The following is a 72,089-nucleotide window of genomic DNA, read 5'->3' as shown; positions in this document are numbered from 1 at the left end:
TATTTTTATGATTTGTAATCCAATTCTATACATTTGTCATGTAAAGATTAAGAGGAATTTTGAATTTGTCCCACCATTTTATTTGAATCTTCTTCTGAGCATGCAACTTTTTTGGTCTAAATATTCAACCGTCCATGTAAGAACCCACGGAAATGTATAATTTTGTACAGAAAAGAGGGGTTGAAATATTTTTTCTTCATCGAAAGATTTGTACTGGATTTTGAATAGATTGAAGGTTTTAGAATTTCATAGGTCGAACAAAGTGTTCGCACCATGGAAACCACCAATTTGGAAATTATCTGTGATCACAAACTTTGGTATAAAAAAAATAAAATAAAGGCCATGTATGCTTATGCTTTTGGTTTTGGATGAAAATGAATTGTATCAGGCTTGATGATTATTCCAGTAGTTAATGGGGTTTCGAAGAACAGTGTTTCTTTATGTTTTTCTTCAAGGAAGAAACTTTTAAAATTTGCATATTCTGTGATATCAAGAATGATTTGATGAAAGTAAGGGATTTTCTTTATATCCCATGGTTTATAGGATCGTTCTTTTCCGATGTAATTTTGAAGAGTTTCAAACGGGTCTTGATCATGGAATCTGTAACGTCCCGAAAATCTGAAGGTCCACGTGAACCACATGCATGCAAGTTATCAAATTTCTTATGATTTTTAATTAAATTGTTTTAATTGCATAAATTGATCATGGTAGACATGTTTACATGTTTAAAATGTAGTTTTATATTAGAATGTATAAAACCGTGTTTTTAAAAGTTAATCGACATGCGATCGAGGAACGGAGAGTGGGGACCACAGGAGAGAAAATATTTTTATTATATGGTATTTTTGAAAATTACAACTTTTGAAGTGTTTTTACAAGTCGAGTCGTATTTTAGACCGACAATCAAATTTCGATAAAAATAGGGATTTTTTGAGAACTCGGCTAATATTTTCACAAGCTTTCATAAGCAAAATATTTTAAATATTAACTAATGGGCTAAATGAGCCTATTATGTTAGGTTAATGGGCCTAAGCCTATACTATGAGTTTTAATTAAAATAAAAAGCACCAAACCCACCCCCATACCCTCACAACTCATGCACGCCACACACACAAGCACAAGGACTCTTCCTAGCAGCCAATACACACGCACACACGAGAAATATTGAAGGGGAAACACACGATTTTTGAAAGAAAAATTCGGCAAGGCCCTCTCCGTCGACGTCCCTCACATCGCCAAGCCGTTTTTTGTGCGTACTAAAAGAAAAGGCACGTCTTAATCTTCCTTCAAACATCTTTCACACCATAATATGTGTTTGATGCTTGCATGCAAAATATGATAAACATGATATATTTTCGTTTTTATGGCTATACATGCATAAAACTAGTGTTTTCATCTTGTAAAACTCTTGGGTATGATGTACAAAAGGATTTCCATCGTAAGGCTATGGGAAGTGACATTTTTCAACATGTTTAAGGGTTCATGGATGAAGGTTTAAGGGCTGGACAGCAGGGTGAAGCATGCTGAACGAAATTTGGGCTTTCATGTAACTAGGGTTTCGGTTTTGGGGTATAGGGAGGTTTAGGCCGCGTGAGGCTGTAGGGACGTGATCATGGGTCCTTAAAGGGTTGAGTCATGGCCCTAGATGGCTCAAGGAGAGGCTGGAGCGAAGCCTAGGGCGGAGACGAGAGGCTTGGATCACATAAGGCTTAAAGGTCACGGGTTGGTGGCTGTGGGTTCTAGGTCCTTTAAGATCGGTCCAGCAGGGTCTCTAGGGGTCAGTCATGGTCCTAAGAGGGTTGTTTACGGTATGGACATGATGGTTAGGGTCTAGGATCGAAGGACATGATGGCTGGTTAGGGCTAGGGTTTGATAAATTGGTGCAGAAAAATTCAGTAGGCTGTTAGGGTTGTTCAAGGGTTCTAAATGGCTTGAATTGGGTTGTATAAGATATGGTTAGGTTTTGTTAAGCTTTGGTTCAAGTTTGGTTAAGTTTCGAGTCAATACGAGTTAAAACCAGGGTATACGTCTAAGTTTTAAATACGAATAGGGAAATTTGTCAAGAAGCTTAAATTTACGCCTAAGAAATAATTATGGGTGTATTTTAAGGTGTTATGTTAAGTTTGGAATGAATTAGGTCGTCGTTTTAAGGTTTAAGGATAAATTTGGAAAGTTAAGGTTTCAAGGGCAAAACGGTATTTTTATGGTTGAAAAATGTTAGACGTCCTGGCAGTACCCTGAATGCTGTAATAAATGTTAAAATGTTTATTTCAAATGTTTATGGAATTTTATGATGAAACGTTAATACTAAAAGACATGTTGCATGTTTGGTTTAAAAGAAAAATGATTATTGTATGCATGGATTTTTATAAGTGATGGAAATATGAAAAGTTGAAGGAGATGAATTGATTGTGACTAATACGATGATACGATTGGGGATAACGTGAGGAAAAATGCCCACAGAGGGAGCCCAATGATAGGTATTTATAGATTTTGATCCAATGGTCTCCAACATTCTCTGATGTTTAAAATATTTTTTAGGATAGTACAATCATCATTTAATAAGCATGCATTCCTTGTACTATTTCTGTAATTATGGTCGTTTGGATCCATATGTCCTATTATCACTTGATAAGTGTACCAAATTTTGTCTCAAGTGATACATTGATTTTTTATCTGAAAGATGATGTACGTTTCAAACCTCAGTGTAGGCACGATCAGCTATCAGTTTGTTTTCTTAATCCGATCTAGGTTTCTCTTATTAAACATTCAAAACTTGACGAGACTTTGAGGTATTCGATATGATGATTTACCCAAATAGATCTCTTCAAATTTTTTTTTAAAAAAGATTTATATGATATGACCTTATCGAAGCTTCTCTTAATGAATTCTTTAACTGCTTTGATCTTGGTAGCTCTGATTTTCGATCTGGTGATTTCGTTTATACTCTTTCCCTGACTTTGTTCTCGGTACTCTTGCTTTGATTGATGATCTGCCGATAAAAAAAAAACAATTTGAATCAAAGATCTTATCTCGAGGTTCATGCTCTGATGTTGGTTCTACTGCACTGTAAAAGGTCATAAACAATAATGTGCTTTAAGTATTGTGAGTATCCAAAACTGATATTATATAGTATCCCTGAACCATTGAGGGTAACACAAGTAATGGTTTTCCTATTCCTGTTGAGACAGTCAAATTCAATGAGTTTAATTTGACGTAGAATTTTGATATGATCAAATATTTATCTTATAAAAGAGTTTATAATCATAGTACATTTTTGGAAGTTTTAGAGTGAGACTTCTAGAAACATTACAATTGCCAAAATTGTTAGGAATTATTCCAAAATTAACAGTCGTCACGAATGAGTTTAGTGGGTAAAAAATAAAACCACATATCATATTATTGAGCTATTTATAAATGTCGCATTGGTGATATTGAATCGTCGATCGAGATCATGAAATGAATCAAAAGTTGGCTATAAAACACGTGGAGTGTTTTGATGGAATTGAAGTGTACGAATCATAGTCCAATTTAATTAGTGGGACACCAACATGAGGTTGGTGATCATTTAAAAATAGCTATGAGTTTCTATTATTGGACAAGGGTTGGCCGGATTGTCTTCCTAAAATTTAGGGATTTGCGCAAGCTTTGTTATTCGTCTCAACCTATAATCTGACTTGATTTCTAGTGATCAAATGAGAAAGTTTGGATTCTAATGGTGGACCTTATTGAGGATTTCACAATGAGATCAAGAAGGGATATATGTTCATCGAGATTTATAAGAAGAACTATTTCCACTTAAAACCCGAAAGAATTGGAGCCAATTCCCATACATGAGTCATTTTGAGGTATGAATTCTTAAAAATCATATAGATGTTTATTTATATGCATTAGATGATCCATACAAGCATCCATGTTTTTTATGTGATAAAAATACAAAATTTGTAAATTTCTTTTACACTTTGGATACGAGAGACACAATCCCCAACATAAAGGTGGTGTAGAGGGGGTGAATAGAATCTTTTGCAAAAATATTACAACTTAAAAATTTATTAAGACAATTGATTATAGACTGTTAAGCTTCTAATTTATTTGATATAAAATATGTTGATAAGATTAAACACAGTTGTGGAAATGAAATGAGATAAAGTACTAAGAAAATCAGTATGCAATAAATAAGAATTCAAATAAATGGTTGAAATTAAAGATGCTGAAAATAAAATGCGTAAAGATAAGAACAAGATGGTTAGTTTATGGAAGTTCGAATCTAGAAAATTTCTACATCTATTCTTCTTCCTAAAATTAAGGAAGGTATAACAAGCACACGTCCAAATCACCTAGCAGGACGAATTACAGATTTTACACTTTTACTTCATGTCGAGATCAATTATAAGGATGAATTACAAGGATCACAATACAAGGCTAACGTCCAAAACACATAATAGGATGAACTACAACACACTCAAACTTTATGTCCAGATCACACATCTGGAAGGATTGCAAGTGAGTTAGGTTACAACACATGCAAATAAAATAAGTAAGTTTTGGCTTGCAACGAAGGAAACTACACAGAATAATTCTAAGCGTAGTGTTTCACAAATCAACTTGAGTGGACAAATATCAGTGAAGAAGTTGAAATCTCAATAAATTATCTTTGAATTCTTTGAATGCTCTCAAATTTTAAATTCATTTTGTAAAATTCGTCAATTAATAAATGAATCAATCCTTTAGTCCAACAGTCAGAGATATTCTATGATCTTCAAATTTTTATCAGGTCATAGATTTACTACTGAAATTTTATGTGCATTAATTCCTCGTACTATATTTTCAAAAGTAACCGTTGGGATCCACGTGTCTTATTATCACTTGATGATTCAAAATCTGCGTCTCCTAAGGATAAGTTGATCTCCTTCTTATAGCTAAGATATGAAACAATCCTCAATGTGAGCACGGTCAGTTATCAAGTCTTTTGTTTAATTTGGTTAAGAGATTAATCTGTTTTGTTCTTTGAACACTTTTAAAATTTTCTAAATGTTGAGTACATAATAAACTCATGTAGATCTCTTCTAAACTACCGATTCTTCTGAAAGACTTCACCGATCTTTTCTTATGATCTTGTCTTGATGTATCTCTTGCTTCTTACAACAAATATCTGATATTTCATTCCTTTTACTGAAAAATTTGAAATAGAGCTTTTGTCTTCTGAGCTTTTGATTGCTATAAAATTGGATCTTTGATCTGAATTAATCACATATCTGATTACTTTGCAGTCTTGACATAGAGTCTCTTGCTCTTATAAATCAACTGATTTTTTTATAAGAGGTTTGATTTGATGATTTGATGATTTATTTAATGATCATTCTTAAACACTGCTTTGGTGTTATACTAGGTATTTTGATCTGATAAGCTTAGAACATTCTTCTTTGATTTGTTGACTATTTGAAACTTGATCTTGTTATTTAATAATTGATGTGTTTGCTCTCATCCTGGTCTGGCTACAACAAAAAATTTTGGTCAACATCCAAACTAGAATAAGAATTCTATAGTAAACAAAATGGTTAATGATATTCGGCAAATAGAAACACCAACAAATCCTACACATGCTCAGGTTAAGTTTTAAAAGAGATAACTGATCGTGTGATGAAATGAATAAAAGAAATTAATGGATTGCAAGTCCCTTTTTTATGGCAGCATATGTTCGATACGCTGAGACAAACATATTGGAGTGGCTTGTTCTTGGTATTTAGTTATTTCTAGTCTTCCTCTGACTTCAAATGATGCAATAATTCTAGGAAATTTATTTTATCAATGGAAACATGAAATTATGCCCTTAACTCGAACTTCTTAGAAGTTGGAAATTTCCTATCTATGACAAATATACTATAAACAAATTGAAAAAAATAAAATAAAAATGAATAAGACAGGTGAAGAATCATGTCATCGAGATAGTTACATACACTTCCAATTTTATACATGGTACTGTCAAAATTTATGTGTCTCCTTTGTACGAAAAATGGCTCATATTAGAAAGAAGAATAAACGTGTAGGAAATAGTGACGGCCATTACCTACATACAACTTTTGTGAAAAAATAAAAATTTACGGTAAAAAGTAAAAATCTCAAACTCTCAAAATTATCACACTACACACTTTATAATATTTTTTCTCAACTCAATTGTGATTTTTTTCGCAAATGAGAGATCTATTTATAGAAAATTTTTACAAATAATCTAAAAATAAAATACATCATTACCTACATCATCACACACTAATTTTCAATATTCAACACCTAATTTTACCTAATTTTCAACATTCAACATTCACATTTTCAACACAAATATTTTTCACATTTTTAAATAATTTTTCAACATTTTGAAATTTTTTTTTTACGAGATGAGAAAAATTTTGAGAGAAAGTTTGGAACAAAATATTCAGAAAGCGTGAAGAAGATGAAGTAATACATTCATTCTGAATTGAATTCCTTCTGATAATAAGCATGGCCCGTGTGAAAAGTTGTCGTTGAAAGTTTTCAAATTTTAGACAATCACGTGAAAGTTGTATTAAATGGCCTGCAGTGCATTAATGAAAAGGAGAATGCATTATTTGTTTTTTAATATTATTTAAAATAAATATAATAATAATAAATAAATAAAATAATAATAATAATTAGTGCGGGACCCACACTAATTTTAAATTTGGTGTACATTGTCGGTTGTTTTTTATTATTATTTTTAAAATAAAAATAATAAATAAATAAATAATGATTAATGTGTTATTAAGTTATATGTATAATTCGATATACATATAACATTTGATTAAATAATTTGTACACATTAAAATAATTTCAAGTTCTACGTAATTTCTAATACTTGTTTATAAATTATTTTTGCATGTTAGATATAATGTTAAATATTATGGATAAGTGTTTGATGTATACATGCAAATTTAATATTATGTTTGCATTTATTCTTGAAATTTAAAATGCAAATAATATTAAAAAATAATTGGTACATCAATATTCACATTATGCTTATATTAAATTATATTAAGTTGTTTATAATTTGAAATGAGCATATCAAGTAAGATGTGAATATAGTTTTATAATATAAAATATTTCAGATGTTCACAAATGAACAAATAATCTTCACTCTATCACTACTCTGATAGAAGAGAAAAACTGATGAGGAGCCCACATTTTCACGTAAATGTGATCCTCACTATCACTACGCTGATTGAAGAGAAAACCTGATGGGGAACGTATTTGTTCATATTAAGTAAAAATGTGAATATAAATTTATTTAATAAAAAATTTTGGCTTATAAAGATTCACATGAATGTGGATAGTCAAGTTGAATAATAATTATAAGGTGACGTAAGAAAACATGATCTGAGGAAGTTCTTCATAGATCTGTTTAAACTGCCTTGATTTGCCACTGGTCTCCCTGAGGAATGTTGCTATGACTAGGAGTTATGTATTTAAAGGGCCTTAGCACTACCTATCTTTCTCGAGAGCACTCTTGGAAAATGTTGATTATGCTACTAAATAATTATTATATAAAATATTAAGGTAAAACCAAAATTTTGTCCCGTGAATCGTATAAATTTAAATAATTGAGGAATAGCCACATCATCCTTAATTACGAAAAATTATGCATTAAGTGGATTTGAATCACATAATGGACATCAATTGTAATTAATTATATAAACATAATAAATTTTTACCTCACATGGATTTTTATTATATTTATATAACTAATAAAGTTAAAATATCAAATTATATTTTTCTTAATTTAACCACATGAGTTAAGGAAAATACATTTTGAAAATTTTATCATAAAGTTATAGAAAAATCTTATTGAATTAAAATTTTAGCTCACAGACAAATTTTATGTCACTATATTTTTAAAACATGAATTACATTGGTAAAACATGATATTGTCTCAAAATTTTAAGCATATGATATTTTGTGCAGTTATGCAACCTGCGAGTTTTTCTGATATGAAATGTGACATTCTCGAAATGAAGGGCGATAATTATAAAATATGGAAAGAAAGAATTTTTCTTTAATTGGGGTGGATGGATATTAATTATGCTATACGGAAAGATGAACCATATGCTATTACTGAAAACAGCATTTCAGATGATGTTGATCTTTATGAAAAATGGGAGCGATCTAATCGACTCTGTATAATGTTCATAAAGACCAAAATCTCTGCTGGTATGCATGGTTCTGTCGATCAGCATAATAATATCGAAGAATTACTGAAGGTTATTGATGAACAATTTCAGTCTTCAGATAAAGGACTTGCCAGCACCCTAATTATGGAATTTTCTTCATTAAGGCTCACCAGTGTGAGAGGTGTGCGAGAGCACATAATGAAAGTGCGGGACATAGCGGCTCGACTAAAGACACTTGAAGTGGAAATGTCTGAAACTTTTCTTGTACACTACATTTTATACACTCTTCCACAACAATATGGACCCTTCAAAATTTCCTACAACACACATAAGGATAAATGGTCAATCAATGAATTAATGACCACGTGTGTTCAAGAGGAAGGAAGGTTGTTAATGAAAACGAGTGATAATGTTTTTATAACTACACAAGGAAAGTATAAGAAGAAAGCCAAAGTCAACAGAAAAGGGAAAGGAATAATTCCACCCCAACATGACATCAAGAAAGAATCCAAGTGTTTCTTCATTTGTCTGTTATGATTCTAATATGGTTGATATGGTTTATAACACATGGTGGATTGATTCTGGTTCTACAATCCATGTTGCAAATACCTTGCAAGGTATGCAAAACCTAAGAAAGCCAATAGAAAATGAACGGAGGCATCTATTCAGGAAACAAGATGTCTTCGCATGTGGATGCTATTGGGACTTGTTGCCTGGTGTTGAATAGCGGTTATATTTTAAAATTGAAAGTAAGACTCATTAGGCAACATTGAAAGGTATAAAGCAAGACTCGTTGCTAAAGGATTCACTCAGCATGAAGGAATTGATTATAAGGAGACTTTTTCTCCTGTATCTAAAAAAGATTCTCTTCGTATCATTCTAGCATTGGTTGCACATTTTGACTTAGATTTGCAACAAATGGATGTGGAAACAACTTTTCTCAACGTAGAATTAGAGGAAGAGGTTTATATGAAACAACCTGAAGGATTCTTCTCTAGTAACGGTGAGCAATTGGTTTGTAAGCTTAAGAAATCTATATATGAATTGAAACAAGCTTCCCGTCAATGATATTTAAAATTTCATGATGTTATATCTTCATTCGGATTTGTTGAGAACCCCATGAATCAATGTATATACCAGAAGGTCAGTGGGAGTAAGATTTGTTTCCTTATTATATATGTGGATGATATATTACTTGCAACCAATGATAAGGGTTTGTTATATGAGGTGAAACAATTCATCTCTAAACACTTTGATATGAAGGATATAGGTGATGCATTTTATGTCATTGCCATTAAGATACATAGAGACAGAATTTGAGTTATTCTAGGTCTGTCTCAAGAAACCTATATCAACAAAGTTTTAGAGAGATATCGGATGAAAATTGTGCACCAAGTATAGCTCCCATTGTGAAAAGTGATAAATTCAATTTGAGCCAATGCCCAAAGAATGATCTAGAGCGGGAACAAATGAAAAACATTCCTTGTGCTTCTGCTGTCGGAAGCTTAATGTATGCTCAGGTTTGCACTAGACCTGACATTGCATTTATTGTTAGGATGTTGGGAAGATATCAGAGTAATCCAGGTTTAGATCATCGGAAAGCTGCAAAGAAAGTAATGAGGTACCTAAAAGGGACCAAAGATTATGTGCTTATGTTCAGACGAACTGAGAATTTGGAAATAATTGACTACTCTGATTCAGACTACGTTGGCTGCATTGATTCACGAAAATCCACTTCAGGATATATTTTCATGCTAGCTGGTGGAGCTGTATCTTGGAGAAGTGCGAAGCAGACATTGACTGCTACTTCCACTATGGAAGCTGAGTTCGTAACCTGTTTTGAGGCAACCTCACATGGTGTATGCTTGAAGAGTTTCATTTCGAGGCTTAGAATCATGGATTCTATATCTAGGCCATTAAGAATATATTGTGATAATTCAGATGCTGTTTTTATGGCTAAAAATAACAAAAGTGGTAGTCGAAGCAAACATATCGACATAAAGTATTTATCCATACGAGAACGTGTTAAAGATAAGAAGTTACTTATCGATCACATTAGCACTGAATTGATGATTGCAGATCATTTGACTAAAGACATGCCACCATTGAAATTTAAGGATCATACAGAAAGAATGAGACTTGGTTTCTTTATGTAATTTTGTTGTAAGAACAAAGTTAATGAAACTATGATATGATATTTTCTCATATTTATTGTGCACACATTCATTGATTTGAGATATATCAATAAAGTTGGACCTCGAATAAACATAAAGTTTATTCATTAAGTTATACAGTTTTCAGATACATAATGCATTGTAATACATGGAAGATAATACTCGCTTTTAGAGGACATATCGCCATGATTCATGTGTTTTGTTTTCTCCTAAGGTAAATGAGATATATGAGCCAAGTGGGAGAATGTAAGAAAAATGGCTTATACTAGAAATAAGAATAAACGTGTAGAAAATGGCAACGGCTATTGCCTACAACTTTTGACAAAATGTGTGTACGCAGCCTCAACTTTAGAAAATTGAGATGCGTACACGCTTTTTCTTTTGACTCTCGGCTCTCGATACACTCATCGATGGTATGAGAAACGCCTATAAATAGCGGTGATTGATGTCCCTAAGCACACACCTCATAAGAAAAATATAAACCATCTACAGAGTGTGTTGAGTGCTTAGAAGGCATCAATCGGAGGAAAATCAGATAAATTAAAAATTTTCAATGGCCGTAGGTAACACTCGATTTATTTCCGCATATTGTTTATCATGTTCATATATACGTAGAAACATGATTTTGAGAAAAATCTCTAACATTCTTTTCTCTCTCGAAGCAACCAAACAAAAATGACGACATGCAACAAAGAAATCCAAATTCTTTCTTCGCTTTTTTTTTTAAAAAAAAAAGAATTTTATTTGACGATTAAATTTCTTAATTTCCTCATGCAATACCCCATTTCAACCATCCCCAGTGTCCCCCTATCTCCAAGCGTTTGGAATACAATATAAATCTTTCAACATTAAATTAACTTAAATGCTAATTGTCGGAAAAATCCACAACCAGATAACAAAAAAACTTAACTTCAATAACACATCATTACACATTAGCACAAGTTCAAAACAACGCAATTGGAGACCATAAACATTTAAAACTATAGTTACTCAAAACGAGATTATTATTTGCATAAATTCAACATAACCCAATACACCTCTCTTAGCTCTTGATTTAGTTTTTTTTTTTTTTTGTTCAGTAAACAAGCAAGGGTGAGGCTTAACCCAGCTTATTGGTATTTTTTATTTATCCAATTCAAGAATAGAAACTCTGATTAAAAACGGGGAAAGAAAACGAAGAAACAAGAAATGCAACACAAGAGCAACAGTGCAGGCAGATTACACTCAAAATCAAGAAACTCGCAAACCCAACAAAAAACAAATCTTCAATGAATCAAGAAACTAGTAATTCCCGGATTTCTTGGTCATAGAAAGATGATAATTGGAGTACTTGGAAGAAGAATATGACGCTCATAACGCCCCTTCAAAGGAGATTCAACTGAAGTTTCAGGTAAAACATGGGATTTTGCGAATTGGTGGGGAAATTGGGACGAGATCTAGTGGAGGAATGGGAATTGGAGAAGAAGGTTTTGTTAAAATTTAAAAAATATGCTAAGATGGCCACCACGTCAACGATACCTACATTAGTTGCTTATAAGAGGAAGTTATCGGTTGAGAGAGTTGACTCTGCAGACAATGTTGTTGATCCGCTTTCAAAGCCTACATCATGAAGCAATGAATTAGAGATCTACAGGTAGTTGACTGTATGACAAGTGAGATATTGTTAGAGTGGATGTCCAGCAAACCAACTAGTTACAACTACCTAAATTAATGATAAAGGTTGCTCAAGCTCAAGATTAACATCTGTGATGTTAATGCCACGTTTCAATAGTACGAAAATGAAGATGCCCAAACATATAGATGGATGATCATATGATAAATTAATGAACAACCCTCCATTGTACTTTTCAAGTGGTTATCATCTATCGAGTAAATAAGTATGCAGTTATGATTATGCACTATTAGTCCTTTGACTCGGGACAACATAGAGGCTCTACATACTAGCGCTACACATTGACTCGTTTACCGACTCTACGACGATCATTAGGTGGTGACGTTGAGTGTAGTTCCGACATACATGGAAGTCGATGCTTTGTAGTCGGGGATTCACCGCTCACTTAAAGGTGTAAATATAATGTATGATTTGATGAGTTAATAGTACAAAAAATCTGATCAAAGTAAGAAATGTTTTAGGGAAAGAGATTCCCTAATTGCACATACGATGTCACTACGATTACTCAATGATGCATCACATTGTTATCAAATTCATATACAACTCTCTATGTGCCAATTGTAGCATATTCGACGGGATATATAAGTTGAAGGGACCGTAATATACTATAACTATAACCTACTGGCACTTGCATACACTATGAGTGATATTTAGGGAATCATGAGGTGATTCTACTAGACGCTCTTACCATGATTCGATGGGTGCAATCAAAATTGGGTTCTGAAGTCCTTGTGATCAAGAAGTTGATGCGGAGAATGAGGCAAATAAGGGTAAGCTCATATAAAAAATAAATATTGTCTCGAGTCACATGAGTTGAGAATCCACGGCTAATTGTATCTATGAACTATTGAGGGTCACACAAGTATTGGATTATATGTTCCCATTGAGATTGTCAAATTCAAAGAGTTGAATTTGATTATTAAGTTTGATGAAGGTCAAACATATAGATTATAAAGGACTTTATAAGTGGATTCCATATTTCAAAGTTGTGGAAGTTATCTTGATTGCTGATTTTTTGAGAAGAGTGCAACTGCCCAATTTAGTGAAAGAGTTCCAAAATATGCAACCACAAAAAATGAATTAGCGAAAAATTTTTGGTCTTCGAAATATTCAATTTACATCATAATAATGAGTTTTGTACCATCGTCACATTGGGGTTGTTTGATAGTCAATCAGGATTATGATGCAATCAGAATCACGGATTGTTTGATTAATTAAACTTAATTAAACAGTGATTAGTAGAATTCTAATTAAACAAATCACCTAAGGAAAATTTTAAAAGGTTGTAGAATCTCATGGATAGATAAGAGCTTATCTAAGCCTACCAAATCGTGTCAAAAGTTGATAAGATAAAAATGATAGATTTGACAAAGGAGAAACTCTTAGTTCTATAAAGATTCATGTACAACTGAGAGATTAAATAAATGCTATCAAAAGTTGAGTAAACACAACACAACACAACACAAGAAAATCTATACCTAGATTCTATACTCTCTCTCCCTCACACAAGTTACAACAAAACCTCGACCACCTTGTTGGACAAGAAGCCATGGCCAAGACCTCCCTGTTTCTTTGTCTTCCGGTGATTGATCTCAACGAAAAATCTTCCTTAGATTAATATAGTGAAATCTAAACAAGAAACACAATATTCGACCGTGAACTTAATAAAGCGATTGAAAACGATGTACGATCCAGTTGATTTTCCATAAAGAGATACAATAAGAGCTATTACCGCTTAAACATTAGCAAAGTTGGAGCCAAACATTAATCGCCAAAAGTAGATTTTTAATAAATACCATATGAATGGATTTAGAATCATACGATACGCAAATTAAGTTTCGAACGACAAAACCAAAATTATAAACTTCCACTGCATCTTGAATGCGAGAAATCTGTACTCCAACAAGAGTCGCTTTATCATCGAGCCATTATAATTATTTAAAGGTAATAATTTTTCTATTAACGGATTTCTGTTTTATGATAAAAAATCATTGATCCTCATGTGCCTTCCCAACCATGGGATCAACTCAATTTGATTCCAGATCGATTTCTATCTAAGATGATATTACTACAAGTAGATCTAGAAATAAAAATGTGCATAATACAACATATATATTTAAACCAAGGCACATTAATGAATTAAATCGCGTTCATCATTGATCTTTTTATAATTTTTATTAGGCTTGGGTCAAGTTTCGAATCTGAGCTTGATTTGTTTTCTTCGTCCTAATTATATAACTCTATAAAACAAATGTTCGGATTCTAAATCGAACCAATACAATTTTTAATATACTTAAATTGATAATATAATTTTTAAAATTAATGCTAAAAAAGTATCAAAAGTTGTAGACGACTTGCTAGATATCAAAGAAAATGATTAGGCTCAAATTCAGCTTGAAATAATCTTGAAAATCGAAAATTCCATATATAAATCGAAAAATTGAGTTACGATTGATCGGACGTGAATTCCAAGCCCAGCCCAAATATTAAAATTGAAATTCCCCTAAGGGCAATTATTACATGAACACATGTTGCCAGTATACCTCAGCTGTCAGTGTCACACTGGAGGGTAGTTCGTAATTGGAGTTCAATCTCGGGATTCCGGTGAAATGGATGCCGGAAATTCTTCGGAGTGGCTTCCTCCGGGATTTGCTGAGAAAACTGAGGTGAAAAACGGGAGGATTGTCAAGGTAATTTGTTTTTTTTTTTTACTTCATTTTTGTACAACTTTCGGACGAATCCGTTCTGTGGAGTGTTTTGCTCTTTTATTACATCAATTGTTTCTCGGTAAGCTTGGTTTTTTGTATCGGGTATGATAGTTCATTTGATAGATCAAACTGGTGGTGTAACGGGTGTGATTACGATTTGCGGCATATATAATCTAAAAATGGTCAATTGGCACCTTTTTTCTCTTTAAGATTTAAGATGACACGAAGATCCCCTGGTGTGAAATGACCAGATTGGAGATGGGTGTTGGTTGTTTGGAATTGAGCGTAATTAATTGTTTCTTATCTATTCTGCTGCTAGGTGTGAAATAACACTGCATAGTGTTGTTTTCTAGTTGTTGGGCATCAGGTATATGATTTCTTGTGTTGGAATTTGGGTCAAGAACGTTACATAATAAAAACTGATTTTCTATAATTCAAATATCTCATTAAACAAGAGCATGATATTTTTTGTGTTTAACACGAATCGATTAATTTACAAAACACAAGAATGAAGCCTATCCCATTACATCATTGTGCTTTATTCCAGGCTAAATCCTCATCTATATTAAATGGATTTTATCTTGTCTTATCTTTGCTAACCTAACATTCTTTTTTCTTTCACTTCCTTGGTTAATGTGCGTAATTGTCGTGGTCTCTCATTGCATAACTGCATAGCTGGGACATTTATTGGTCGCCTAAGTACATGTCCACACCATCTTAATTGCGTATCTTTAAGTTTCTCCTCAATAGGTGCAAACCCAACTTTCTCTCCAATGTTCTTATTTCTTATCTTGTTTATCCTCGTACGTCTGAATATCCACCTTAACATCCTCATCTCAGCCACTCTCATCTCTAGCTCTGTTCGAAGCCCAACATTCAGCTTCATATAACAATCAGGTCTAGTTGTCATTTTTTAAAACTTCTTTTTAAGCCTTAGAGGTACCTTCGATCACAAAGAGCACCTAATGCACACCTCCATTTCAACTATACTGCTTGTATTTTATTTAATACATTTCTATCCATGCCTCCATCCTCTGCAAAAAAAACAATTCTAGTTCTAAATACTCATAACTAGTGTTCTAAAAAGCGCGACTAACATGAAGAGAAAGCTTTAATTTAGGTAAAAAGTGAAGAAAACGTTCAACCTAAGGTTGAGCCCATGAAATGCGATTAAACATGAGTTTTTTAGATAAAATTTAAAGTTAACTTTTAATATTGAATTTTAAGTTAAGTTTTTTTTTTCAATTTTATATTTTTGATAAAAACTGTTAAAATATAATTATAAATATTAAATATTTGATAATAATAAAACTTTAAACAAAAGAATTTTAAAGGCACCAAAATATTGTATAATTTTAGTGTTTATAGAAAAATATTCTTAAATTTATACATTTATTCTTAAATTTTGTATGTTTATGTGTTATTGAATCAATTGATGGACTTAATATAATAAAAATTATGATAAAAACTAAGAACATTTTTCACGCATACTCTCCTACTAAACCCGCTTGAGCTTGTAAAGCTTGAACCTTGACTGTGACACTTCGTCAAGGCTTGCGCTTTTTAGAGTCTTGCTTAAAACTCACTTATATGTAACTTTTCATCTCCTATCTTAACCATTGCCTAACTACGTCTGCTACTGCCAAACTTAAATTCCATATATTCTGTTTTTACCATACTAAGCTCAAAACCTTTCACTTCCAATGTTACTTTCCAAGATTCATGTTTAGTATTTACTTATTCACGTGTCTCATCTTTTAAGACAGTGTCACCTACAATCAACATGCACCATGGTATTGTTTCTAGGACGTGTTCAGTGAATTCTTCCATGACTAGTTTAAAGAGATAAGGTCTTACGTTTGATCTTTGATGTAATCCTATCTTTATATGAAATTCTTTTTTTGGTCTTCTGAAGTCTTCACTCTTGTCATTGCATCCATATCTTTATTTGCTTCAATAAATGCTACTTCAACACCTTTCTTTTCCGCAATTCTCATCATAATTCCATCGGGACTTTGTCATAAGCTTTGTCCAGATCAATGAATACCACGTGTAAGTCTTTTTTCCAAGTACTTTTCAATTAGTTGTCCAAGAAGTTTTAAAGCTTCTTTTTTCTACCTTCTAGTTTTACATGCTTTATAAATTATTCAATGTTGAATCTCTACTAGTTTTATACTTCAAACCTCCAAGCCTTCTTGGTGTCACTTACAATTCATTGTAGTATTGACCACGAGGGCATTCATAAAAAAAATAATATTGTGGACGTTGATGAATAAACTTGTGAATATCACAACATATTCGCAAATAATTCTAGTGTTGAAATTTAATTGGAATTCGTCTTTTGAGTTTCATCAAAATTGTTCTTTTGAAGAGTTTTGCCTCAATAGAGACTAGTTCCTAATGCCTATCTCCAATGCCTATCTAGCACAAGTCAACAAATGCCATTTGTACGTGCGTTGCCACGTGTTTTTGACAATACAAATCTAATTAATTTTCTTTTCCACTATAGTCCTGATAAATTGTAACTCTTTATCCTTGATGCGAGTTCTTATTCGAACCACCAAAGAAATCTGATTGGACTTAATTTGATTAAATTCCAATAATCAACCTTGACCAATCAAATAATTTATTAATCTCATTCTATTATACTAGAATGTCATTGCACTCTCTATTTAATTAGAACTACTGAAGCCAGTAATCAATAATATTGTCCTATGATTGATCGATCCAATATCTTGAATGTAATCATGCGACATATCTCGAAGAGAATGCTAATAGAAGGAAGTTTTAAGATTTCTGTTAGAATTACTATTAATTTTTCCTAGTCAGATTTGTATTTAGGATTTTATTTTTTTTATTCTATAATAAGCTAATGAGAGATTTGGTAAGATTAGTAGAATATTTTATTTTAATGAGAGATTTGATAGGATTGGTAGAATATTTTATTTTTACGTAGGATTAGTAGAATATTTTATTTTAATGAGAGATTTGGTAGGATTAGTAGAATATTTTATTTTTATGAGAGATTTGGTAATTATCTCTACGCATCTTGTATAAATACCAAGTTTAAGGAATAAAATCATTAATTCAGCCAAATTCACAAAATTCACATGGTATCAGAGCGATAATCGATCCGATACTTTAATCTTACGATCTACATTACCTCTTTTCCGATTGCTCTTCTATTATGAGCAACCCGGAATTCTTTTTTGGAAGCTTTATGGCTGATTCATCTTCCCCGAGCACTCCAATTGATGGCGAATCTACCACAAAACCCACTGGTGGAGGCCACTCTTCCACCAATCTTAACCAGAATGAAATTTCCACCAATTTTTTGATCACTACTCATAAGCTTAATGGTACCAACTTCCTGCAGTGGTCCCAATCGGTCACCTTGTTCATCAAAGGACGAGGAAAAATTGGCCACCTCAATGGTACCACGATTGAACCTGCCAAAACCGACCCGTCCTACAATGCCTGGGAAAGTGAGAATTCCATGGTTATGTCGTGGTTGATCAATTCCATGGAGCCCTCTATTGGTCGCTCCTATTTGTTTCTACCTTCAGCACGAGCTTTGTGGGACGCTGTCAAGGATACGTATTCAGATGTTGGGAACTCGGCTCAACTCTATGAGGTGACTACTAAGATGAGGGATGCTAAGCAAGGATCCAAATCTGTCACCCAATATTTCAACGATCTCATGGCCTTGTGGATGGAATGCGATCTGTACTATGACTTTGAATGGAAGTGCTCTGCGGATCATGCTCGGTTCCTCAAATTGATCGAGAAAGACCGTGTCTTCCAATTCCTTGCTGGCCTTAATAAGGATCTCGATGAGGTTCGTGGTCGGATACTTGGTCGGGATCCTATCCCGACTCCGCGGGAGGTCTTCTCCGAGATTCGTCGTGAAGAAAGCCGCTGTACGGTCATGCTCGGCCCCGACGTCGCTTCTTTCGAGCCTTCTGCCATGGCTACCCAGGCCCCAGCCCCAGCCAAAGTTCGAACCTATGACTTCCGGAAATCGGGCAAATCTGACTATTTTGAGTGTGATTACTGTCATAAGCCGTGGCACACTCCGATTAGGTCATCCGAGTTTTCATTATTTAAAACATTTGTACCCTTCTTTGTTTACAAATAAAAATCCGTCTTCTCTTCAATGTGATATCTGTCAATTAGCAAAGCACAATCGTGTTCACTATCCACCCCATTCATATACACCTTCTGCTCCATTTTCCCGTATACACAGTGATTTATGGGGTCCATCTCGGGTCCCGAGTTATACCAATAGAAGATGGTTTTTAACATTAATTGATGATCATACTCGATTTTGCTGGGTATTTATTCTTAAAGATAAATCTGAGGCAGCCCTCACTTTTAAAAATTTTCACTCCTTTGTCAAAACTCAATTTCATACCAATATTCAAGTCCTGCGAACTGATAACGGTCGTGAATACTTTAATTCCATCCTGGGGGAATACCTTATCTCTCACGGGATTCTTCATCACAGCTCTTGTACCGACACCCCCAACAAAATGGTGTCGTAGAGAGGAAAAATCGCCATTTACTTGAGATTGCCCGCTTCCTCATGTTCCAATCTAAAATTCCTACTTGCTTTTGGAACGATGCCGTGTTAACCGCTGCCTATTTGATTAATCGGCTACCATCCAAAGTCCTTCGCTTTAAAACTCCTTTTACATTGTTTCACTCCTACTTCCCGCAGAACCGCTCTTTTACCTCCGTCGACCCTAAAGATTTCGGTTGTACTGCCTTTGTCCATAATACATCCCCCACTCGCTCCAAGTTCGATCCAAGAGCAATAAAATGCATTTTTTTTGGTTATGCTCCTACGCCAAAGGGCTATCGATGTTATAATTCCATCACTAACAAATCTTTTGTTAGCATGGATGGTTCGTTCTTTGAAAACATTCCTTACTACGACTCGGTTACATCTCAGGGGGAGTGTCACCTTCCCGACCCTATTCCCATACCATTACCCACTCTCTTAGTAACTCAACCTTCTTCCGTGTCGACCCTGCCCTGGATTCGGCCTCTCCCCCTACTTCGGACCCTATTATTCTTCCTAACTCACCGGCTCTGCCTCCGGTTCTTCAGGTCTATTCCCGGCGCCGCCCTCCTGCCGTTACTTCAGGTCATGCCACTCCTCTACCACTGCCTGATTCCACTTCGACCGACGATCCAGGTAATACATCTTTTCCCTTACCTACCCCGGTCTTTACTGATTTGGATGTTCCGATTGCTCTGCGAAAACCGACACGGGCTTGTACCAGGACACCTTTATATCCCATGAATAATTTTATTTCTTTTGCTAACCTTTCCACTTCGTATCGAGTCTTTGCCTCTGCTATACAGACTATCCGTGTCCCTACCTCTATCGATGAGGCCATGGAGGATCCGAAATGGAAGGAGGCTGTTATGTCGGAGATGGATGCCTTGACTACTAATAATACATGGGAGGTGGGCCTGTTACCCGCGGGGAAGCGTGCGGTTGGCTGCCGTTGGATATTTACAATCAAGTATAAGTCCGACGGTTCAATAGAGCGCTTCAAGGCTCGGTTAGTTGCCAAAGGTTATACCCAAACTTATGGGGTGGATTACGAGGAGACCTTTGCCCCGGTGGCTAATCTTAATACTGTCCGTGTTCTACTCTCACTTGCAGTTAACCTTGATTGGCCTATTTATCAGCTTGATGTCAAGAATGCTTTCATAAATGATGAGCTTGAAGAAGAAGTTTACATGAAGCTCCCTCCGGGCTTCCTTGCAGACTCTCCTCCGGGTCATGTTTGTCGCCTTCGTAAGGCTATTTATGGCCTTAAGCAGTCTCCCCGGGCTTGGTTCGGCAAGTTTACATCAGTCATCACTACCCACGGTTATTCTCAGGCTCAATCGGACAACACCCTGTTTTTTAAGCACTCTTCTCAGGGTCTTGTTTCGATTTTGATTGTGTATGTCGATGATATTGTTGTTACCGGCAGTGATCTTCCGGAGTTAGCAAGGCTTAAAGGAATTCTCAGTTCTACCTTTGTTATGAAGGACTTGGGACCGCTACGTTATTTTTTGGGGATGGAGGTTGCACGCTCATCTGAAGGGATTGCTCTGTCCCAAACCAAGTATGTTCTCGACTTACTTCGCGACACAGGTCTTCGACATTGCAAACCTGTTACTGTTCCAATGGATCCTAATGAGAAACTGTGCGACGTTCCTAACGGTGTTCCCGTTGACAAGTCTCGGTACCAACATTTGGTAGGCCGTCTTATTTACCTTGCACATACTCGCCCAGATATTGCTCACGCCGTGAATGTAGTCAGTCAATTCATGCATGACCCTTATGAACACCATCTTCAGGCTGTTTTTCGCATTCTCCATTACCTCAAGGGTACTCCGGGTTCGGGCCTTCTTTTTCGCAAGAATTCCTCTCGGAATGTGTCGGCCTATACTGATGCGGACTGGGCAGGTTCGGTTCATGATCGTCGCTCCACGTCGGGTTACTGCACTTTTGTTTGGGGAAATTTGGTCACATGGAAGAGCAAGGAACAATCTGTTGTTGCCCGAAGTAGCGCGGAGGCAGAATATCGAGCTATGGCTAACGGTGTGTGTGAACTATTGTGGCTACAGATTCTACTTCAGGAGCTGCATATGTCCTTAACTACTCCTCTCCGGTTATTCTGTGATAATAAGGCTGCTATCAGCATTGCTCATACTCCAGTTCAACATGACCGGACTAAACATATCGAGATTGACCGTCATTTTATCAAAGAAAAGATTGACACCGGGGAAATTTGCATTCCGTACGTCCCGTCCGATGGTCAACTTGCTGACATTTTTACGAAGAATCTTCATCGACCTCAGTTTGACTCTTTTAAATCCAAGTTGCGCATGATCGACATCTATGCATCAACTTGAGGGGGAGTGTTAGAATTACTATTAATTTTTCCTAGTCAGATTTGTATTTAGGATTTTATTTTTTTTATTCTATAATAAGCTAATGAGAGATTTGGTAAGATTAGTAGAATATTTTATTTTAATGAGAGATTTGATAGGATTGGTAGAATATTTTATTTTTACGTAGGATTAGTAGAATATTTTATTTTAATTAGAGATTTGGTAGGATTAGTAGAATATTTTATTTTTATGAGAGATTTGGTAATTATCTCTACGCATCTTGTATAAATACCAAGTTTAAGGAATAAAATCATTAATTCAGCCAAATTCACAAAATTCACAATTTCAATGTGCATTGAATTTGGAATTCCAAATATCATGCTTATAGCATACATTTTCCCAAGGGGATCGCATTATACATTCAGGTCAGGTGTCTACAAATGATCGCCATTTGGTTTTATCTTTGTTGTGTGGGGTCAGGGGTGCAATTGCTTACTAATCTATATGGAATGAGATGCATGATGCCTAATTTATTTCTCGCCTTCACTTTGTGCATAACGAGCCATAATTATGGAAAATATTAAAATAATAGTTGAAGCAAAAAAATCCGAAATACGTAACATCATTGGTACATTGGACACATATTTGATCAAATTGCTTTTGGAACTGTATTCGGTGGTCATGCTGCAATCATTTATCATCTCCGGAACTTAAGCATTTCTTGTTTGTTTCTGGGTAATTAATAACTATTGAGTAAAAGATAGGAAAAGAAAAATACGATTTTATAGCATTATAAAGTTTTTTTTCAAATTATTTTATGTTCTTTAGTTTTTTCTCTTCCATTTTCATATTTCGTTGTAAATTTTCATCCGCAACCCGTCCCGCCATAACCCACAACCTGCGCGGACTCAACCCGTTTTGCGCGCCTCCAAATGGGGTGAGATTTCCCCAACTCAGCCCGCTCCATTTCTATTGTGGGGCGGGTAGACTTGGCGGGCCCAGCCCAACTTGATAACTCTAGTTGTTCATTTGATTTGTTTCCTTCCTCCCATTTTTAACGTGGTATAACGTCAAAGGAAACATTTAATTGCTCGTGGAAAAATGATAGAATCTCGACAAACCTACAAGAACTCATATTTTTTGTGTCTGACTGATGTAGTACTACTACAATGTCACAACTGGTGTAAAGTATCATTCCAAGAAGGATGTCATACATTGTGCTACTGAAGATTTTTTCCGTGATGCTCCTCAAAAGACAAACTTTGATGATAATGGGGAATCCTCTGACACTAAATTTGATGCTGTGAGTCTGCTGGATAATTATCATATTAATATTTTTCTGTATGTTGCCCATTAACATAGCTTGATTCTCCTGTTCACAGATATCTCCTAAATGGTTACCCGATGGATGGAGAACGGAGGAAAAAATACGAAAGAATGGTTCAAGTGCTGGATCAACTTACAAGGTATGTAACTGTGTAAAAGGAGTAATGTCAATGCTTTATGGCAAAGTTTCAAGCTGGTGAATCTTTTATTGCATCTTTTTGTATGTTGTGAATTGATTAGTAAGCTACGACACCACGAACAGAGCACACTTTCTCAAAATTTGGCAGATAATTAAAAGGAAAACTCCGAGAAGCTGAGTGAATGCCTAATATGTGCAACTATCATTCTTTTTTAAAATATCTTTTTTTTTTATAAGAAACGATATTATATTTGATTAATAAAAATAATAAAAAAAATAAAACCAGAGGTCCATATAAAACGAAGCGAGATCCATAATCAAAATAGATTAACATAATACCAGACCCCAATTTTTATACAAATCTGAGACCGAAAACGATTTGAACTCTACAATCCTCGAACTTCAGCCTGAAACCTTGAATTTTGTCTTGTCCCAACTCTCCTGAATCGAGTCTTTTCGATCTTGAAAGATTCTTCTATTCCTCTCAATCCACACGGACCGGCTCAAACATTGAACCACCATATTCCAAAAAATTCTTCCTATCCTCCCCAAATCCCATCCGAGATATGTTTCGAATAAATCCCAAGTTGATCTCGGAGATAACCCAAATCAAGCCGAACTCTGCCAAAGCTTTAAGCCAATGACAAAGTGAAAAAGGACAATGGATGATCAAATGGTCCCGAGTCTCCTCCTCTCGCCGACATAATACACCAATTTGGACAAAGAGAACAAGAAGAAAACTTTTTTTGCAACATCTCAAACCAATGTAATTTCCTAGGTACTCCAATCCACGAGAATTCTTGCACCTCGGATGGAATGGGACCTTTGTAAATTGCTTGATAAAGAGAAAAAAAGGATAACTAGAATCTGAAAAGAAAGACTTGAAGAAAGATTTTACTGAAAATTGCCCTGAAGAATCCCAAACCCACTCCTTCTTGTCTTCTGCAGTCTGTACCTTCGATCAATCTGACCCTAACTAACTACTCGATCAAAAAACCTAACTCAATTGCTTTCTCATTCTTGAGTTCCCGCTGAAAAAAAATTCTAAGAAAGAGCAGAAGGGTTGGATGAAGAATTTAATTATGCAAAGTAAGAAATATGATGATTATGGACCTTGAAATCTGGAATAATGATGGGTAAAGATCCTGAAAAAATGAATTCTCCCATCTTCTATCTTCCCAAAACCTTATCTTTATCTCTCCCCTTGACCACCGATCTCACTGATTGAAGAAAAGCCGGATAGATAACGGAGATAAATTTCCAAGGACTTTTCAGGATAACACTTCTTGGAATACCCACGTCCCACCCATTGTTTTGTGTCCTGTATTTGCTGAACACAATCTTTTTCCATTACTACTCCCCTTCACTAGAAAATCCCCACCACTATTTCTCTGGTAAAGCCTTGTTCCTCAAACAAATATTGCCAATACGAAAACCCCTTCGCTTCTTTGGTCTACAAACTTGATCTCAAGCCACCATGTGACCATGGTGATCCCCATCCACTCCGTCCCACAAAAAATCTCTCTTTATCTTATCCATGGCTTCTGCTACACCTCGGGGTACCCTAAAAACGGACATGAAATACATTGGCAACGCCTTCAACACTGCTGAAATCAAAGTCATTCTTCCACCTCTGGATAAGAAAGCAAGAAAACATTCTTCCAACTTGCCAACTTATTAACCATCTTAAAAAGGATTTGCTCCCAAAAAGAAACCTTCAAAGGATTCCCGCCCAAAGGAACCCCCAAGTATCTTATGGGTCACGACTCCTTCCCACAACCAATTTCACATGCTTAACATGTTCACATCTTCTGCTTCATAGTTGATCTCCAATAAAACACCTTTTTTCAAATTGGTCTTTAAACCCGACATCACACAGAAAGAGTGTAAAATCTCAGTCAGAAATCTCATATGACTCTCGTTCTTCACAAAAATAGTGCATCATCCGCCAACTAAATATGGGAAATATCCACCCTCTCTGCTTGCTTCCCAACCCTACAAAGGTCCATCTCCTTTGCATTATCTCCCTCAGTCCACTTCTCAAAATTCAGCGCGACTCTCATTTCGGAAAACCATCTCTTTAGTTTCAGATAAAATTCAGTGTCTTCATCTTTGTTCGGCCACCACATAACTTTGTTGGCTTGAAAAGGAAAGATTTCAATTTGTCGCTTAATAGTTTTTGCCCAAGACGAAGCGAACCGTTTCCATGATATAGTAATACTCTCCTTGTTAATGATTAGAGATGCGTTCCAATCCTTGTTTACTGATCTGTAAAGATTGCCCCTACTTCTGAATGTTGTCTAACATACTTCTTCTTCAAATCCTTGTTTACTGATCTGTAAAGATTGCCCCTACTTCTGAATGTTGTCTAACATACTTATCCTTCATCGAAGCATTAGGTCGGAGAGATCGAGACTTGTGATCATGTTCCTTGTGAAACGGTTCCAAAGCTTCCTTGTTCCCTCTCAATAATTTAGTCAAACGAGAAGCTAGCCGTTTCCAACCCCACAGAGCTTTGCCACTAGGTATGATAATGCGCTGCCTAATGCCATGATGTTGCTATTTCTCAACCTTTGAAAAGTGAGCACAAAGTTACTGCCCCTATAACGACCAAAAACGAGCCTGAATTATAATCATTGATGCATTCCCAGAGCTTCGAGCAAACCCAAAGCACACCCTTGAGGTCAATTTCCAAAAAGTAACTTGCTTTCCTAGTTCTTTCATTGAACCGAATTGAAGCCCCCCTATAGCTCACTTTAATACGAAATACTGTGTTCTATCTTAAATTCATCTTCCAACGGAATGTATAAAGGATCTCTGAAGTCTATCCAAGGTTGATTAGTCACTCTACGCATCTACCTCATGAGTAAGAATCTCGACAACCACAAACTCAACGTTGAAACCTCCAGAACAAAGCCACCGCCTGAAATAGAACTTGTTGAGACTAAGGCTACTGAGGCAAGGAAAAAGGGACGGTTCTGGGAGGCTGATTTCAGTTAGGGTAGGCGCTGAACAATGACTGGACAAAGACCCGAACAGAGGTGGCTAGGGTTCGCGCATGGACTGAATCACGCAGAAGATAGGGTTTTCCTGAACAGAGTTTTGCGCGGAAGCTACGGCTGTGCCTGGACAGAGATGCGCGTGGAAGGTGGGTTTTTTCCTGGACAGAGATGCGTGCGAAAGCTAGGGTGCTCCTGCACGAAAAATAAGAGGCGGCGGCTAGGATTGCGCAAAGGAGAGGCGCGCGACCTGCAGGAAGTTAAGGTGCGCGCAGGATCAAAGTGAAAAAATTGCCGGCGGTGGCTAAGGTTCTGCTTGGGAGCAGCCTGGGAAAAAAATTGGACAGACGCGGCAGGTGGGCAGCGTAGCAAGAGACCATAGTTCTATTCCAAACGATTAGAATGAAGATACTCGAATCACTTGGAACTGAATTATGGTCTCTCGCTACATTAGTTTGTGATTATTTGTTGGTTAACTATTTGGAAGCAATAAGGTTTGCTAGATTAAATGGAGTCAATTTTATTTCTTAAGCCCACTTGGAGCTCACAACTACACAACTACATTTAAGCTTAGAGAATTTTTTTCCGAAAGCTTAGAGATTTTTAAACATAGATGATCAAATATCAAATAACCTCACTTGGGTTTCCCCAAGTTCAAATGAGATTTATTCGCCACAGATCTTGTTCGTGCTCTAGGGAGGAGGGATAGAGTTTTCTGGGTTGTGGTGGTTCATTGATTATGTTGGTCAGTTTGGTTGGAAATGAACCGGAGGATTTTTGAAGATTTATAAGACTCTTTGGAAGAATGTTGGGACGATTAAGTTTAGGGTTTCAAGTTGGAGCTCTAATAATATGGAGTTTAAGTCGTTTTCAATCTCAGACTTGTATGTGAATTGTAGTCTAGTATTATTTTTTTCGACTCCGTGTCTTACCTTACTATGCGTGGACCTCTGGTCTGCTTTTTGTAATTAATATCATTTGATAATATAACATTGTTCCTTATAAAAAATATTATATCAAATAACCTCAATATTAACCAGTATTCTTGAGTTTTGGAAGCTGCAGATTGACTTCTTTTTGCAGTTTCAATGCATGAAAAGACCTCACAATGTAAGGTCCCATGGTTTGATTTATTATTACTAATGTTGAGGGGTTAAATTTTTTATTTTCTGTTTCGGCAATTCTTCAATTATACTAAATCTCTCTGTAAATGACTAGGAGTGAAAGGAAATCTCCTATAAAAACTTATGCGCCTCTTATTTTTGTTTATTCCATTTTTTTATTTTGTTCTCGGTCATCCCTATCCTGAGGTCATAGAAAACCATCTTATGTAATCTGTAGATATTGCTATATTGTATTTTGATATTCTTGTTCAGAGTAGGGACTCTAATATTTGTTTCATTACAAAGCTATTCTGTTGTATAAAATTTTGAAGTTATTACGATGGCATTCTTTCAGCTGAGTAGGAGGGCATTTATGACTTTGGATTTCTCATGAATTTCTTCTCATTCTTGCAGATTTATATTGATTCGTCAACTGGGCATAAATTTTATTCCAAGCTTGCTGTGGCTCGGTATCTCAAAACTATTAATCAGAAAAATGCCACAACTGAACAGCCCAAAGTACGCATTGGCCCTTCGTGATTTTGTGGCACAAGTTGTTTTTATCCTTGTTCCTTTTTCCTGCTCAAACAAACTTGTGTTTCATTCTTCATTGAGAACGCAAATGCGTGGACTTGTCTGCACCATGTGCTCATCATTGAATATTATACGATGTCTAATCTTATTTTTGAGTAGTGGATACTAGGTGATACTTTGAGGTGAACTAAGGAAACAATGTAGGGCTAATTTTTGTGTTTGACTGTTGAGAGAATAAAGTAATTCCAGTGCTTCCTATATTTCGGTTAACATGTAGGTTGTCACACGCGACGACCGGAAACATGGTATTGGAATGCTCCCATAAGGTTGAAATTAAATATTTAGAGAGCATTAAGCCTCGGAAGTACGGGAACAAATCGACACTAGTCTTTATTCTATGATCGGAAATCAATAGTCTTTACAACCAGAAAGCAAAACAATGGAATGGAACTAACAATTATCAGTACAAAACTAAATTAGTCAGCAAAGGCAAATTTTAAAGAAACGACTGTAACAGCAACTCAAACGCTTTAACTAAAATTTTACCATCCGCAAAACTGAGTTTTTCCTTCTTATTTAACTTCATTCTCATTTTTATCTCTGGAGACCAGGAGAGGGGTAGTGTCACGGGAAACACTTGGCAAATTGGGATCGGACGAGCAATAAACAACACACACACACACACACATAACTGTAATTGTAATTTCTTATAAACAGAAGCAGCAGAAGAAAGGGTGGGTGCTTAAAGTCGATTTGGAAAAAGCGTACGATAACGTGGACTGGAGATTTCTAGATTTTGTGTTACAAAAGAAAGGATTCGGTGTGAGATGGAGGAAGTGGATGAAGAGGCGTGTATCCAATGTCTCTTTTTCGATTTTTATCAATGGACGGCCACGGGGGAAATTTAAAGGTGAGAGAGGTCTAAGGCAAGAGGACCCATTGTCCCCTTAACTTTTTAACCTAGTAATCGATGGACTGGGGCGTTTGGTAGACAGGGCTAAAGTAGCGAATGATGTAAGATGGCTGGAAGTAGTGAGAGACAAAATAGAAATTTCTGACATCCAATTCGCGGATGATACTTTGTTCTTTGTCTTATTTGAGAGGCATATGCTGGCTTTGGTGGAAATTCTCAATTTTTTCAGCCTCAAATCGGGTCTGAAAATTAATTTGGAAAAAAGATTTTGTTGGAAATTAATTTTACGGAAGAGGAGGTCGAAGGTTTGACGTTAGCGATTGGGTGTAAAAAAGAGAAATGGCCGATTAAGTATCTCGGGGCACCGTTGGGTGGCAATCCAAGGAAAGTTGATTTTTGGGAACCCGTGGTATCCAAAATGTCCAAGAAACTGTCAAGTTGGAAAAAGGTGTTTCTCTCAAGGGGGTCGACTTACACTGATAAAGTCGGTGTTAAGTGCGATGCCAACATATTTTATGTGTCTATTTAAAGTGCCAATTCGTGTGGCAAAAAGGATGGAAAAATTAATGAGGGACTTTCTGTGGGACGGAGCCGATGGGGACAAGCACTGTAATGTAGTAGCCTAGGATCAAGTTTGTAAACCAATAGACAGGTAGGCTGGGCTTGGGGAATATTTGTTTGAGGAATAAGGTATTTCTAGGGAAATTGTGGTGGAGATGTTCAGGGAAAAAACACTCCTTGTGGAAAAAAATAATCAAGAGCATTTATGGTCTACAAGATAATGGGTAGGACGTGGGGTTGGCTAGGAACTCGACTTTTAAAAGCCCTCGGAAATTATCTCTCGTTCATACCCGGCTTTTCATTGGTTAATTAGGGTAGTGCTCAAAGGGGGGAATCTCATTCGGTTTTGGGAGGATGTTTGTTGGGGGAGGAAGCTTTGCCGTTCAAAGAGCGTTTTCTATCTTTGTTTCAGATTTCTACATCGTTTAACAAACCAGTTAGTAACTTAATCAATGTCGTCAATCTCCCGGTTAACTCAAACTTTGACTGGGATGTGCGTTTTAGAAGAGATTTAAATGGGGTCGAATTGGGTGAGTTTAGCACGTTACGAGTGGTCTTAGATACAGTTAATCTGGAGTTGGGCACGGAGGATTTTCGGGTTTGGCAGGGGATCCTTCCGGTTCTTTTTCTCTTAGGTTTTTCTACGACTTTTTTCCCCGATTAGCAATTTTCCTTACCTATCCCGCATAAAGTTCAAGTTTTCTGATGGATCGTGGCTTTGGGAAAACTGCCGACTTGCGATTTGATGCAAAAAAGTGGCTTGTTTGTGCTTTATGCCCGCAGTGGTGTAGTTCATGCCGGAAACAAAAGGAGGACCAAGGCCACTTACTGTTGCATTGTTCCTTCATGAGGGAAGTATGGATAAAAACATTGCGAGGGCTGGGTGTCGAGTGGACAATTTCAAGAAAGGCGCAAAACTTGTATATTTTGGACTCAGGCTTACTTATCGGGTGAAGAACTAGGAGCTTTTGGTATTTAGCAGTTCATTGCATCTTTTGGTCAATTTGGTTGGAACGGAACAAAAGAATTTTCACAGACACATCAGAGTCTACGGACGAGGTCTTGGAGAAGATCAAATTCAGAGTTGCCATTGGGACGACAAAGTTGTCAGAGTTTAATCACCTTTTTATACTAGATCTAGTTAGGGATTGAAAATTATTTACAGTTGACGATAGTGTAGTAGTCATTGTGGGGTGTTTTGCGGATTTTTCATCCACTTTTTTGTAAATTTTTCTACTATTCTAATAAAATTATCGTTTCAAATCAAAAAAAAAAAGAAAGAAAGAAAAGAAATTGATGAGTTGAGTACTTTGTTAGGTGTTTTAGAATTAGGGTTTGGTTGGGGACTCTTCCGGGTCTTTTTCTGTTAGATCTTTTTATGAGTCTTTTTTTTGGTCACTAATTTTCCTTATCTCCCTTATTTTTATAATAATATATTTGGAGAGAACTTGTCCCATATAAGGTTCAAGTTTTCTCGTGGACCGTGACTTTGGGAAAATTGACGACTTGCGAGTCTTTGCAAAAAAGATGGCCTAATTGTGCATTAAGTTCGAACTGGTGTACACTTTGCTGAGAATCAAGATCACCTACTTTTGCATTGTTCGTTCACGAGTGGAATTTGGAACAGAGTATTGCAGGAATTGGATATGAAGTGGATATTTTCAAGAATGACTCATGATATGTTTCTTTTGGATCCGAGATTACCTAACGGATGGAAATGTCGGACCTTTTGGAATGTGGTTGTTCATTGCTTATTTTGGTCAATTTGGTCGGAGCGGAAAAGAAGAATTTTCAATGATATTGCAAAGTTTATAGACGAGGCTTGGGAAAAAAATCAGATTTAGGGTTGCTAGTTGGACGAGAAAGCTTGCAGAGTTTAATCATTCTTAGCCATAATCTTTTCAGTTACCCCCCACCCCTTCACCTCATCTCTACATTTAGTGAATCTTTTTTGTTATTTTATGTCAACAATTTATAGTTATTTATGGAAAAAGTGGGCGGACTTCTGTCGTACTAGTCGTAATGTTTAGATTCAAGATTTAGCTTTGTGCTTAGGATAATTATATTTTTGCTGATTTTTACATGGTAGAGGGAGATGTCACATGAAGTTTCAATTTACCAGTCTGCTGACTATTTTGCTTTGAAGACTTCGATATTCATGTTGTGTTTCTAATTCTTTTATGCCTTTCTTATCAACTCAGCTTGACAATGTGGGTGAACCTTCTTTGAAACCTGACATGTATCTACAATGCAAATCCTTGTCAGAAGTAGATTGCTTGCCTGCAAAAAATTTAAGGAGAAAGAAATCCTCCACTGTAGTTTGTGCTGCAATTAGCTCGATACTATTTCTATATCTGTTCAATTTATCGTACAAAATTTAGCTTCTAACTTCAAGAATATATAGGTTGCCTCTGATAGCACATCAGCAGATGGCCTGCCTCCATCTGAAGCAGGTAGCATTCCTGGAAACAAATCAAAGAGGAAGACATCCTTCACTAAGGTTTGTGCTGCTATGAGCGACTTATGTTTGATCCATGCAAACTATGTTGTTATATTTAGCTCTTGACTTTTGAATTTTATCTAGGTTGACTCTGAGACCACATCCCCTGATGCCATACCTCCTTCAGTATCTGGTTCCACTCCTGGAAAAAATTCGAAGAGGAAGAAATCCTTCAATGTGGTTTGTGCTGCTATGAGCGACTTATTCTAGATCCATGCAAACCATCTTGTGATATTTAGCTCTTGACTTTTGAATTTTACTAGGTTGACTCCGAGATCACATCAGCTGATGCGGTACCTCCTTTAGTAGCTGGTTCCATTCCTGGAAAAAATTCGAAGAGGAAGAAATCGTTCTCTGTGGTTTGTGCTGCTATGAGCGATTTATTCTAGATACATGGGAACCATCTTGCAATATTTAGCTCTTGACTTCTGAATTTTATCTAGGTTGACTCTGAGATCACATCAGCTGATGCGGTACCTCCTTTAGTAGCTGGTTCCATTCCTGGAAAAAATTCGAAGAGGAAGAAATCGTTCTCTGTGGTTTGTGCTGCTATGAGCGATTTATTTTAGATACATGGGAACCATCTTGCAAAATTTAGCTCTTGACTTCTGAATTTTATCTAGGTTGAGACTGAGACAACATCGATTGATGTCATACCTCCTTCGGTAGTTGGTTCCACCCCTGGAAAAAATTCGAAGAGAAAGAAATCCTTCGCTATGGTTTGTGCCGAGATGAGCTCAATCGGATCAATCTACCTTGTATAATCTGACTTTTAACTTTTCACAATATCTAGGTTGCCGTTGAGAGAACACCAGCTGATGGGCTGCCTTCTGGCTGGGTAAAAGAAATCAAGACCAGTAAATCGGGGAATAAGATTAGAAAGGATCCGGTGATTAGCCTGTTTATCTTAAATTTATAATTTTCTGAGTGAAAACTGATGTGGTTTACGTGAAGCTTCGTATTTTGATGTGGCTGTGCTTTAGTGCACTTTCTTACATGTGTTTTTTTTATCATGTCTTGTTTATCACTCTGTAAATATTTTAACATCTAAATTTATTTTTTTAGTCTTATATTGTGAAATATGTCTCATTGTTTATGTCGTTTTAAATTTCTGCAGTATTACATTGAACCTGTCAATGGTTACATGTTTCTCTCAAAAAAAGATGCTTTGCGGTATTTAGAAACGAATGATATTGGTAGTTGTGCCTGCATGCCAAAGAGGAAGGAATTTGACAATCTCAGGTTGAATAAAAATGAAGTCACTGTGAGTGAGCAAATTGTTTAGCTACTCTTATCTGTAATAATTTTTTTCTAGCCTTTAGTTCATTTTTTTTTTCAGATTCATCAGTTGCTACCTTTTGTTTGTATTTATTTCCACCTTTATGTATGAGTGTCTTTGGTTCAATTATCCAGTGTTATAAATGTTTCCAGGGTAGATTGCTCGTGCACCACTGAATCTGCTGAACTTGTGAAGTAGAATTTGGAAGCATCAATTAGCCATGATTAATTTATTTAACTATAAAAATAGAATGAAACCCATTGAAGATCTTTATGCTTTAGTTGCCTGGTTTCACTGATGATTTTAGTGTGTGTTGATTGGAGAACCAAAGGTGATTTGGGGTACGATGATGCAAATTTGACATTACTTTTTGGATAGATTTTTCCCTTGGGGACCTTAAATGTGTGGTTTTTTATGAGGGAGAAATTGGCTGCTTTATTCACGTTAATCTGAAAATGGGAAAATACAATGAAATTTATAGAACTCTATGCTTAACTAGAAATCTAAAACTAAGGAATAAAATCTGATACTAATTATCCTAGTCCTAAGATTTAAAATACAAATGCTTAAGATAAAATCATATCTAATCTTAATTAGTTGATAATGATACGATATTTAATAGTCAACACTTCCCCTCAAGTTTGAGTCATATAGGTTCAACATGCCCAACTTGGAGCACAATTCTTCAACATAGGCCTATGAAGGGCTTTTGTCAAAATGTCTGCAACTTGTAACTAAGTAGAAGTGTAACTCAGCTCAACAGTCCCCTTCTCAACCTTCTCACTTATAAAGTGTCGATCCAGTTCAACATGTTTAATCCGGTCACGATGAACTGGATTCTTGTATGTGTTGATGGCTGCTTGATTATCACGTAAGTTCCATTGGGTGATTTCCTTCTACCTTCAACTCATTAAATAGTCTCTTCATCCACATCCCTTCACAAATTCCATGAGCTAACGATCGAAATTCAGCTTCTGCACTACTACGAGCTACCACTGGTTGTTTCTTGCTTCCCCATGTCACCAAATTTCCCATACAAATAGACAATATCCAGAAGTAGAACATCTATCTGTGGGGGACCCAACCCTATCAACATCACTGTAAACTTTAATTGTTCTGATTGACGTTTTTCAAAAGAGTACTTTTCCAGGAGTACCTTTTAGATACATTGACACTTGATATGCATCTTCCATGTGTTCTCCAGTAGGGTTGTTCATGAATTGACTCATAACGCTCTCAACAAATCTGATATCCGGCCGTGTATGCGACAAGTATATAAGTTTGCCTACTAACCTTTGATATCTCCCCTCGTCAACTTGAGGACTATCCCGGTTTGTTCCCACCTTGATGTTCGGATCCATGGGTTTGTCAACTGGTTTGCATCCGAAGTTCCGAACATACCAGTTTCCTTCAGAAGGTCTAGAACATATTTTCGTTGTAAGATCGAGATTTCCACTGATGATCTTGCTACTTTTATTCCCAGAAAATATCTAAGGTGTCCGAGGTCTTTCATTTCGAATTCCTTCGAGAGTAGAGCTTTTACATGTGACATTTCTTCCTCGTGATTGTCTCTAAGAACAATGACCTCTACATAGACAATGAGTACTGTAGTCTTTCCTTCCCCTATATGCTTTACAAATAACGTGTGATCAGCTTGACATTGGGTGTATCCATCTCCTTCAAGACAATGGCAAATCGGAAAAACTTCGACCTAGGTGATTGTTTGAGACCATAAAGTGATTTTTGTAACGTTGTGAGAAGTTTGTTATGATGACGTAGAGTTGCACTTTACTTTTCTTGTTTGTAACGTTGCTGCGGATTACTCATCCGCGGAAATGGTGTAACCTCTCTAAATATTATAATAAAGTTAATTTTCTATAAAAAAAAAAGTGATTTTTGTAATCTCCACACTTTATTTTTTGCAGTGTTCTAAATGGCGGTCGAGGCGGTAGGCAGCCCTCGACCGCACCGCCTACGCATGATGCAGGTGTTTTAGGCGGCCCAAGCTATAAGGCGTTGGGCAGGCGATGGAGGCGGTGAGGAGGTGGGCGAGGTAGCAGGCGGTCACCGACCGCCCCGCCACCGCCTCCCGCCATTTACAACCTTGATTTTTTGTGACTGCTGATGCAAAACCAGAAGGAAAGTCCTCGTATACCTCTTCTTCAAGATCTCCATTAAAATGCAATTTTCACATCAAGTTGATGCAATGACGAGTCTTGCTACATGAGCGAATGTTTCTTGGTAGTCAATACCATATGATTGTGTGCACCATTTGGCTACAAGTCGTGCTTTGAACTTTTCTATACTTCTATACACCTGTGTTTGACCGTGAAGATCCATTTGCAATCAACTGTTTTCTTTCCCGGTGGGAGATTAGAAATTTTCAATGTTTTGTTGTTTTCGAGAGCCCTTTTATCTCATCAAACGCAGCAGCTTTCCATTTTGGGTCATTAAGAGCTTCATCAATAGTGGATGAAATCTGCACCTGGTCTAAATTTGAAAGGAATGCACAATATGTTGGAGAAAAGCATTCAATTGAGACAAAATTCCCAATGGGGTGTTGTGTGCAACTTCTAACCCCTTTTCTTAGAGCAAGGGGTCTATCATCCAAATAATTTTCCAACACAGGAGTATTTTTTCAAGGTCTTGGACAATGTGGGTTAGCGTTGGACCTTGGAGACTTCGTTGTGATGTTTCCGTTGAGAGTACGCTTGAATTGGTTGAGTGGGATGTGGACCACTAGAGGTTGGGAGCTCACTAGTTGCTGGAGAAGAAGACGGCTCGGGTTCAATATGGATTATGGCAGGTGGCTCGAGTGAAGAGATGGATGGTGTGATGGGATCTCAAGTGTTCGGTTCTACATTGGATTTTCTAGAGGTTGGGAGCTCACTAGTTACTGGAGAAGAAGACGGCTCGGGTTCATATGAAATATGGCAGTTGGCTCGAGTGAAGAGATGGATGGTGTGATGGGATCCCAAGTTTTTGGTTGTACATTGGATTTCTCTCCCTGAAGCGAAAAGTGGGGATAAAAGGGATCATTCTCGAAGAAACGGACATCCATAGAGGTATAGTACCTTTTTTGTGTAGGAGAGTAGCACTTGTAACCCTTCTAATTTAGAGAATATTCAAGGAAGATACATTTGACGGCCCGAGGTTCGAGTTTATTGCTGCGGTTATGGGAATGGACATGGACAAATGATGTGCAACCAAAGACTTTGAGTGGGATATCATGAAGTAGGTGGGAGTTGGGAAAAGATTTAAGAAAAGTTTGGACGGGGGTTTGGAATTTAAGGACCCTAGAAGTGATTCTATCGATGAGATAACTGGCTGTTAGAATGGCATTCCCCCGATAGCATTTAGGAACATTGTTTGTAAACAATAAGGACATGACAACTTCTAGGAGATGACAGTTTTTCCTCTCAGAAACACAATTCTGTTGAGGTGTGTCAATGCGTGAGCTTTGATGAATGATGTCCCGGGATTGTATGTACCCCCTCAAAACTGAATTGAAATAATCACGGGCTCTATCTGTTCGCAAAATATGAATTTGGTATAGAATTGGGTTTGAATCATGGTGTGGAACTGTTTGAAAATATGAGAAGTTTCAGATTTGTCTTTCATTAAGAAAACCCAAGATTGACGTGTGTGATCATCGACAAATAACAGGAACCAACGAGTACCACTAATATTTGTCACATTCGAGGGGCCCCAAATATCACTGTATATAAAGGAGAATGATTTAGATGGTTTGTAATGTTGTGACATGAAAGTGGGACATGTATGCGTGGACAATTGAAAATAGCACACAAGGATTTAGAATACATATTTTTGTTAAACAAAGATGGAAACAATTTCTCAAGGTTCAGAAAATTAGGATGTCCTAAGCGATAGTGCCAAATCAAATCTCACTATCCTTATTTGAATTTGACATCAAAACAGAATAAGACAATGAAGGTTTGTAGGAATTGGTGGTCAGGATTCTCTTGGAGGTGTTCATCTTCTGAAGATACAGTCCGGCACAGAGGTTAGCACTGCCAATCGTCCTCCCCGATGCCAAATCCTGGAAAACACAAGAATCAACAAAGAATTTAGACGTACATTTGATATCGCTGTTGAGTAGTAGATTGCAATTAAGATCTAGCACAAATAAATAAGACTGTAGGAAAATATCCTGAGTTAATTGAACCGAACCATAACCAGCCACCCGTGAGCAAGCACCATTTGCAATGCATACTGTTTGGGAATTTTTACAAGGAATGAAAGAAGAAAATTTTCCAAATTTCCAGCTATGTGATGTGAGGCACCAGAGTTAACTATCCAATTGTTTGATAATTCAAGCCACATAATCAAAGCAAAAGAGGAATTACCTCTACGTGCAACATGACCGGTGCTAACCATTGAAGAAGATGGTGCTGAATTATTCTGGCAGAACAATTTTTGTAGTACATCGAGTTCTTTTGTGAAAGGTTGGGAATCATGGGATTGATCTTCCGTTACTGCAGCATTTGCTTTCCTTTCTCGAGCCGGTTTCCAATCAGTGGGCTTTCCATGAATTCTCCAACAAGTCCCGTATTACTATAATATATGGAAGATACCGGTCCCGCACAAGGTTCAAGTCTTTTCGTGGATAGTGGCTTTGGGGAAACTGCCGACTTGTGATTCGTTGCAAAAACGGTGGACTACCTGTGCTTTATGCCGGCAATGGTGTAGTTTATACCGAAAACAAGAGGAGAATCAGGACCATCTTTTGTTGCATTGTTAGCGTGGTCTTTTTTTGGGATTGATCTTTTTTTGTTGCATGGTCTCCAAGATAATGGATGGGATGTGGGATTGGCAAGGAAAGTTAAATCTTAGGAAAAAAAGAATTTTCTATTTTTAAAAAAATAGAATAAATGGCCCAGATTTTAGATAGAATAAACGTCCCAAATTTTAGTCAGTGGGAGAGAGATCTTTGTAACAACTCAGTATGATTCAAGAAATCGTTCAGATTTTTTCGTGGACTGTTGCGCTGTGTAAACTTCCTACTTTAGACTCGGTGCAAAGAAGATGGCCAACTTGCTCATTAAGCCCTCAATGGTGCACGCTATGCCAAAACAACGAAGAGACTCAGGATCACCTGTTGATGCACTGTTCCTACTCACGATGTTTATGGAATAGGGTTATGCAAGAGCTCAGATGTCAGTGGGTGTTTCCACAGCGAGCAAGAGACATGTTCATTATCGATCCGGGTTTTTCTACATGGAGCAGAGCTAGCACTTTATGGTATGTAATAGTCCACATCACATTTTGGACCATCTGGCTAGAGAGGAATAACAGAATTTTCAACGACACACACGCCAGCGCAAGCGAATTATGGGAGGTCATTAAGTTCAGAGTTGCGAATACAACGAGAACAATCAAAGGGCTTGATCATTTAGCGATTTCAGATGTTGTTAGGGATCGGAAGTTTGTAATGGTTTGACGAAAATGCTTAGTTCTTATATTTTGCGGATCACTCATCCGCTATTATTGTACTAAAAACTTTCATTAAATAAAATATTATGTTTCCTATCAAAAAAAAAAGTATGATTCAAGAAATCTCATTATACAGGACAGAGTGATCATTTTACCATTATGGTGTAATAAGACTCTTCTTTGTAATCGAATGTCACCAGGCTATAGTTCCACAACCCACATCCAGTCTGCTCCAGGAATTACTCAAAGCTCAGCCTCAAATTTATAACCATTCATTTTCTAGGAAGATGACTATCACTTCGCCATACTTATAGTCTTGCTTCTGTCAGCTACGGTAACCACCGAAAGTGTAGTCTCCACCAATGAACAATCCAAATGTCTTTCTGTATTATTGTTGGGGAGCTATGCTTCCAATGTCTATCAAATCTGTAAGAGCCCTTTTCCTCAAGAAACTACATACCTTGATGGTGGTTTACTCCTATTTCCTATCAATGATATCTCTCCTTCAATCTCTACTTCTCTTTCACCTGTTTCTTCTCTTTCCTTTCCCATTGCAGTAAGGTCTTTCTCTACTATGCTGAGATTAAATTGCTTGGTTTTACCTTTATGATTCATTGTATACTTATCATCACAGTAGTAGCAAAGCCCATTTTGTTGTCTTGCCTGATATTCAGTGGAGTTGATCTTTTCAATGGAAGATTTGGATCACCTTTAGACTTCTCCATCCCTGTGTGGTCACTGGCTGGGGCTGTGGTAATTGAGTAGTTTTTTTTATCAGTTTCGGGAGTCGGAAGTGAATGCCAACCATGTGATATGAATATTTCGAAGCTCTGCCATGACTTACTATGCTCACCATTTTTGTTGAACATTTGGTACTTTATGGTGACTTCAAATGTTATGGTCACTGAGTCTTGAAGTTTTGCTCATGAAGTTGCAGTCTAATGATTGATATGGCCAACCTTCCCTTCTTATTTTGATGGGAAACTGATAACTGGTGTAGATTTGAATAGTTGACATGAATTCAGATTCATTTTGAATAAATGTTGAATTAGTATGCCTTCTAAATTTGTTCTTTTATTGCTACATGCTAATTTAGATATCTCGCAAGTTCTTGCATATTCATATTTTTTTGTTCCTCTCTTTTAACTGGTTATCTTTCAGGTTGATAATGTTGGTTTTACCAATTTGAAGCCAGACGTGCCTTCACAATGCAAATTCACAAGAGACGAAGATTGCATTTCTGAAAAGAAGAATAAGCACACTTCTGCTATGGTTACTGTGATAAGATCAATAATAATTCTATATTTATGTCAAGCTTGGTTTTTTAATTTAGCTTCTGACGTTGGAATGTTGTCTAGGTTCCCACTGAAAGCACATCAGCAGATGGGCTACCTCCAGGCTGGATAAAAGAAGTGAAGACCAGTAAATCTGGGAATAAGATTAGAAAGGATTCGGTAATCCGTAATTAGTTCTTTTACCTTTCTAATATACTCTCATGACCAATAATTTGACCATTTATAACGTGTAGGAGTATGCACCATGATTTTGCACATGTATTCAATATCTATGTATAGTTTACCAAGTAGTTCTATTTGTAGTTGTTGGACCAGTTCCTGATGTACCATATCTCATCCTTAATTTTATTCTCAATTCTGCAGTACTACATAGATCCGGTTAATGGCTACGTATTTCTTTCTAAAAAAGATGTTCTGCGATATCTGGAGACAAATGATATTGGTAGCTGTGCCATCACCCCAAAGAGGCGGAAAATGGATAATTTCAACTTGATTAAGAGTGGAATCCCTGTAAGAAAGCTGTTTAATTTTTATCTTCATCTGTTAGTAATCTTTTGTACTCGTAAGATGATAAACTGTTTCCAAAAGCATTATAGATCAATAGTCCCTTTATTTCTGTAGGGCCAATTAAGATGTTAGCAAATTTCTGTGTCTAACTCATGTTTTCTTTTTATGCTTTTTCCTGTTGAACATTCATCTTTTCAGGTTGACAATGCGGGTGAAACTTTTTCAAAACCAGAAGCACCTCTGCAAGTAAAATCTATAACTGATGAAGGTTGCTGTGCTGAACAAAACAAGGGCAAGCCATCTCTCGCTGCGGTTTGTGCAATATTCAATTCTATATCTGTTCTAGCAGTCTTGTAAAGTTAAGATTCCCAGTTTTCAAACATAATTAGGTTGCTGCCGAGAGCTCATCTGTGGAAGGTCTACCTCCAGGCTGGATAAAAGAAATCCGGGCAAGTAAATCTGGGAACAAGATTAGAAAGGATCCGGTAATTTTATTTTCAACTCCTTTTTACCCTTAGGTGAAAAACATTGAATTTTATTTAATAAAAGATGCACGTTCCTGCAGCCTATTCGGCATGTCCTTTTTTGTATTTATTATAGCGATTTACTCCACAGTATATTTATTTTTTGGACTACTTTCATTGTGAGCCATGCCTCATACTTCATGATATGCTTAATTGTGCAGTATTACACAGATCCAATAAGTGGCTATGTATTTCGTTCCAAGAAAGATGTCATGCGATATTTGGAAACAAATGATATTGGTAGTTGTGCTGTCACACCAAAAAGGAGGGAGCCGGACGATTTGAAGTTGATTGAGAATAAAATTAGCGTGAGTCAACAACTTCGTTAACCATTCTCATCTGTAAATAATTTTTGTTTGTTTATTGTTGCTTTATTATACTTTCTCTGTTTCACAATGTTTAATTTGCAAAACGAGCAATATGTTGATCTTTTGGTAATTAAGGCACTCGCTAGTTGACAGATTGTTAAGTTTCATCTCCATGGTCATCAGTGTTGTGGCCTTGAGCATGGAGTATTAGATGTTTTCTGTGTAGTTTTAATTTGGGATAGGACTGTAAGGCATTGTTTGGTGTGCATGAGAAGAGAGGATTGATTTTTAATCCTTCACTTATCATATGTTTGGTACGCATGATTAAGATTATGATAGGTCCGGTCCGTTCAGACCGCACTGTAGGCATTATTATCCTCTCTTGTTTGTGGTTATTTATCCTTACCTTTCATTTTATAATCACTCTTATTATATATCATTTACTTATCCTATCATATGAACCAAACAATGCTTAAGAAGATTGATCACAATGATAAATATAAATTCTGGAAAGAGAAAGTTCCTCTCAACAGAACTAATCAACAGAACTTGATTATAGGATGTGATGTCATTTTATTATGTGGAGTGCATATTGATTTGAGAGACTAAGAGTGAGTTTACTGATTTCGCAAAGTTGGAAGTAGCGTTTAATTGACATTCTTTGCTGAGGAATCTTAAATGTCAATTAGTAGGGTGGGTTTTTGTAGGGATGGGATGGGATGGAATGGAATTGTGTTACCTTTTTTTATTTTATCTTCCCATGTACAGCTCTTTAAATGATGAGAAAAATTTTTGAGTTGGGTACATTTGGAGATGGGTTTGACATTCATGTTGGACTACAATGTAAAGGGTGTACATACAAGCTGCACGATCAATCTGCCTGAGCTCATAAATTAAGGAGATCTGTTTTTGCTGGATATTTGGCCCCGTAAGATATTCGCTGTGTTTGTTTTTATATGTAAAAAGTAGAAATGCCGACACAATCAAAGTCAACGAGCCCAATCATTTCTCCTTGCATCATGATAAAATATTACGCAGTGTAAATTTCTGGTGTTAGCCATTAAATTCAAATTTTCGATGGTTTGGTTTTATGTGCAGCATATGACACTACATTTATTGGCTCAAAAGCTTTACAGATCCATAGTCACTTTGTTGCAGATGTTTTGAATGTACTTGAAAACTCATTGTTTTTTCTTTGGTGAATTTGCAACTTTTTTCTCAGCTCAACAGTGCTGATGGACACCAAATGAAGCTAGAGGGATCGGTGCAGAGAAAACCCAATATAGATGCCTCTCGCATTACCGAACCAAAAAAGGAAATCCTGCACTCTTCCTCTGTGGTTTGTGCTGTTACAAGCTCAACTCTAATTCAGTATGTCGTCAAACCATCGTATTCCATTTATCTTCTGACACTTGAAAGATGTCTAGGTTGTCATTGACACCGCATCAGCGAATGGGCTACCTTCAGGCTGGATAAAGGAGATCAAAACTATTCAATCTGGGGATAAGATTAGAAAAGATCCGGTGATTAAAATTCTCTTACCTTTTCTTTGTTAAAAGAAAAACCTCGCTGTTTTATGCCAAGTAGGTGTATGTTGTCATGCATCTGATTTCAGCCCTTGTTTCCCTTCATTCTATGCATGATTATCTATAGTCTTTGGACTAGTTTCCTATTGAGAGATCTCCCATCCTTGATATTGTACTTAATTTCTGCAGTATTACACAGATCCAGTCAGTGGCTACCTATTTCGTTCTAAAAAAGATGTTTTTTGTTTTCTGAAGACAAACGACATCCGTAGCTGTGCCATCATACCAAAGAAAAGGGGAAAAGAGGACCTCAAAATGATAAAAAATATAAAGCCTGTGAGCGATGAACTTTGTTTACTGTGCTCACTAGTTTTATCTTTTGTTGCTTCATAGTGTTCTGATATGTTTTCCATTTTTGTTATTTTATATCAAGCTGTGTTGAGTGAGAAAAGTTTTGCTCGTTGGGTAATTTAGGCATCTCGAGTGACAAAATTTTAATGATACACACGTTATCAAATGTCAATATGTCCCACAATTTCTTCTCATGTAGATGGTAAAACAGTGTCCAATGCAAAATTTTAAATGTTTCAGAAAATTAATCCAAATTTTTTAACGGATTTTAATTCATTCTTATTAACACAAAAACCTTTTCCTCCAAGGGTGGAGGGTATGAGTGCCTTACATTAAATAGAGTCAAATTATCGTAGATCTACTGTCACTTAGTTACTTATGTTCTCAATTGTTTTATAAATCCTCTCTCTCATTTGGTGAATTTAACTTTTCAGGTTAAAAATGTGGCTCGACCCCATTTAATGCCAGATGTATCTGTACCAAGCAAATCCACGATAGACACATCTTGTACCACTGAAACAGAGAAGAAAAGCCAGCACTCTACCACTACGGTTTGTGCTTTGATATGCTTAATACTAACTCAGGGTCTTATTTTTAACCGTCTTATACTATTTAGCTTTTGACATTTGAGAAATGTCCAGGTTGCCAACGAGTTCACAACAGATGATGATCTACCTCCAGGGTGGATAAAAGAAATCAAAACAAGTGAATCTGGGGATAAGATTAGAAAGGATCTGGTGATTAAAATTCCCTTTCCTTTTGTTGTGACAAAACCTCAAATATTTTATCTTTTTTGACATGAAAGATCATATCATTAAGGTAAAAAACCATGGAGGTACAAACACACTGGGCATGCTCAGAAAATCTATCAAAGAAAAACATCAACTCCTTCAACCAATAACAAACCACCAGACTTCTTACAAAGGTTACTTAAAACATTATAAAGCGTGAACAAATATCTTTATTTTCCGAAAGATGTCATCATCCCTCTGTTTTTCATTCTCAAATAACCAACAACTTCTTGCACTCCAAGTATGAAAATGACAGCTTCCATAACCGTGTACTGCATCTTTGCCAGGGAAGAAATACCTCGATAGACCCTTCTGAATGCCTTTAAAAGAGCTTGTTGTGAGCCCATGAGTTTGTTATTTCTAAGCCATTCTCGAATTTTCGTCGAAAGAGAATTCGAGTAGTACACAAAGAAACAAATTATCAAAACATTCATTAGAATCGCCACAAAGAATACATTTCTTCTCCACCCCATAAGGCTGTCTATCCCTAGTCTGAAAGTTCCGATGGGCAAACAACCATGTATAGAATTGATGTTTAGGAATGAGGAAACTCTTCCATGCTAGGGGTTTCCAAGGTCAGTTTCAATAATTTGAAGCAAAAAAACTATAGAATTATGCTATCAAACCAACCACCCAATAATGCTATAGAATTATCCATTGAACCATAAACCAGAATCTCATCACGAATCGAAATGATTTTCCTAGCAAAACAAGAATCATTCTTATGTACCTTTTGTCTCATATGCTTCTCCTTCGAAGACAAACTTTTTTTTTTCATTTGATCCACAAGGTATCTTTTTTTGTTTGTGAATATTCCACAATGTCTTGGCAAGTAGACCATTATTCCATGCCCTCAAGTCCCGTAATCCCATACCATCATTTTCTTTCGATACACAAAAGGCGGATATGCAATCAGCGGATGATTACTTGTCCGCATAAATTTCCCACACGAGTAAATTGTGTCTATGATACCAAAAGAATTAGGTAGAATTGTAACCAGAAGCAATCAATCCCTTGAATGACAGCCCTTATAAGCTCAAGTTTGTCTGAATAAGACAAAGTGTTTCTTGGCCATGCTTCAATACGCGCTGATATACTATCTACCAGAACATCTTAATTGGCAGCACAAAGTTTTTCCGTGGCTAAGGAAATTCCCAGATAATGAAAGGGAAGACCCCTACCTGAAAGTCCGTAATCTGCAATATTTCTTCTCTAACCAAAGCATCCACGCCTGCTAAATGAATGTTTGATTTGAGCAAGTTGGTTCTCAACCCAGCTTTACGCCCAAACTCATCCAGACATGTCACTAGTTGGATCTCAAGTATATATCATCATGCTAGTGTTTTCTGTATTTATTGCCTGTTTATATTTTACAATGTAGTATTTAGACCAGCTTATCAGTGAGAAATGTCTCTGTTTTGATGTTATTTCTACAGTATTACACAGATCCAGTTAGTGGCTACATATTTCGTTCCAAAAAAGATGTGTTGCGTTTTCTGGATACCAATGATATTCGTAGTTGTGCAATCAGACCAAAGAGAAGGGAAACAAATGATTTTCAATCAATCAAGGAAATCCCTGTGAGTGAAAAACTTGTCATTGTTTCCTTTTGTTACTTCATATTCTTTTGCTTTATTTTGCCATGTTATTACTTTATTCTCAACAGAAATGGTTGAATAAGCGAATTGTTGCTCTCTGGGTAGCTTGTGTACTCTCTAATGGAAACTGTTGAATAATGAAATGTCAAAATGTCCTATAATTTCTATTTGTGTCCAGTTATAGTCCATAAATATGAAATATTTTGTGAATAAGATCAGGTTTTTAAATTCAGTAAACGTTCTACTTCACCACAAAAATGCTAGCCTCAAGCACCTAGTGTTAGCCGTTATTTATCATTTATTAGATTCAAAATATCTCAGATCTGCAGTCCTTTTATTCCTTAATTTTTTTGATTTCTTTCAAACTCACTGTTTTTTTTTAAAAAAAATTTGTTATACTTTATCTTCTCAGCTTGACAATTCTGGTGAATCCTCTTTGAAGCCAGAAGCATCTATAAAATACGAATCTATGATAAATGCAGCTTACATTACTGAAATTAAAAAGAACAGCCAGCAACCTTCGCCTGCGGTTCGTGCTATGATGAACTCTACAATATGTTTGAGCCATCTTATACAATTTTTCTTCTGACTTTTCAAAGATATCCAGGTTGCTATAGAGATTGCATCCACTGATGGGCTACCTCCAGGTTGGATCAAAGAAATCAGAACTAGTCAATCTGGAGACAAGATTAGAAAGGATCCGGTGATTAATGATTTTACACTTAGATTTTTAAGAGCAGAACCTGAAATATATATGGCAAGGAAGCATATGCCATTACACGTCTTGTCAGCATTTTTTGTCTCTCATTCTAAAGATATTGCTATGTATCGTTTGGACTGGGTTCTAGTGATCGATGCTCATCACTGATGTTATACTTAATTTCCACAGTTTTACACAGATCCAGTAAGTGGTTACATATTTCGTTCTAAAAAGGATGTTTTGCGGTATCTGGAAACTAACGATATCAGTAGCTGTGCCATCAGACCAAAGAGGAGGGAGATAGATAGTCCCAGTTTGATTAAGAAGAAAACCTCTGTGAGTTAAAAACTTGGAATCATTTATGCATATTTTTTTCCTTTAATATTTTAATATTCGTCTCATAATTCTCAATTTTATGATTTGATTTCTGATCGAGTTTTTCTAACACAATAATTTAGAACAATTAATTATCTCCAAACTGCTCGATTTATCGCATGTGTACGTGTCAAGTTTTAATATAGCGTAACAAGTATGAAGTATCGTCCCACAGAGATTGATGTATGACAAATTTACCTCAAACATAATTATTTAGTTAACTTGGACAAAAAGGTGAAATTTATTAAACTAAATTAAAAGTTAAATAAAATAATTCAACAAACACAATATAAATAACTTAAATCAAAATAATAAACAAACAATCGTTAAGATCTCAATTCACATACCCCTCAATCTCCTCTAATGATTGAATGTCAATCATAAGTCATGCTTTTGACGGGATTTCTTAATCTTTCAATTTATTCTGTCAAGCTATATTAATCGAATTAACAAAGTCACTGTGTTATTTAATAATTGCAATCGTATTGACGAACCGTGAAATCCTCTAGCTTTCGACCAATTGGACTATGACTATCACATGTATCCAACCTCATATGTTTATGAAAATTGTAGATCCATGAATTATGTTAATCTATCATGTTATAAAATCTCATTATAACATAATCATTTCGAAGTTGATCATGTTTCAAAGATGCAATAAAAACACAACAACATAATCATGTATGCTTAAAAACAAAATTCAATCTTCAAAAAGAAATCAAAACATAATTGTTTGGGGGTAAGATCCCCTTAGTCGCGACAAATAGAAAAGAGAAAAGGAGAAAACGATGTGCAGAGTTCTTGTTCTTCGCTTGCCATGTTGCTCTCGCTCTTCCCTCGGCGTTTCTCCTAGGGTGGCAGCTGATTTTCCCTGCGGCGCGCGACGCCTGATCTTTTTTTCTTTCCCTAAGTTTTGGCCTTCCTAGCGCGAGATGCTCTGTTTACGACCCACTTTTTCTTTAGTTCACATTGGAGCGGTCGTTTTTGCCCGCCCTAGCCCGACTCGTTCTGTCCCTGCCTTATGTTTTCTTCAATTCGTGTTGGGCCCGTAATTTTTTTCGCGATTTCGTGGCTCATATTCATGCCTCAGAAAATTTTCTGACATACTTCCCAAATACTAAAGCATAACACAAGTCGTCGTACACCCATTGAAATGTACACACTACATTTTTGAATTAAACGTGAATGTGTGCGTGTTATATTATTTATAGTAGCATGCACTTCAAGTAGACCACATTCACATAATTGCAAGAAAGACAACTCAATTGACATGGTTCAAGCATACCTCTTATGCAACCCTTCTCCACTAGTTACTGGCGAACAAGCACAAATCACTTGGACTTTTCAGGTGCGTGATGTGGCTTAGATGTGTGCTAGAAAAGAAAAGGTAAGATGTTCACAAGGAAGGGAGTACAATGATTAATATTGAATTATGCACAATTAGATTTTCATCCGTCATCCTTATTCTCCATACATTTCCCATTTTTCTTGCCTTGAATTTATTTGGAATCGAATTTCATTCTTTTTTCTCGCTTCCCCCCTCACCTTAAATTCTCCTTTGTAAGTTTATTTTTGCAAGAAACTATTTTCACTAGTGCAATTTGGATTCACATATGAACTCCCTGGCACGAATATTTTTTCTCTTGTTTCCATTTTTTGGCTAAATGTCGGATTATGTAGCTCGAATGCAAATGATGATGATTCAAATTGTGGTTTAAACCCACTCGATTTTCCATTAGGCTCAATGGGATAACAAAGGATTACATGTTTTCTGGGTAGGCTCTGAACAACTGACAAGTTGATGAGAAATTGCCTAAATCACGTTCATGTTGCTAGTGTGTAAGATTTGCTTAGAAAGATGTGCATATAAGTTCCACAAACAACTAATGCTTCTCAAATCTCAAACAATTCATATGAATTTCATCACTATGCACACAATTCACTAGTCACAACATATGTGCTTGTCAGATTCAGCATTCAACAAAAAACTTCATGTTTCAAAAACAAGGGTGTCCTAAACAATGGTGTAACCAAGATCAATGGACATGTCTGTCATAAATTCATATTCATCATTGGCCAAAGGTCACCATCATATCGTCCCGAACTAATTTTTACATGATCCGACACTACTCAATGCATATATATATGTGTATGTGTGTGTGTGTGTGTGTGTGATTACTCAATCAACAATAAAACAAAACATTAGAACAAAACATAATGCAAACAAAACATGAGAACATAGCATCGTGCTTCCCATACTAAAACATTATGTTGTCCTCAATGCGACAAACAAAGACACATGACAAAAAAATATAAAAAGAGATAAAAACGAAGCTCAAAGAATGAGAAGACTCCCCTGATTGATCGTAAGGCGGTGGGCTTGAGGACTGCGGATGGACATGAATCTTCTTCTGCTGCAGCGAATTTCTTATGCCACCGATCTTCAAATTCTTTCATTATGCACACCTTGCAAGAAAATATAAGGGGATTAAAGATGATCAAGTCAATAAGTAACAAGAACGCGGTGCAAGAACTAAACGAAGTAAAAATGAAGTAAAATTCTTGGGTTGCCTCCCAAGTAGCGACTGATTTTTATTCGTCGGCTTGATCCTCAGAAGTACTCATAAAAGAGTAGCTGACGCCAAAAGTGTGATATGACACCATATATGGGTCTTGGTTTCATATGCCTTAAAGTCTGGTTTGATGTGCACACTGTAAGTTCGTCACCTCAAAAACACTCCATATGGAATGGTAAACATTTAAAGAGAACATGGTGTTGGCTCTTAGATAACAAAATATTTTGAAATCGGTGTTGGAGGAAGAGAATGATCCCGCAGATGTGTGTATGATAATATTATTGATGAGCTCAAATTGATAGTTTTGGAAACTTCGTCATCCCCGAGGTTTATTGGTGGCTCATCTTCATATGATACTTCTTCCAAAACTTCTTCCGACTGAGGCTCAATGAATGGTGCGAGATGCTCTATTTACGACCCACTTTTTCATCATTTCACGCTGGGGCGGTCGTTTTTGCCTTGCCTAGCGCGATTCGTTCTGTCCCAGCCTTATGTTTCCTTCAAGTTTCCTTCAATTCGTGTTGGGGCCATAATTTTTTGCGGCCCTAGCACGACTCTTGCTGCGCAGTTTTGCATCAACCATCTCGAGTTCGTCTTTTTGTCACTTTTGCCTATAAAACAATCAATTCAAGTGAGAAGTGGCTCATATACCCTAACTATGAAATAAATTAACAAAAAACGACGTGACCGACACAGCAAAACCATGCAACGTGCTCAAGATAACGTATTCAGACACGTAAAATCGACACCTATCAATATTTTCACAAAAGATGTTAAGTTAGCAAAATGTCGCTCTCAGGGTAATGAATGCGCTAATGCAGGTCAAAAGTAGTTGTCCTGAAAATGTATCAAGAAAGTGTTAGTCTATCACCCATAACAAGTAAACGTCGTTTAGATATGTCCAAAATATTATACCTGGGCTACTGATAATGGTACATCTAAAAAGACTTGGCATTTGTTTCGTATAAGGCTATGTCAAAATTTGCCTGGCTTGGGCCAGATGGATGGTCATCAAGCACAGATACACTAATATGTATATTGATAGTTTACAGTGTGTTGCAAAATTAGACTAGACAGGCTGGTCCAAGTAACATGTTTAGCTGGGGAATGGTCTGTCCGGCCCTGGTAAACATATTTAACCATGGTTTGACTAATGGTTAGTAACTAATATTAATGGATCGATAACCATGGTCGGCTACCCTTAGGCCAGTGAAACTTGTTTTTTGCGTCTGTACAGGCATCTTTGTTCCCAGTCCAAAATAATCATCCCTTTCTTCACAGTTTTATAAAATTAATGGTTAGCTATTTTGTTTTCTGAATTAACAAAAAAATAAGTTTATTTTTTTGTAGTCCTCTCCAATTAATAAAAAGTTATCCAAGCAACTAGAGACCAAGACCAAGCTCTTTATTGGTGAAGAATCAAACGCAAATGGTAATTTTTTTTCCTATTTTAGGATGAAACTAATTCAGTGGTTGTCCTTAGCCATTACAAACATCACTGGGTGGTTCGCTGTTTTTAGGTGAAGGTGTTTCCAATACAAAAACTCAAGCGGCATCAAAGGCTGATACCTTTACAGTTGCATCTGCTGGATCTGACAGTCTTAAAGAAATGTTTTCATGTGAAAATTCAAATAAACGTTTTGACATGAAAATGGGCCCCGCACACACGAGGGATTGCTCTAAACAAGGTGAAAAGGCAATGGCTGACGTTTTAGCTATTTGCTCCGTTATTAATGATACTTTCACTGAGGAGAAACTTCCCGATAGTGAGATGGAAAATCGAACTCGTGGAACTAAGTCAGAATTACGAAAATCCAAGAAAAGAAGAGATTTGAACTTGCCATTACGTGCTTCAAAGAGACTCGCGAAGTCCGAGCCTGAGATGCTCTCCAATGTGGAATTAAGTGAACGAACATGCAGGGCTGCGACTAAGAGATCCTCTGCAACTAGTGTTACTCTGCCCTCTGATCTTGGTCCCACAAAAAAAGTTGCAGATCATGCAAATGCCGTCGTGGAAACTCCACGACTTCGAGGAGAAGATCCGTTGGACAATGTTGAAAAACCTCTTGCAAAGGGCAACGCCACTTTGAATGAAGAGCCGTCGAACAAAGTTAAAAACCCTCTTGCAGAGGACGATACTAATTTGAAAGAGCAAACTGTAGGGAAGACCAATGGTAAGCAACCCAATGATGTTGTAACATCCCAAGATACGCAGCCTTGCTATGAATTTGGGGACTCCTGGACTGATCCATGCCTAGAATTTGCATATAAGACACTTACAGGGGAGATACCACTGGATGATACTTCACCTTTTCCAGAAATTCGTTACAATCAAGATGGAGGCATACAAACATCAGCATCTGAAGAACCCTCCATGTTTGAGAGTGAAATCCCCCCAGGGTTTGAATCCACTAATCAAAACAATACCGTTGGAAATGTACCTGCGAGTCCATCCTTCTATCTCTCAGCCGTGGATGCGTTGTTTGAAAGTGAAATCCCCCCTGGTTTTGAATCAGTGGCACAAAACAAGAATGCAGACAAGTCGCCAGCAAATCCATCATTATCTTCCCCACCAGTATCCACTGAAACAGGTTTCTCGGACAAAAGCTCCTAGATCGTAAAAAACCATGTAGGAATTTCTGAAGACTTGTCAAATTAAACTTTATGTTGAAGTAGAATGGCTACTTGAATGAGGAATTTGAACCAACACCTGTCTGTTTTCAGCTACTTGGGGACAAAATGTTGATGCTGTCAGTTTCCGGTGTCCTTTCCAGATACAGTTTTAGACCAGGGCATATTGTTGTGTCATTATTTTGAGGAAAACTTGCAAACGCACAAATGTGTTCTCTTTGGTATGATGATAGTTTCTTGAATTGTTTATGCGACAGACAACATTCCAAAATAATGAAGTATCGAACGTAGATAACCACATGTTCTAAAAGTTTGAGCTTTTAGGGGTCACTAAATAACAAGTTTATGCCTCAACATGTCTTCTCGTGTATAAATTGGAGACTAGGATATATTAGATCTAGTGAATATAGAGGTCCACGCTCATGTTCATCAACTATTAGCCAACGAAGGCAAGGAAAAAAGCATAAAGATCTATCAACTTTAAGTGTGAAGGGAATTTTGTCCACGAGATTTGGAACTAATGATCTCTTTTTTATTATATAATACAAACTATTTGTGTAATGAAATTTAATTGATTAATAATAAACAATGTATCAGGAGTATTCAATTCTTGTATTATATTTTTTTGTCAATAGTAAGTATTTTTTAATTTATTTGCTTTAAATAAATAGTTTATTTTCTTTTATTCTTTTTAAGGAAGTTATTTTTAGTTCTTTTTTTATTTTGTGTTTTTAGCGGTTATAAATTTTGAATTTGAGTTAGATATTTTAGCAAAATAAATTGGTGACACCTTTAGAGGGAGACCTCGACCTTGGTTAATTCTATTTCTTTTATTTATTGTTCGGCATATGGAGTATAATGAAACAAGTTTACAATATGCCTTTCGAGATCTTACCATTAAACTAGTGTCGCTTGCGCGCGCTATGTGAACATATAAAAAAAAACCCTTTTAATGTTAAATAAAATATTATTTTTAAATTTATACTTTTTATAATACTAGTAGCAAAGCACGTGCGTTGCACGTGGGTAACGAACTTAAGTACACTATGAACATTGATCCTAAATTTGCAAACGCATGTAAACACATAATTTTTTCACAAATTATTCAATAATAAATATTATTTCACAGTTTACTATTATTCTAAACAACATGGTTTAATTTTTTCAATCATTTTCTTGTATGATTTTCGAATATTTCAGTATCATAGTTTTATTTTATTTTTCCTACTTCTTTCTTCTATTAAATTCAACAATCATATCATCATATCCCATTTCTATGTTTTTCGTCGTCAGATTTGATTTTGATTAATCTATTGGATGCTTGCGTATATTTTTTCCTATGGTTTTCTTATTTTGTTTATTTGAGTTGATTTTGATTAATCTCTTTGATGCTTGTATTTATTTTTTCCTATGGTCTTCTTATTTTGTTTATTTGAGTCGTTCACCATTCGATTTAAATCCATTTTTTTAAAGTCTCACTCGATTTCTCCACATATTATACATATTATATCTATTTTGCATTAAAACATAATTAAGTGTATGTATTAATTGTCAATGAGAAAAAATGTATGTCTGAATTTTGAAATATAATGAATTAAAAAACTGAAAAAAAATGGAGTGATTAAAATAGATGTGATGTATATATTAATTTTAAAATTATTGATAAAGTTACTTGATATAAAAATTAGGAGAAAATACATGAAAATTCAAGAGCATATAATAAATTAGGAAAAAACTATCTTGAGTTAAGAGATGTAGATAGATATTTTATTAGAGAAACAAAATAAAATTCAAAATAATTTATAATCAGAAAGTCCAAGCGTTTGTCGATTTACCAAATTTATAAATTGTGGTAACAATGCTTAAACGTTAACTCAAATATTTTAAAATCATACAGTAGCTCAAGCGTCACGTTTCAATTGCTCTATCCAATGGAGAAAGTTATTGTACCCCAACAATTGCACTATTTGTAATGAAGGAGAATCGAATTTGTGAGACTGACTATGATACCAATGGTAGGATCAGACATTTGTCGCTTTATCACAATTATAGCTGGTGGTAACGGTGCAACTCAAATATTTTAAACGGTATTGTAGTCCAATCGTCATGTTTTGATCGATGTATCAAGTAAAGACAATTATTGCATTCCAACAATCTCGCTTCCAATAATTACACTCATTGCCATCTATGAGAATTGATCTCATGACTTTGTCTCTGATATATATCGATTGTATGATCATTCACTTTCCGTTTTACCAAAAGTTATAACATGTGGTAACAGCGCAACGTTAACTAAAATCTTTTAAAACCATAAAGCAACTCAAATGTCACGTTTCAATAACTCTACCTAACATGAACAATTATTGAATTTAACAAATCCGATATGGATGTTATTTTACATTCCAGAAATTATTTCTCTAAATCAAATATATTCTCATTAATCAAATAATTTCATCAAACACAATTAATAATAATAATTTAAACACAAATATTAATTGTTGGGGTGACAATCCTATGCCCTCACCTATACTCCATTAAGTTGCAATCATAATAATAATGCACAATCAATTGGTAAACATAATTTAGTTAACTCATTAAGTGAGGAATATTAAATAATAATTTTGTTACTTTGAAATGTGGAAAATAGTTNATTTATTTAATTATTATTTAAATCAATTTATTGAAATTTATAAACATTTAACATTTTTTATCATCTACATAAAAATAACAAGAGCTTAATAAATTTTTTGATATTAAATAATAAAAATAATTTAAATACATAAAAAATTCTTAAGTTCCTAAAAAAATTATTTTATAATAATATTCTAAACTTGTAATAATCTAATAAAGTTGGAAACATACAAAAAATTTATTAGTTATATCTGAAATATTAAACATTTTATTAGAAATTTTCAACTTTTAGTTTTTTTTTTTGCCACCTATCTATATAAAAATACAAGAATTTCACAAATTTATAGATATTAATTAATAAAAATAATTTAAATTGAATATAGAAAAATTCATTAAAAAAATAATATAACGTGTTTATAATAATATGAAAAAACTGAAAAATAGAGTTGAAGAACACACAAATTTTATTAATTATATTTTAAAAAGTAAAACAATCATTAAATAAAAATATAAAAATATTATTGTTATTGTGAAATAAAATTGGTGGACCATTAATGTGTATTATCAATGACATATTATGATTTAAAGTTTCTATGCATATAATATTTCCAACAATGTTAAATAAAAACAATAAGCACAAAAACACCCGCAAACATTAAAAATATATATATAAGAAAAAAATAGTATGACAAAAACAAAATGACATATTTAAATAAAAGAGTATGATGCTTCTTAGTTCATATTTAAAAATCAACTTGTTATAAAAGTGATGTATTTATATGTAAAATAAAAGAAAAGATAAGATAGAAACATTAAATATTCATTAGCAACTATAAAAAAATCAACTCATTTTAGCAACCAATTTTAGTAGCAACAAAGAAAAACCATTGGTAAATTGATGAATTCAATATGCATTAATATCCAAAGTCATTTAAGATGGACAATGAATTACAAAAAAACTCATTAAAAAACTAGTGATTTAATTTGCTAACTTAAATGAATAAGGGTATATTAGAAAATTCACAATTAGAAGTCATATATTTATATGTATGTTAGATTTTTTCTTAGTTAGAAAATGATTAACTATTCAAAAGTTTAGTTAGGAGTGATATGATGATTAAATATTCAAAAGTTTAGATAAAGATAAAAAAAAAAATAATTTCAAAATATTTTAAAGTAGATGAGATATGTATATTATATACTAGAGATCTTTTTACTAACGGAATTTGATAATCAACTTATTTTTACTAAGCTATATATCATAAAAATCGTGAATATAAATATAACGTACTAACTGATAATGAGCTTATTTTTACCATATTTTGTAAATTTGTTGGAAACTATTAATTATATAAATTTTAATATTTTTATGTTCAAAACTTGAAAATTTATTCATTTAATATTAAATTTATTTTAATTCTATTTCTTTTATTTATTGTTTGGCTTAAAAATAATTATAATTATAATAAAAATAAAAAGTGTATGCTTAAGCTCGTACTAATTTTGTTTAAACTTAAAAACTTGAAGCTTGACCTCCACAGTTGAACATGTTTCGCGTGTTTTAGAACCTTATTTTTAGTAAAGAAAATTGCATTACTTGGCCAGGCAAAATACCATCAGCTTGCATCTCATTAAGCAAGTTCTCGCTAGCTAAGTTGGGGATTTTTAAATGTCAATATTATTTGTTAGCTCTAGATCAACAGATAGGATTAATGTAATTGAAATGTTTAGTGTGGATTGTGTTGTTGATTTACAATAAAATGGAAAGAAACCAGAATAGAAAAGAATGGAAGGAACATGACGGGAAGGAACCAAGAATTCAGCGCACCTGGTTGCGAAAAGTCGCGTCTGTCCATCGTGTTCCTTTGGGTTATAACCATTTTTTAGTGGTTAACTATGGTGCCCTTCAATGTTTTGGGGGGCTTTTTTATGTTTGGAATGAGTATTATCCAAAAGACATGTCATGTCATAGAGAATGATTCAGAGACTATAAATAATGAATCATTCAACATTTACAGAAGATTGAAAAATCTGTATCAAGTTCCCTTCTATTTTCTGCAGAAACTATTTTATCTCAAAATGTTAGAAATTTTCTCAAAAATCATGTTTTTGCACGTATATAAACATGATAAACAAATATGCGGAAGCTAAATCGAGCGTTACCTCCACCCATTGAATCATCTTTAAGTATTCTGATTTTCCTCCGATTGAACCCTTTTAAACACTCCAATCTCTCTATAGATGGTGTATTATTCTGTATAAGATTGTATGTTTAGGGACCTCAAACGCTTGTATATATAGGCGTCTCATACCATCAATGAGTTAATGCGGGAGCATGAGATTCAAAAGAAAAATTGTTTACGCATCTCAATTTTTCTAAAGTTGATGTGCATACGCAAAATTTTGTCAAAAATTGTGTGCAATAGCCGTCGCCATTGTTGACACATGTTTTTAATTTTTCTTTTGAATTTTCATTATTATATGTGTCATAATTTCTTACATTCTCCCACTTGACACATATACATCTAATTCACCATAGAAGAAAATAAAATACATGAATCATAGCGATCGGTTCTCTAAAAACTAGTATGATCTTCCATGTATCACAATGCATTATGTCTATCAAATCTGTATAACTTAATGAATAAACCCAATGTTTATTCGAGGTCCAACTTTATTGATATTTTTCTCAATATAACTGAATATGTACATAACTTAATATGAGAAATATCATAACTGAATGCGTTTCATTATAAAAACCAAATGTATATAACATAAATTTATTATGGAATCAAATCCATCAGTAATTACCATATGATCCTTTAACATCTGAAATTTGCATGACTTTAGGTTACACGATCATCAATTCAGTGCTGACGTGTTCAATGACCATTTTATTAACACGTTCTCCAACGGTTTAAAATACATTATGTCGATATACTTAATTCGATCACCGCTTTAGTCACAAAGACTATAACTGAATTGCAGTATTATAATCTTAATGGCTTAGATATAGAATCCATAATTCTAAGCCCATAATGAAACTCCTTAAAATACACCACACAATAGTGCTTCAATGACGAATTTTGACTCAATAGTGAAAGTTGCAAATCACTTTCCAAATTGTCAATTCGTCTCACATAAGCATGTAAAACTTTAATACCATAAAGGTATCCCAAAACATTTTGCAGCTTTTTTAGTGGTCGAATACTTATATTACTCTGATAATAATTAAGCTCCCACTAACCTTCTGGAATTCATAATGGCCCACAATATTCTCAACAAAACTTAATGAAGAGATAACATTGTAAAACTTGAAATACCACTAATGTGAGACATGTTTCAATCCATATCGTTTTCGCAATCTTGAAATATTAAATATTCATCATCACTAGAGAAGAATTCTTTATGTTGTTCAATGTAGCCTAATGAGACTTTATTTGATTTGAAGCCTCATCTAAAAATGAATGGCAATTGAACCAACTTTCAGACTTCATTACTTGCTATTGAATTCTTTTATCATTCATTATTTTTATGAGCATTAAGAACTACAAGATCATGACAACAATTTGTGGAATTTATATGATTGATTTTACAACACACTTTTTAATTGGAGGATGTTGTGAATAGCATTCAATACATATAACTTGTGTGGATGAATGAGCATCATAATGATCAATATTCCGAATTTGATCGCTCTCACTAATCAAGTCATTCTCAAGAAATTTTGAAACTCTTGATTTCACAACCTCATGATTTGTGATGAACATGTATCTGTCATAGTACCTTGTACCCTATATCATCTCATATTAATAGTGCTCATTAAGCTTGTATGAAGAATAATCTTCAATTTCACACCTTAAAATTATAAACTTGAATTTTAGAAATTAATATCAGAGTAATAGTAATATGCTGCAAAATTAATGAATACATGCTATTGTTATTAAATGAAGCAATAAATCATGTCATGTTTTACCCATGTAAATCATGATCTACATATGAATCAATAGCATAAAAATTGTCTGTGGACTGAATTTTTTATTCAATTAGATTCATACAATTTAATGATATAACTATTGAATTATATTCAATTCTTAATCCATGGGATAAATTAAGAAAATAATTCAATATTGTATCCTAATTAATTATATTTAACATAACGAAATTTCTTGTGGGATAAATTTCAATGTTCAAATATAATTAATTAAAATTTATATCACTTATAACCAAATGTGATCATCATAATTTATGTATAATTTTAATTCAATCAAAGATGTTGTGGCTACTCTTCAATTAATTAAAATCATACGAATCACTAGGATATTAAATTCTTTAAGCATAAAATATTTATTCTTCATAATTATTCATCTCAAAGTATTATCAAAATGATGAATAATTTTATGTAATTTATGTCTGTTATAACTAAATGTGATTAAAAAATTAATGTATAAATATTTAAAAAATTTGTGATTTAATGTATAATTTTAATTCAATTAAAGATGCTATAGATATTTTTAATAAATTAAAATTATACGAATCACTAAGACATTAAATCACAAATTTTTTAAATATTTATGCTCTTAATAAATGTCTTTCATGTGATCTCCAGCCCACTTAATGTATAATTTTGCATAATTAAGGGTGTTGTGGCCAAACCTTAATTATTTAAAATTAGACGGTTCACTAGACATAAATTTTGATTTTATAAATGTCCTTTATGTGATCCTTAACCGACTTAATGTATAATTTCTCATAATTAAGGGTGTTGTGGCTAAACCTTAATTATTTAAAAGTATACAGATCAGTGGATAATTTTATTTATTTATTTATTTTTATACTTAATAAATGCTCTTAATGTGATCCAAATCTGTATAATTTATCATAATTAAAGGTGTTGTGGCTAAACCTTAATTATTTAAAATTATACGGATCACTAGACAAAAATTTTGGCTTTACTTTAATACTTTATATAATAATTATTTAGTAGCATAATCAACATTTTTCAAGAATGCTCCCATGAAATATATGTAGTACTAAGGCCCTTTAAATACATAACTCCTAGTCAAAGCAGCATTCCTCAGGGAGACCAGTGGCAAGTCGAGGCAATTTCAACCGATCTATGAAGAACTCTCCCAGATCATGTTTTCTTACGTCACCTTTATAATTATTATTCAACTTAATTATCCACATTTATGTGAATCTTTATAAGCCAAAATTTTTCATTAAATAACTTTATATTCACATTTTTACTTAATATGAACAAATAAGTTCCTCATCAGTTTTTCTCTTCAATCAGAGTAGTGATAAAGTGAGGATCACATTTACGTGAAAATGTGGATTCCTCATCAGTTTTCTCTATTATCAGAATAGTGATAAAGTGAGGATTATTTGTTCATTTGTGAACATCTGAAATATTTTATTTTATAATATTATATTCACATCTTACTTGATATGTTCATTTCAAATTATAAACAACTTAATATAATTTAATATGAACATAATGTGAATATTGAAGTACCAAAATATTTTCAATACAATTTGCATTTAAAAAACTTAAAAATAAATGCAAACATAATATTAAATTTGCATGTACACATCAAACACTTATCCATAATATTTGACATTATATCTAACACGAAAAAATAATTTATAAACATGTATTATAGGGATGTCAATGGGTCCGGGTTTTACCCAGACCCGCAATGGACCCGTCCCGTCTGGGGCGAGTTGGGCATACTAAATGGGTCATGGGGTGGGTCTCGGGTCCAATTTTTGAGACCCGCCTGGGTATGGGGTGGGTCGTGGGTCCTATAATACCCGCCCCATATATGTGGATAAAAATTGATGTACTCGCGAAGATGGTTGTGAGGTGAGGTGGAATGGAAATAAATCACATTTTTATTTTATTATTGTACTTTCATTTTAATTTTGTTACTGTACTTTTTATCTTTAAATTATATTTTTTTACAGTTTTAAATTACAGTTTTATTTTTTCAATGTACTTTATCTCTTTAATTTTGTAAGTAATTCTTCAATTAATTTATCAACTTGTCCTACCATTCTTGATGAAGATGAAGATGATCCTGGAGAATGTGTCTGAAAGATTGCTGACTCTCTGATTTTACATTGATCTGTTTAAGTTCTGTTATGAGTTATTTTTGGGGATATCAAAATTTTTTTTGGAGAGCTAGTAACTCTTTTTTTTTATGTAATTCATTATGTCGTGAAAATACTTTGTTTGTTATTATTAAGTGTTGTCGAATAAATGAATTAGTTTTCTACTGTATTGTATTTAGAGGCTTGTTTGTTTCATAATTCAGTCATGCGTTAAGAAGATTACTGTTTTTATTTAAAAAAATATGGGTCTCATGGGTCTCGCGGGTCTACCCGGCCCCATTTCGTATTCGGGGTGGGGTGGGTCCGAAGAATATTTAACCGGGGTGGGGCGGGTAATGGGTCAAAGTTTTCTTCATGGAGCGGGTCTTGGGTTTAGCCATATCCGCTCCATACCCGGCCCATTGACATCTCTAATGTATTAGAAATTGCGTTGAACTTGAAATTATTTTAATGAGTACAAATTATTTAACCAAATGATATATGTATATCAAATTATACATATAACTTAATAACACATTAATCATTATTTATTTATTTATTTATTATTATTTTTATTTTAAAAATAATAATAATAATAATTTAAACTTTACCGACAATTTTTTAATTGTCAAATGTTGTGGGTCTCGTAACATTAATTGTAGGTCCCGCATTAATTATTATTATTTTTAAATTTTTTTTAAAATAATAATAATAATAATAAATTTTAATCACCAAATCATTCTGCAAGCTTTTAATTATGTGGATCCCATTGCAATTGAATACTTTGTCTTCTGAATAATTGAATTCAGCATATATGTGAAATGCCTGAATTCAATTGCCACAATTTGTAAACTTTCGAAGTCTTCTTCATCCTCTCGTTCAAAATAAAAAGTTTTCAGAAACTTTCATAATGAAATTTTCTGTTCTCAAAAAGTTTTTCAAAAAATCAAAAAACTGAATATTTTCATCTCAAGACTTCAAGGTGCAACCGAAAACAAATTCTCAGGTAAGTTATTTTATCCGATCTTCAAGCTTCTTACATAAATTTCAGAAAGAAACTTTTCAAAATTTTATGATATCGGATTTTCAGAAAATGAGAACAAATTTTTTAAGGCAGAGGTATCACGGCTCTGATACCAAATGTTAGAAATTTTCTCAAAAATCATGTTTCTGCACGTATATAAACATGATAAAAAAATATGCGGAAGCTAAATCGAGCGTTACCTCCAGCCATTGAATCATCTTTAAGTATTCTGATTTTCCTTCGATTGAAGCCTTCTAAACACTCCAATCTCTCTATAGATGGTGTATTATTCTGTATGAGATTGTATGTTTAGGGATCTCAAACGCTTGTATATATAGGCGTCTCATACCATCAATGAGTTAATGCGGGAGCACGAGATTCAAAAGAAAAAATGTTTACGCATCTCAATTTTTCTAAAGTTGATGTGCGTACGCAAAATTTTGTCAAAAATTGTGTGCAATAGCCATCGCCATTGTTGACACACGTTTTTAATTTTCCTTTTGAATTTTCATTCTTATATGTGTCATAATTTCTTACACAAAATACATATTGTTTTGATATTCTTATACTGCAAAAACAATATACAAACATTAGATTATCAAGTTCGAAGAAATTCAAGGTATTCAGTGTTGTTTTCAAGTGTGCAATTCAGAAACAACACTATTAAGAATTCATTGTATCTTAGAAGAACATTTGCTTAATCTGAGTGCAACAACGTGGTGGAAGCAAATAATTTCTTCAGGAAAGCAGGTGTACGCGCCTTGGATTCATTTTCATATTTATTGAAGGATTTACGAAGTTTCCCGATAGCAACAGTTTACAAGAAGCAGATTCGAAGAATCCCACGAACAATCTTAAGAAACTATCTTGCTGTCGATGGTATCTCAAGGAAACTCTCTTTGCAACTTTGCTATGGATTTTGTCAAGTGCGAAAGTTTTGATGGAGCAAACTTCCGACGTTGGAAAAATAAGTTGCATTTTCTACTCACTTCACAAAATGTGGTATATGTTCTTACCATACCGAAACTAGTGGAAGCGGAAAATGAAACCGTGTCGCAAACAAGAGAGAGACAAAAAATGGGATCAAGATGACTGTGTCCAAGGGCATATTTGCAATGCAATACTCGATTCTTTGCTCGACCAATACTAAAACAAGGAAGCCACAATGGAAATTTTGGACTCACTAAAAGCTAAGTATCAATCTGAAGATGTTACAACTAAGAAATTTATGGTTTCCAAATTTTTCCCATACCTCATGGTCTACACTAGAAAAATTATTGAGCAATCCATGAAGTTATACACATTAAAAATCAATTTTCACAACATGAAATGCATATGGATGAATCTATTGTTGTGTCTTTGGTAATTGACAAACTTCCTAATTAATCGAAATATTATAAAAATAATCTCCAGCACAAAAAGAGGACCTGTCTCTCGAAGAATTGGCTACCATCTTCGTATTGAGGAAGAATTTCGTGCTAACATTTGAGAGGAACAATCCTCTAAGGTGCTTATAGTGAGGAAGTAAAAAATGTGTGGAATATTTATATGTGTAACTCATCTAAAAACAGAAAGAGGAAAGGCGATGACAAGAAATGGAACTCCAGGAACCACAAAAGAAAAGGCATTTGCCTTCATTGTGGTAAACCAGAGAAGTTCAAAAGAGAATGTTGTATCCAGGTGAAACAAAACCAGGCTGGAAGGCCTGAGTATGTGGCTATGATCATAGAGGCATGTTTGGTTGAGGATTCCCAAGATTGATGGATTGATATATGGGAACAACTCTACTGCACCAGTCAAAAGAATTGGCACTATCAAATTGGAGTTCACTTCACGAAAGACACTTACGTTGACTGATGTGTATCATGTTCCCGAATTTAGGAGGAACCTTGTTTCTAGAAGCATACTTAGCAAGTGTGGCTTCAAAATTGTCATTGAATCTAATTTTGTAATCATCCTTAAAGGAGGTGCATTTGTTGGCAAATGATTTGTGAATGATGGAATGTTCAAAATGATAATAAATAAAACTATTGTTTATACTTATGATTGACTCATTTAATTTATAAAATTTTCGCCGTGACATGTTAATTCTACGAAAATGCATGACATGTGTAATTTGGGTTTAATACCAAAATGTAAATATGATATGCTGGAAAGATGTAAAGTTTGCATGCAAAATAAAATAACTAAAACTCCATCTCTTATTATAAAAAGAACTAGTTCTATATTGGAATTACTGCACAGTGATGTATGTGATTTGCATGTTACTCCAATTAAGGGAGGAAAATATTTTTTTGTTACATTCATAGATGATTTTTCTTGATATTCTTATGTTTATTTGATTCGGAATAAGGATGAAGTGATTGATAAATTTAAAATTTATAAGACTAAAATGGAAAATTTATGTATGTCTAAGATTAAAAGTCTTAGAAGTGACAAGGGAGGTGAATACCATTTTCCAAAGTATTGTGAAGATATGAGCATTGTACATGAGACATCTTCTGCGTATATTTCTCAACAAAATGGAGTGACATGAAGGAAGAATGGAACTCTTACTGAAATAGTGAATATTATGTTGAGTAATTCACAATTAATTAAGGGATATGACGGTGAGGCAATGATGACAGCATGTAATATTTTAAATCGTGTTTCTTCTAAAGGAAATAAAGTCATCCCATATGAGTTATGGAAGAAAAGCAAACCTAATCTATCTTACTTATGAGTTTGGGGATGTCGAGTTATTGTTGGACTCTCTTGAACCAAAAGTGAAGAAGTAGGAGAGAAGAACATTGAGTTCATATTCTTGGGCTATGCTGGGCATAATAAGGTGTATAGGTTCATTGTGATTGAACCTAATAATTTCATTTCTATCAATGTCATATTTGAATAACGTGATGCTATATTTAATGAAAACAGATTTTCTACTATACCTAAAGCCTTAGATTCTGAAGTTCCTCATGGTTCTATTGCTGCTATACCATTTGAAAATAATGAAGCAATTGTTCATCCAAATATTGATCTTGATCCTCCTGAATTAAGGAGAAGTAGAAGGGCTCGAAAAGAGAAATCATTTGAACATGACTTCGTCATGTGTGTTGTAGAGAGAACTATGGATTCAAATGTGAAACATATATCCATATCTGATTCATTGGAATCCGATCCCCAAACATATCAAGAAGCAATGAAGTTGAGGGATGTTGCTTTTGGAAAAAAGCATTGAATGTTGAGATGGAGTCTATTATGAGAAATAAAAAGTGGAAATTGGTTGATCTTCCACATGGCACAAAACCAAGCGGTTGTAAATGGATCTTTAAAAGGAAAATGAAACTTGATGGAACTACAGACAAGTTCAAGGCAAGGTTAGCAGCCAAGGGCTTTAAACAAAAGGAAGGCCTAGACTATTTTCATACATATACACATGTTGCTAGGTTCACTACTATTAGAACCTTGACAACATTAGCATCAATTTATCATCTAAAAATACATCAAATGGATGTGAAAATGACTTTTCTTAGTAGTAAGATAGATGAGGAGATCTATATGGAACAACTGGAAGGGTTCATTATGCATGTAAAGAGCATAAAGTGTTTAAATCGGTTAATTCATTATATGGACTTAAACAGGTTCCTCAACAATGACATGAAAATTTTGATCAATAGTTGCTAATGGATTTAAAATCTATGAATCTGACAAATGTGTGTATAGTAAGTTTAAAAATAATAAATGTGTTATCATGTATCTTTATGTAGATGACATGTTGATTTTTGGAATTGATATGATTAGTGTAAACACACTAAATCATTGTTGTCATCCTTCTTCGATATAAAAGACTTGAGTCAAGCAGACGTGATCTTTGGCATAAAGATCTTGAGGTCTTGTTCCTACCCAATCTCATTACATTGAAAAAGTATTAAGAAAGTTTGATCAATTTGATTGTAAGACAGTTACAACACCTTTTGATTTTAGTATTAAATTGTATCCTAATACATGAAGGACAGTTAACCAATTAGAATATGCCAGGTTTATCGATTCCCTGACGTACGTGATGATATCAACTAGACTTGATATTGCTTTTGTAGTTGGAAAATTGAGTAGATATACAAGTAATCCAAGTCAATTTCATTAGAATTCAATTTATCGATTATTGAAATACTTAAGGCACACAATGAATTATGGTATACATTATCCTGGATATCCTCAAGTTCTAGAAAGATATATAGATGCTAGCTGGATATCCGAACTAGAAAATCGTGCATCCGCAAGTTGATGGATATTAAGAATTGGTGGAGGCGCCATATCTTGGGGTTCCAAAAAGCAAACTTGTATTGTTGATTCCACAATGGTGGTCGAGTTTATAGCTCTTGCTTATTGTGGGAAGCAGAATGGTTGAGAAATCTGTTAATGGAAGTTCCTCTGTGGCCGAAACCAGTGCCTCCATTTGTCATACAGTGTGATAGTGAGGCTACACTATCAAGGTCCCACATCAATATTGACAATGGAAAGCCGAGGCATATCGGATTGAGACATAGTCAAATTAGACAAATAATTTCTAAAGTTTTCATAATTATCAACTATGTGAAGTCAAGTTGAAGCACTTAATTTGTCCCAAGTAAGTGCTTGGTTCATGTAATGGAATGGTTCGAAAAACTTCTAAGCTTGAATGGATTTATTAAAGGAAATCCTTTGGAATACTTAGTTACATGGGTATTCTTTTGTAACATCCACCTATGTGAATATAGGAGAAGGTGTCGTCTACGGTGTAGTTTGGCTAACTACATAAATATTCATGAAAACCAACTAGTAAGACACAAGGACAATTCACGTGTCGCAAATATAAATACCAAGGATAAGAGAGTCTATGTGTGAGATCTCTCTGGTTAGTCGTATAAGGTCGCTAGTTCAAAGCCGGTCTACCAGTCACCTGATATAGACTTTAAGAGGTCTTCACCATGTAAAAAGTTCAAGATCCGTTGAATACCTTTATTTATGAATAAGGCTCGCAGATTTGTAATTGAAAATTTTCAAAATTCATTTTTATGAAAATGGTGGAAGGTGGAAGGTTGTTGGAGATTCCCATAGAAATGGAAAGCAACCAGAATGGAAAAATATGGAAGGAACCAGGTTTGAAGGACCTAACAAGAAGGAACCATGAACTCAGCGCAACTGGTCACGAACAGTTGCATCTGTTTACCATGTTTCTTTAGGTTATAACCCTTTTTGGGTGGTTAACTATTGTGTCCTTTCAATGTTTTGGGGTGGTCTTTTGATGTTTGGGAGAATGAGTATTATCCAGAAGACATGTCTTTTCATAGAGAATGAGTCAAAGACTATGAATAATGAATCATTCAACATTTCCAAATATATTGAAAATTTTGCACAAAGTTCCCCTCCATTTTCTGTAAAAAAAGAAAAATCGTTTTACCTTAAAATACATGTTTGAATATTGTTTTACTGCAAAAATAATATAAAAACATTTGATTATCATGTTCGAAATTCAAGGTATTCGTGGTTGTTTTCAAGCGTACACTTTAGAAACAACATTATTAGGAATCCGTTGTATCTTGGAGGAACATTTGTTTAGTTTGAGTGCATCACCGTGGTGAGAGCAAATAATTTCTTAAGGAAAGCAAGTGGATGCGCTTTGGATTCATTTTCAGATTTACTGAAAGATTTATGAAGTTCCTGACAGCAGCAGCTTACAAGAAAAGTTCACATAAGCAAATTCGAAGAATCCCACCAGCAAATTGTTGGCATGCTTCATCTAATGTAATTGGTTGGTCATGTTTGAAGTTATAGTTGATACAATTGCCTACAAAAGGAGTCATAGGTATGAAGAAATATATATCAGTTTCTCGTTAATTTTTGTTCCTTTACTTCCTCTTCCGGAAATTTTTGTATGAAACTTTTTTATACTCGCTGATTTAATTTTTTCTCAATTCCCAGCTTTGAGTCATTAAATGTTAATTGGTACCCAACAATTAAGTTGTCCTTAGCCAACGGTCGATAGCCATCCAAGCTGAGCCAATTGTTCTCATGATTTAATGGTTTGTTTTGTTCAATCTTCTTTGAGATTTTTTTATTAACCCTATGATTTAGTGGTCGTTAAAATAGGTCAAATACAATTTTTTAAAAAATTTTAGTTCATGGATTCGCTTTCAAAAACCGATATATATCGTACAATTATAATATTAAATAAATACATTTTGAGTCAGACTTTTAGCGTTAAATATAATGATCTTTTGTTATGATAGATTGTATACTTTTTATAGCGTCAAATATCATGATCTTTGAAGCATTCATACAAAAGTAGTGTCTTTGTCACCTTGACAAATACGGATACTATTTACAATTCAAAACTTGGAATCTGATCAATCGAAGCTCCTGGAGCTCGACCTTGATAAAGAATCCTGTCAATCATGCTTCTGTAAGGATCTTCATGTCTTTTCTTTAGCAGGTAGGACAAGTTTGTTTCCACTTCCGACTTTATTTGAAAGTACAGTTCTCTAGCTTTCTGTCTGTCCTTCAACAACTCATATCTTCCCTTGATTTGAATTGGCTTCCCAAAGAGGTAGTACAGCCGGCCAGCGGGAATCTTCGGCAGAAGTGCCGGAAGATGTAGAGGTTGGTTTCCAACCTCTCCGGCCATTCCATCCCTATGATCAGATTACATGAATATAGTTTCTAACAGTTTATGTGAGGACAACATACGAGTTCATGATAAATCTGGAAAGTTTCATCTCTGACTCCCCAAGAAGTTATATTTAAATACCGGAGCAGGCTTATCCAAAAAATTTCCAAGCTTTTGAAGGTATTAATGCATTTACAGTAATAAAAACATGCAATCCTTTAGTAAAACACATACCACCTTGTCATTGAGGAGCATTTTCGTGTAGTCACGAGAAGGCAATTACTATTTATCAGTATAAGCTAGTTACCTCACTTTAAAGGATGCGTAGCGTTGATTATCTCTTCTTATCTTGTCACCCAAAAATGGTATTTTCATCATGTCATCATAGTCCAAAACTAACTGCAAGTAGCAGCAGTTAATAATGTAACTGAGAGCAACAAAATTGCAACAATCATAATTTAGTAATCAAAATTTCACAGTTTATAGGCCAATTAAATTAAATGCTATCCAATCATGATTCACAGCTGATAGTTGCATGTGTTCTCAATTACTCATGAGCTCCACACCATTAAACCAACAAATGACACTTCTTACCTGGGCTATGTCATCTTCACCAATGCCTCCAAACGGCACAATTGTAGCCCCGAATCTTGCAGCCATCCTCACAAATTCTGGCTCCTCGGGCCAAAATAATTTATACTCTTCACCCTTCAGAACACAAGACAAAATGTTATCTTTGAAATATGTTGAACTGAAGAGATTCAAAAACAGAGTGTTTAAACAACATATCCACTGACTAGAACCCAACTTAAAAGGCTAGTTCCATATTAGGCGTGACTAGATTTTAAACCAAGTATCCATCCACAATTTCTTTAGGAAGTAAACGTAGGGTTAAGAAAATCAGCAACCCCTTGAAAAATAAACCACCACTCAATGGCTTTCAATGCGCATACATTATATGCTCCAACCTATAGACGAGAATAAGTCACACTATCAAGGAAGACCCAAAAAAAGTTATTTTTATGTAGTTGTGTCGATTCCAAACGACAACACCAATAATATGATCTAAGATCCAATGAAAAGTACGCTAGCTTATTAGGAAAATCTCAAATACCATCATTATATTCCCGATTATTTGTAAAGTTGATGTAGGACTTGTAGCACAAACCTTACGGTGTAAAGCCTCACGAGCACCACCAGGATAAAGAAGGACATGAGATTTCATCCCCAACAGCTTGAAAAGATTACTTGGACTTACACACAAGGCACCATATAACCTAACAAAATCACACACTGAGAATTCTTTGGTTTCACCTTCAAGAAGATGCGAGAACAGCGTGGGGTGTGCGATCCCACGAACCATTATTCCCCTCTCCAGCAGAAACTCTATGATTAATGGGAAGATTTCTAATCCCATCAGCATGTGATATCCAACTAACAATACCGGGCCTTGTGTAGGAACCCCAGATAGGCCTCTCACTATAGTTCCATCTTCCATTGTTGATAGCATTACAGGACTTGTGTAGCTGTGATACCATCTAATAGAATTTGTAATTTCCAAGAAATTAAATAAGGAGCTTAAGAATTATTTTATGCAAAACAACTTTTGCGTCTTTTCGCAACTTGTTCTCGACCGTAATTTTCATTTCAAATTGGTGTTTTGATCCATATATATTATATGATAAACTAATAACAAATACATGTATGAATATTATTAAAAACAAAGTGGTACGGTATTCAGGAACTGAAAACATGAAAAATCTTTTAGCATAATATAATAGATTGGGTCAAAAAAATTGTTTGGAGAATATTACAAGGACCACTAGAACCAAAAATACCAGAATGAAGAACTGAAATTGTAGATCCTAAAACTCAATTTTCAAGAAAAATTTATAGTTAAATTACCTATAATTCTCAAGTAGTTGCCTAAACTCTGAAAGACTTGGAGGTAGAAAATCCGCGACAAGATCATGATTCTTTGCACGCCGGTAGGTGCCGGTACCTTTTATAATTGTCAATAGATTAAATCCATTCTCCTGCATAATTAGATGTATGTAAATAATAGTAGTAAAAGGAGTTAAAAAATTTCATCACCTACGTACCATTAATATGTTGTGCCTGTTGTCTTTAAAGCATCGTATTTCGCAATTTTGTATTGATCTCAAAATCCTCCAAGCTTCTTCTCCACTAGGAAGCATATCATCCTTTCCACTAAGATTCCAATGCAGCATATAACTTTTAGTCTCAACAATATTCGTAAGATGTGCTACTTTAATTGCACATGTGGTGTAGAGAGAGGGTAGCTAGCAAGAACGATCTCCTCCTCTCTCTTAAAATTCTCCACTGACATCTGTCTAAGTGTGTGTGAGTGTGCGTCATTTGCAAGCCTTAATTATCCATCACCTTCCCTCAACTATTCCTAACTTTGGCCTCCACTGCTACTTCACAATTTTCTAAAATTTATAACTGAAGATCATGTAGAATTTAAATTCGATTAAAATTTTACGATTGAATTGATACCATACAAACATGTCATAATGATATAGATCACATGTTGAGAATTTTCCTTTTAAAAAACATTATACTTAAATAATCTATTAAAAAACATCAAGATGTGAAGAGACCTAGCAAGAACAAGTACTTGTGCTGTAATGGCACGAAGACGAGAGTTAGCATAAGCTGCTGCTTGTTTGAGCTGCTTCAATCTCCAAATAAGGGTTTCTTTAGGCAGGACTTCAGCAAAATCCTATCAATTTGCAAGAAAGAGAAATTTTCAGTATACAAAATAAAGGAAATCTCCATGTTCTAAAAATAGATTTTTTAAGTGGGTATGTGTATAACAAATATCCACTCTAAAATAATTAACCCAATTTGTTGGATATGCCTTTTTGTATAGTATATTATAAAGTCTTTCAAATTTTTTACAGGATTATATGATTGCCTCCTATCAGAAACAAAAAATTTATGCTGCATTCCTTCATATTTCAAAACCACCCCTATCACGTACAGTTGAGGTTAGAGTTACTGCACAATGTGTACTTCGAGGTTGACTACGTTACCATTTCATCGTGGGGAGGTTAATTACAATAAGATTAATGACAAGCGAAGTGCTTCCTATTGAGCTATAAATAATCAAGTCCGATAGTAACTACCTTCTATCAATCATGCTGTGGTCATTTACAAAAAATGCTTATCCCACATTATCAAAAAAGTTCTATTAAACACTGCTACGAAGGAAGCAAAGAAATCCCTGGTTTCATAATATAGGACTTTTTGCAGATTGGAAAATTGAAACAATTACTAATCTCAAACAAAACGTTTACTTAAATTTGATCAACTTAGGGAAGATTATCTAGGATTCAAACCTTACAAGAAGGCCCTTTAAGGCCAATGGCTGAAACCTAAGAAAGGATGGGTAAAATTTACTAGAAATGGCTTCAAAGGCGATGCAAGAGAATCAAAATACGGGGATCACTACAGATAGTTCAGAAACCTTCATGCTTACTACAAGTTTCTATTGTTCTTTACCTCTTTATTTATTTCAGGCCTTGCAGCCGCTGGTCGTCATTCCCAGTTGAACGAGCAATACTCAATCTTGGAATCTTTGACCAATAAACTTGTTTGGAAATGGATCATTTATCACTAGGATAGTGTTTGTAAATTTTAAAAAAATTCATCATGGATTTTTCTTTCACAAATACTCGTTAAATCTGTGGCAACTTATTCGCTCATCTAAGGATGTAAATGCTATCTATATCCCGTGTTGGTCTAATTTACATTCTCCTATCATTTCTTTCTTTTGTTAGAGGTTCCCAGCGATTTCAGTCAGTGATATCCTAAAAGCAGGGAATTCAACTAGCAACTAAATGTCAATATTGCTAGAATGAGGAATCGATGGACCATCTCTTCTTCTCTAGAAAGATTGCTACTTAGGTATGAACGCATTTGCTCATTTTTTTTTGTGGTTTTCTGGCTTTGAATTTTGATAGGTTGGAGGCTTGGAAGCTTGGCGAGAACTGGAGGCAAAGGGGGCATTTTAAGGAGATTATCCATTTCCTTATTGTTTGGTTCCTTCGGGTGGCTCGCGAC

At 34.9% G+C, this 72,089-nt stretch overlaps 2 protein-coding genes across 3 annotated transcripts in view; one reads left to right on the top strand and one right to left on the bottom strand.

Moving 5' to 3' along the window:
* Positions 1 to 14,419: 14,419 nt before the first annotated feature.
* Positions 14,420 to 51,975, top strand: LOC140987612 (uncharacterized). The gene is made up of 29 exons (XM_073456185.1): positions 14,420 to 14,713; positions 22,791 to 22,934; positions 23,014 to 23,097; positions 27,613 to 27,717; positions 31,408 to 31,503; positions 31,611 to 31,706; positions 31,791 to 31,886; positions 31,970 to 32,065; positions 32,150 to 32,245; positions 32,330 to 32,425; positions 32,500 to 32,595; positions 32,824 to 32,970; positions 39,601 to 39,717; positions 39,798 to 39,893; positions 40,098 to 40,244; positions 40,440 to 40,553; positions 40,631 to 40,726; positions 40,927 to 41,073; positions 42,296 to 42,412; positions 42,501 to 42,596; positions 42,789 to 42,935; positions 43,385 to 43,501; positions 43,592 to 43,687; positions 45,178 to 45,321; positions 45,752 to 45,868; positions 45,947 to 46,042; positions 46,229 to 46,375; positions 50,341 to 50,422; positions 50,511 to 51,975. Exons 1-29 carry the CDS (start codon positions 14,633 to 14,635, stop codon positions 51,602 to 51,604), a joined length of 4,203 nt encoding a protein of 1,400 aa, XP_073312286.1. The 5' UTR covers positions 14,420 to 14,632; the 3' UTR covers positions 51,605 to 51,975.
* Positions 51,976 to 67,715: 15,740 nt separating this feature from the next.
* LOC140988270 (phytyl ester synthase 1, chloroplastic-like) overlaps positions 67,716 to 72,089 on the bottom strand; it is a 7,019-nt gene continuing 2,645 nt past the window's right edge. For both annotated transcript variants that reach the window (XM_073457288.1, XM_073457289.1), the window contains exons 7-13: positions 70,625 to 70,746; positions 70,103 to 70,211; positions 69,906 to 70,036; positions 69,169 to 69,538; positions 68,595 to 68,708; positions 68,308 to 68,399; positions 67,716 to 68,025 (exon numbers count right to left, since the gene is read on the bottom strand). In XM_073457288.1, coding sequence (XP_073313389.1) covers positions 67,716 to 68,025; positions 68,308 to 68,399; positions 68,595 to 68,708; positions 69,169 to 69,538; positions 69,906 to 70,036; positions 70,103 to 70,211; positions 70,625 to 70,746 — 1,248 coding nt within the window. The remainder of the gene's footprint in view (positions 68,026 to 68,307; positions 68,400 to 68,594; positions 68,709 to 69,168; positions 69,539 to 69,905; positions 70,037 to 70,102; positions 70,212 to 70,624; positions 70,747 to 72,089) is intronic.

The sequence above is a fragment of the Primulina huaijiensis genome, chromosome 11, assembly GCF_012295235.1.
Source record: "Primulina huaijiensis isolate GDHJ02 chromosome 11, ASM1229523v2, whole genome shotgun sequence".
Taxonomy (NCBI): Eukaryota; Viridiplantae; Streptophyta; class Magnoliopsida; order Lamiales; family Gesneriaceae; genus Primulina; species Primulina huaijiensis.
Note: the sequence above shows the minus strand (reverse complement) of the source record. Positions and strands in the feature narration are given on the sequence as shown.

What these genes read in the sequence shown, in the direction of transcription:
- LOC140987612 (XM_073456185.1), top strand. Translation starts at nt 14,633, where the DNA reads ATGGATGCCGGAAATTCTTCGGAGTGGCTTCCTCCGGGATTTGCTGAG. An exon ending in TGATAAAAAATATAAAGCCT is followed by an intron (nt 42,936 to 43,384) that starts GTGAGCGATGAA and finishes TTAACTTTTCAG; the next exon opens with GTTAAAAATGTGGCTCGACC. An exon ending in AATCAATCAAGGAAATCCCT is followed by an intron (nt 45,322 to 45,751) that starts GTGAGTGAAAAA and finishes TTATCTTCTCAG; the next exon opens with CTTGACAATTCTGGTGAATC.